General features: G+C 39.6%; 1 protein-coding gene across 1 annotated transcript; it reads right to left on the bottom strand.

Moving 5' to 3' along the window:
* Nucleotides 1-30,381: 30,381 nt before the first annotated feature.
* Nucleotides 30,382-44,329, bottom strand: LOC124264988. The gene is made up of 5 exons (XM_046699767.1): nt 44,181-44,329; nt 33,048-34,193; nt 31,468-32,667; nt 30,964-31,020; nt 30,382-30,550 (listed from the first exon to the last, which is right to left on the bottom strand). Exons 1-5 carry the CDS (start codon nt 44,236-44,238, stop codon nt 30,456-30,458), a joined length of 2,556 nt encoding a protein of 851 aa, XP_046555723.1. The 5' UTR covers nt 44,239-44,329; the 3' UTR covers nt 30,382-30,455.
* Between the last annotated feature and the right edge of the window lie 27,760 nt (nt 44,330-72,089).

Here is a 72,089-nt window from a genome sequence, read left to right as displayed (position 1 = left end):
ATGTGCCTGTGCCAGGATGTAGGTATGTCTTCGAATTATCATTAAACATACACAGATCGTTGTTTGAAATAAAATCGTCTAGTACTGTCCCATTTCTGTTTGTATCATAACTAACCCAAAGAGGAGTATGACCGTTCAAGTCACCCATAATGATACACGGTTTGGGGAGCTGGTCATAAAGAGCCTGAAGATCAGTTTGGTGAAGAGTGGAAGATGGCGGCACATAAAGGGAGCATAATGTAAAGGCAATGTGTAAAGTCAACCTGACGGCAAAAGCCTGAAGTGTTGTATTTAGGGGAACAGGGCTATGTATAACACCCTGTCGCACCAAAATTGAAGAGCCTCCAGTAGCTCGGAGCCCCGGAGGAGAAAAGAAGTTATATGAAGTATACTGCCGGATATCAAATTGATCTGTGTTTTTTAGGTACGTCTCCTGTAAACAAAATGCTGATGGTGTGAAATCTTGTATTAGTAATTGTAAATCATTAAAATTATTTCTCAGTCCTCTACAATTCCACTGAACAATGTTATCTGAGCCACTCATGGAGCATCAATTGGAGAACGTGGATTGGAGTGAGGTCTACTCCCATGGACTGGGAAAGAGGGATTGACCTCCATCTCCAAAGGTTCAAATTGATTTTGAACCTGTACAGGGGACGACTGAGAGGAAGGCACCTCGAAATGTTGAAGGGCCCTGGTCCTTCCTCTCGATTTTTTCTTTTCCTTTTTTCATTTTTGGATGGTTTAATTTGCTGTGATGCATTTGAGGCACATTCAGGTTCAGAAGCAGGATCTGCTGAAGGCAGCGATGTGACAGTCTCCGTCTGAGAGGCCGATGTCGAAACACCAGAGATACCCATTTGAGAGGTCTGGATTTTATCATCTATCGTAAATTGTTTGTTCACCCAGGATATGGATGTCTGGCACGACGTTGATGTCATGGTGGCTCTGGAGGTATTGCCACGAGAAGAAACTACAGTTGAATATGAAATAGCTTAATTGGATGATACAGTTACCTGCTTTTTAGCTTCAGCATAAGAAATGTTGCTGGTGTGTTTTATCTTTTGAATTTTAGTCTCACGTTCGTAGACCGGGCATGATTTTGATGAGGCCAAGTGTTCTCCATCGCAGTTAGCACACTTGATGCTATTCGTGCACTCAGAGAGTTCATGTGCACCACCACAACGGGAACATACCATGGTATTACGGCAGAACCTGGCCCCATGACCAAACTTTTGGCATTTGAAACATCGGAGCGGAGTTGGTACATATACCTCAACTCCGATGTTAAAGTACCCAGCTGTTATACTTTTTGGAAGCGTGGAAAGTGAGAACGTAAACAAGTACGTATTCAACTTGACAATTGTGCCATCATCTTTCTTTTTAGAAAAACGCTTTACTCCTGTTACGCCCTGGTTTTCTAGTTCATGAACAATATCGTCCTCATCCATATCAGAAAGGCAGCGGGCCCTGTCTCTGACTATACCTCTGCAGGAGTTCAGAGTTCTGTGCACCGAGACAACAACAGGTGTATTCACAAACTGTTTTAGTTTCAACAGATTGACCGATTGCTGTCTACTGGCACATTCCACTAAGATCGTGCCATTTCGGAGACGTGTAACGTTCTTCACTTCTCCACAGACACAATAAATGCCCTTGGAGATTGCGAAGGGGTTCAGTTGTAACGGAGTGTCTTCTATAGATGAGATAACAATGAACCTCGGCCACGAGTCGACAGTGTCAGAAGATCCTTCATCCGACGATGTAGATTCTACAAATCTACGTTTATGCTTCGATGAACCAGAAGGAAGAGGAAAAGCCATGGTGTAGGAAAGTTTTCAACATCCCTGCTCCCCACCCACCATGGAGTGTCAACAAGGTCGGTGTTACAGCGGAATCCAATATACTCCACCAGGGTTACAGAGATGTTATACTCCAGCACATAAACACTTGAATAGCTGTCGAATCTAAAAGAACAAATGGCAGGCTGGTTCGCCCTTGACACCTTTCTGAAGAAGAACAGAATTCAGAGGTCTCTATTGCCAGATTGGCCCATGAGCTACCGCCTTCTGGCATAGGACTCTAGGCAATTCAACATGAGAATAATTTGTAAATGGAAGATCAAAATATCAAAAGCCCCAAAATAAGTATGTGTGCAAATAATATATGTACCATGCACAGGGCTTGGCGTGACCAGCCGATTGATAGAACCGGGCCAGTTCTACCACCCGTCTAGGTGAAGTAAGGGGTGAAGTAAGGGGCTCCCAGTGCCCTCAACCACCAGCCTCCCGTCCTCCACCGACACAGGGGCGCAACCGACGGCAAACGGGTTGGTGGACCAAATATCCCCCCGGGTCCACAACGGGGGGTTGAAGGGCGCTTAGCGTGACCCAGCACCCACCACGAGGAGGTGGCCCTTCCTGGGTGCCTTACGAAAACAGAAGATCCACCTATAGCTTTAGTCCCTGGAGGGGACAATGAATGGTAGGTACTGTACTGACGTAAATCCAAGTTGTCAGTTTCTTTAAGGTATGTCTCCTGGAGACAAATTGCTGACGGCTTATAATCTTGTATTAATAAGTGTAAATCATTTAAATTGGTAGAGAGGAGAGACATCCATGTCCTCCAAGGTTTGATAACCGTACAGGGTCACGCTGACCCTTTGGTATACTATCTGAATGAATAGAATGATCAATTTGTTTTTTGGTTGATTTCAGAACAGGGGATGGCTTTGGTACCGATTTTGGTTCCAATGCTGGAACCACTGGCGACGGTGAGACAACTGTAGATAGATCTTCCGTTTGTGACGAAGAACTGGATGATTGTCGACGAGGTTTAGCCAAGATTGGATTAGATGACTCAATCCATGTGTATTCGGTTTGGCAAACTACTGACTGACATGAAACCGGTCGAGAAATTGGAGTTGAGGCAGAAGCAGCAGCCGCATAAGATGGGCCTGGTTTTTCGAGAGCCAGAACAAGTTTCCTAGCTTAAAAAAAAGTGACATTACGGTCATGTTTCATTTTCGAAATTTTTGACTGGAGCTCCCATGTAGGGCATGCTCTGGACGACGAGGGATGACTCCCAGAGCAGTTTACACACGCAGGAGGTTTATCACAGAGTCTGCTATCTTCACAGTTGCCACCACATCGATGACAAGCAGCTGGGACGCGGCATGAATTAGAACCATGGCCATATTTCTGACATCGGTAGCACCTCAGGGGATTTGGGATGTAAGCATCAACCCTTAAGTGACAATATCCAGCTTCCAATGCTACTGGGCGTGACGGAAGACCGAATGTGAATAGATAAGTATTGGTCTTTATGGTTTCATTATCTCTTTTGGAAGTAAACCGTTTAACAGCAGTCACTCCTTGTGGACGTAATTCTGAAATGATGTCAGCCTCATCCATATCTGAAAGGCAACGTCCGACATCACGGACAATGCCTTTATTACTGTTGAGTGTCCTGTGAGGTGAAACCTCCACAGGAACATTAGCTAATGATTTGGTCGAAAGGTGGATTTGTGATTGAATTTTCTTTTTGAACTCAATCAGTAGTGATCCCGAACTTAGTTTCTTGACTTCTTTTACGTCGCCACCCAATCCTTCTATGCCCTTTGCAATAGCAAAAGGATTCAATTTAAGTGGACCAAATTGGTGCTGACATGACCAAAAATCGAGACCAATGATCAGGATTTGCGAGAACAGTAGGAGTTTCATCCTCAGAAGATATTGAATCATCAGATTCATACGAACGTTTTTTTCAGTGGGGGTGCCATGGTTGTATTGTATATGATTCACCCTCCTAGCTCCTCACCCACCATGGAGTGTCAACAAGGACGATGCCTCATGTCTGTGGGCCTCCAGCAGACGGCACCAAGGATACTAGGAGGGTATACTCAAGCAGGATAAGATCTTAAAAAGATAGCTCCTACTAGATTGGCCCAAGAGCCATCGCCTTCTGGGCATTTAGACTCTAGGCAAATTGAAAAGACATAGTTCGAAATCAAGTGATGTTTTATAAACTAATAAAGCCGAGACCTAAAGTCCACCATATAGTTTAAGAATATAATGTGTGCAAATAAAAGTAATGCACAGGGCTCGACATGACCAGCCGATTGGTTGAACCGGGCCCATTCAACCACCTGTCTAGGTGAAGTAGGGGGCGAAGTGGTGTGTTGGGCAAAAGGAACACGGTTCCAGGCTCCCAGTGCCCTCAACCACCAGCCTCCCGTCCTCCACCGACACAGGGGCGCAACCGACGGCAAACGGGTTGGTGGACCAAATATCCCCCCGGGTCCACAACGGGGGGTTGAAGGGCGCTTAGCGTTACCCAGCACCCAACACGAGGAGGTGGCTCTTCACGGGTGCCAGAAAAGTCAAGGGATTGTGATCAGTAAACTCTTCAGTTGGAAGTAGTGGCACTTATGTACACTTTAAAATACTGCAAAGCTAGCAAAAGACCTAATGTCTCTTTCTCAATGGTAGAATAATTTCTTTGATGCTTGTCAAACTTCTTGGAAAAATAACAAACTGGGTGATCAATTCCTGAATCATCCTCTTGAATCAGGACAGAACCTGCACCTACATCACTTACATCAATTTGTAACTTAAATGCTTTCTCAAAATTTTGGTGCCTACAATACTGGAGAATTCATGAGTATGGCTTTTCATTTTCAAATGCAGTCTGACAACTGCTATCCCACTTGAATTTTACCTTTTTCCCCTAAAGGTTGGTAAGTGGTGATACAACATCTGGGAAATGTTGACAAAACTTTCTATAATAACCTGCCATCCCCAAGAATCTCATGAGTTCTCTCTTAGACTGAGGTACTGGAAAATGTACATCGGCTTCAACCTCAGCATGAACTGGCTGTACCTGGCCGTGTCTTACAACATGCCCTAAAAATTCAACCTGCGCCTTTCAAAATTGACACTGTGCAAGATTCACAGTCAATTTGCTTCAGACAGTCTTTCAAAGAAAGCACGAGTTCTCTTCAGATGATCTTCCCACTCCATGTCGTAATTGATGACATCATCCGGCCCATAACAAAAATTCTACAGTAATATTTACGTAGACAATAAATCACATGATGCGCATAAGCGTGATTTGCATGATAATAAGCTACATTCTTAATTAATTCATCAATATTGGATGTCATTAGTGATATAATAGTATGCCCCAATGATAGTTTTAGAATTTTATCTGGTATGTTTTTCTGTCTAATAGAATTAAGAGATTTACATTCTAACATAAAATGCATTTCATCTTCGATTTTACCGTTTTTACAAAATTGACAATATCTTTCCTTCCTGATAATACCTTTAGCCCTCCCGGATTATTTTTCTAATTGTAAAACTCCACACCTTAAGCTTGCTAATAATCTTCTTTACTTCTGTTTCCAAACAACTTTCAAATATCTTTCTTGGTCAAATATTGTCCTAAAACGCCTAAATGTGCATAATTTGGAAGAAGTTTCTAAACCTGCATACCAATCTGTACCACTCTTATCTTTTGTACAAATTCAAACAATAAACATTCTATACTCTCAACTACCCCATTCAACCATACAACCCCATTACAACACAAAAGAATTCTTATTGACAGATACCCATTTACCTTACCAGAGTTGTCATAAACCCACAACACTAATTGTATATGCATGCCACAGCCTCACAGCTGAAATGTTCTCAACGTTGCAGTCAAGCTGATCATGACGATCCTGAAACGTGTCGCCCTTTCATTCAGCAGATGACTGAAATATACTGAGATTTGTACTGCCCATAAGATGTCTTACATAGGGCTTGACCTCATAATTGCATCCCAAACTGCACAATGTTAAATATACATGCATGTTTAATTGGATATTCCTTCACGGGAAGGAATGATTGAGTTGACGTTTATAGTCACAGTGGCAGTATTTCAGCCATATCGTGACTTAAAATAGTTATAAATTCATGGCAAATGCGCAAATTTTAAAGTTTAAAAAACCTGTCAACGAAGGACAGTAAAACCAACTAGTGTAACACAGTAACAAGAAATAAAACTAGCATATATCACTAAAATAGGATTTCAAATTAGGACAATACAATATAAAAAAGGCTGAGGATCGCCAACAACTGAAGGTAGACCACCACTCTTAGGACCATGGGGACGTACAGTACTTTGGCTACCTGCATGGGCCTTAGCTGGTATTTATCCCATCCCTTCAGCCATTGGTGACTACTGATATTTAGCCATAATAAGACAACAAATATTCTACGATTAAAAAGGTGTGTTGAGCTTTGAAAGTTTTGGAACCCTCACAGGAGAACAATCATTTTACAGCACTTTAAACCCCTTCGAGGTTCAGGGGAAGGGACCCCGCCGTGATTATTGCTGGAATATTGCTAAAAGCGGCGTAAAACCATACTCACTCACTCAGGGGAAGGAAAATAGTTAACACTCTATGGCATGTTCTGGTGGAATAAAAGCATCAGCACTCAGAAAGAATGGAGAATCGGATCGATAAGAACACAGATTACAATACAAAAGTCCGTATGACATACGTACACACATTTTCAAATACAACCAATATAAAATCTATGTTTATTCAAAACTACAAACATTTTCAGCTTGCCAGTTTCTCGGGTACCAAGCAACTAATGGACATTAATGTTGATTAACATTATGTAAACATATGCACAATGTATGTAAACTTTGGCTGAAGGTATGGAACCGATTAGATACTTGAAAATAAACTATTCTCTTGAAATTATTTGAAGACTCAGGTGATGCCCCACTAATACAGTAATACGCCCGTTCTAAATTAGATTTTCCAGGTAATAATGAATCAGACGGTGAAGGTTATAATGAATCAGACGGTCTGGGTAGTACTGAAACAGATGGTCCAGGTCATACCGATTCATATCCCCAGGTAATACTGAATACTGAATTTTAACCACTTTTTAACTTCTTTTATAAAATAGTTAATGTGTTATCGGTTAATTCTTTGATCGACGTTATATCCAACTAAACATATTCTCCTCTTGCTGCGCTTCCAAGTGCTATACAAACCATGTAATGCATTCACCTCATCAGAACTGCGTTCAGTATCTACCCCAGACATGAGTAACGCTAGATCGAAACCTTTGTGTATAAACATTTTACGCCTACAAAGGAATTCGTCCAGGGATAACCCAGCCTCTTGTCAAGCTCAGCAAATCGTTTCACTAATGACCTAATGAGTCCAAGGTGGCAATATTAGAGAGCCGGACTGAAGCCAGGGATTGGTGTCCCTTTTAGTGGCTATACAATTACCGAAAATCTATGTGTGAATTCTTCTGGGGAATAATCCTCTGTGACTATTCTGCTAAAACCAATTTGTCATCTAATTATAATATGTATTATCACCATTAACAGCCTGTTTGCCTGACAGAGTTAAAACAGCAAGGCAAACATACGCATGTATGGCCATTGTGTAATAGCCATCACATGTCATCTCAGACAAAGTAATATACTAAGATAAAGTGACAGCTGCAGTTCAAGCTATTTGGTGTACTCTTTGTCAGTTTGTCAGTTTGTCGTCGCCAGCGTGTCAGTATCAACATAACGCCATTTTGCTGGAACTTCTGCTAACGCTTACCTGGGTGTCTGTTCTTGTGTTGGTCCCCATGGTCCCTAGTATGGTGATCTACCTTCAGTTGTTGGCGATCTATAGCCCGAGTTTTATATTGTATTGTCTTCTTGGATTAAAATGTTTTAGTTTTACATGCTACTTTTAAATTAAGAGCTGTGATACTCTAGTATTTTTACTGTCCTTTGATGTTCTATATTTTATTAATTTAAAATTGACATAAATGAAATTGTTATCGTCACGATATGGCTGAAATATTGCCGATGTGAAGCTAAATGTTAACTAACTCACTCACTCACTCACTGTTCTTGTGTTGCATGAGAACCAACATGGTCTGTGCAAAGTTTACCTTTTTGGCATTATTTCCAGAATAATTTACAAGTTTACTTCAAGCCAAGGTGAAGTCGTATTAAGGTTCTTAAGAGTGCAAGGGTGCAGAACATGACGAGAGAGAGTGTGCTTACAGAAGGCAGCCCGGTGTCTTGTCGCGCTTATCAAATCGCCTCACATCGGCCAGGGAGCAAGTGGGTATACCCTTATCTAAAATCGATTTGTGCATTCTACAAATAACGATTAGATTTCTGCAATCGGAGTATAATATTTATTATCACCATTAGCAGTTTGTTTGCTTGATGATGTTTAAATAGCAAGACAAACACATTGTTATATGTCCACAGCGTAATATGTGTGATGAACATCGGCAGTTCATCTAGGACAGGTATATGTAATACAGACGCAGTGGCGGTTGCAATTCCACCTAGTCAGGCCATCATAACCGGCGTCACAATCGCCATGTTGGTGGAACTTCTGCTGTCGCTTACGTGGAAGTCTCTTCTTGTGTTGCATGAGAACAAGCATGGCCTGTGTAAGTGCTGCCTCTTTGGCATTATTTCCAGAATATGTTAAACCTTGCTTCAATCCAAGGCGAAGTCTTGTTAGGGTATTAAGGGGAAATACATACATGACAGTTTAAGGGACGTATGGTCTGTGACAGTATTACCTCTTTGTATTATTACCAGAATATGTTAAAACCAAGGTGAAGTCGTATTAAGGTTTTAAGAGGCAATACGTACATGACAGTGGGTGGGTGGATACAATATAATATTCCTATGTTTGTAGCAATGGTTCTTTCTGTCGTTTATGATCCCGAAAACCAAAAACTTTTACATTCAGACGGATTGTCGTTCCTTTGCTTTGACATTTTAGTAGTTACTTTAAGTTCTTATAGTTTGTCAGTAGTTGTAAGTGGATCTTTGCTAAAGTTCACAATGTATTCCTGGTTTTATATTCAATGTTCTATGAATACTTGATATGCGATATTGCTGCATATGCATTGTAGGTTTTATGACGTTTCAGATGAAAACTTCGATTCTTCATTGGAAGCATCAGGTATGTTTTATATGGACTATGACATCAGCTCCTCTACAGAAGATCACCTGAATAGAATCCTTAGAGATATGGAGAAGGTGCTCCAGCCACACCTCAACGTGCTGCTCCTCTGTGACGTCACAACAACTGTTTCAGTCTTACGTCAAATGGTACGCCAAACAATATATACATACTTAACAACCACAAAGAAAATAATCTATAACACATCTTTCACATGTTTCTGTGAATGAAGACATCCAGTATCACAGGTGTTAGCAACAGAAGGCTAAATCCGCTGTCTCAGATATTATTACTTCAAACACAAGTTCAAGCTTTTAAGTTGTGAGTAAATATTTAAAACTGTGAAAGCCATGAAAGATACAAGTGGCATTTCTCAGATGTAGTGACGATCACTGGACATGATCACTTTCAAATATTGAATATTTAACATCAGCATCAGTCTTAATTACCCAGAGAGACAGGCAAAACAAGGATCACTAAGAATCTGTGTTCGTGAAAAGGGTTTGTGCTGCCATATCTGACTCTCACACAATTTGAATAAAACTATACACGTGCTTGATGAAACATTTCAGCCTTATTTGTGACCTTGTACCTGACTGCCATGTAACGTTTCTGTTAGCCAATATTACGAACAATTGAATTATAGTATTGTCAAATGCTCTCTGAGTCACGAATATGTCAGTTTTCGATGAAGGCATTTTGACATACTCACAAACATCGCACTTGGATATCTATTGAACCATGAGAACACATCAACTTCATACGAACTGTTTTCCTCCACCAGTCTCGATTGTGCGGTACAAGATCCAACTCCTTGGTTGACTTGTGTCACGTGTCCCGGGTGCTGGTTGTCGGGACATCGGATGACTTACCTGTACTACTCGACAGCAACATCCAGGTGGAGAATGTGGCATTGGTGGTCCTGTCTGCGAGACAGGTGAGTTATTGTTTCAGTGACAGAGTATAATTACTTGCCGTATAGGTCTTATGTGCTGGAAAGTAGTAGAGAATGTTGTAACTCAAACATGAATGCAGAGCTCTTGATTTTGTCTGACGCAAGATGTCATAATGACAGAAAAAAGCCGACAAGGCAGTAATACAAAAGTTATAGGTTTTCATTAATATCTAGCAATATTCAAGGATGCATATCCTTTGGTGTCTACATTTAACACCCTTTTGAGGTGCACGCCCGGATGATCTTACGAAACTTTTCTAGTGTTGTTTGTTTGTTGTTATATAATGACGGATCCATACCATGACAATGATAGGGGTGTACTTAAATATCTTCTGGTTAACATGACCTCTATATCCTAAACGGTGGCCATGTTGAATACCATGTCTGTTTGATACCAGGGGTCTTGTACAAAGGCGAGGATGTGGACACTGATGTTCCATCCTAATGGACGCGTTTTCACAGACGTGGCTCTCTGCAATGGGGCAGTAACAAATCCTACGGACGTGTTCCCCAATATCAAGTTTGGTTACAATGGACGCCAACTCACTGTCGTTATGAGGGTAGGCAGTTATAAAAACTTTCATTTACTAGGGAAACATTGAATATTAATGCCAGTGGCCTCACCTGTATATTCGTAGGTTTCGTAGCAGTTTTCACAGGAGGCAAACAATTCAAAAGAGCACATGTTGATATTTTCGATCTGTCCATCATAATAGCCTTCGGATGCGTGTCATGTTCAAAGAGTTGCCTGTAATGTGCTGTGATGTCAGAAGGAACGGCGCTTTCTGTAAAATCTGGGACGGAGTTTGTGACTGAAAAGATTGCTTCCAGATAAATGAGTTATCTTTTGGGGGTGATGTTTCTTAAAAACATGTCATTAGATATGACAGTTATATACTGTTTCAATATGCTGAGAACTAAAATATCCAATATCCAATGAAACTTGTAAAGGTGGAAACCTTCTCATGCTCAGAAGAGCTTTTGGGAGTGATTGACATCCTTCAATCTCTAGATCATGTTAAGTCATTTCTTACAATATGAACGTGATATTTACTTACAGGACAACAAAATAGGATATGGCTTCGTGACAGTGAATAAGCGGAGGGTGTTTGGATATCCTTTTCATTTATTGAACTTTCTGTCACAAGCGATGAACTTCAGGTGAGCTTATCATTTATACACAAAACACGGTGAACATACAATTTTTTTAAAAACTGTACTCTCTTAAACTAAAATAACAATTCTGTTTCGCTCTCAGTAAGATGTAAATGTTTATCAAAGTTATTAGGCATGTTTTTTATTGCCTTCGAGAAAAGATTTACATGTAAAGAACCTACTACAATTAAACAAGTTCGACTAGATCATTGTTTACCTCTCATCATTTACTACACAATGTTTACAAGTGCGACATAAGTCCAAGTATAGATTCAGACCATTCACTTATTTCTGTGACACTATCTCTATCTGAAACACTAACGGGAAAAGGGTTTGGAAATTCAATAACTCTTTATTGCAAGATCCAAAGTATGTACAACTAGTCAAGGAAACTATTAAGAACACTTTGAATAAATATATCTCCAAAATAGAATACCAAAATTCAAAATACCAAATTAATGATCAACTTCTGTGGGAAATGATTCTAATGGAAATTAGAAGCTTAACAATTTACTCTTCATCAACAAAGAAGTAAAAACATAAGAGTAGAATCAATGAAACATTATTGCATGATTTGGAGATAGAACTGGACAAAAATGGCAGTTTACGGATTAAGGAAGAAATTTTAAAAAGAATAAATGATAAAAAGAATGAACTTAATGATTTTGAAACAAATGAAACAAAAGGATTTTCTATAAGATCCAAAGCAAAATGGACAGGGTGAGGTCACTAGGCTGATATATGATCTCATGGAGTATACAAACTCTTATCAAATACCAGGACTATTAGTTCTAATTGATTTTGAAAAGGTTTTGGAATCAGTTGATAGACATTTTATACTAAATGTGTTTTCAGAAGTGAATAAGAACCGTTTTAATTATATGAAATCAAGTGTACTTGTACATGGACTTGCTAGCACTATTTTTCCTATAGCCAGAGGTTGTCGTCAAGGAGATCCTGTATCACCGTATATTTTCATATTATATTTGATGTAGACCTTTACACAATGGTAAAATTGAATTACTATAATAGTCTAACAACATAGAGAATGAAATGAAGCCATGGTCAATAAGAACACTTACCCCAATCGGTAGAGTGAGTGGGTGAGTAAATATTTAACGTCACATCGGCATTATCTCAGCCATATTGTGACGAAAACAATTTATACAATAAGAAATGAAAACATTTTGACGATGGACAGTTAAAATACTAGGGTATCACAGATTTAAATATTAAACTAGCATAAAAAAGTAAAACATTTTAATCAAAGAAGACAATACAATATAAATCACGTGCTATAGATTGCCAACAACTGAAGGTAGATGGCCATACCATGAACCATGGGGACCCAATCGGCAGAAATGTTATTTTGAAATCACTACTACTCTCAAAATTAAACCATCTATTTTCCTCAGTTTTATCACCTCCAGATGAGATAATGAATAAAATTCAACAAGCCTGCTTCAATTTTTTATGGAAGGACAAAACCTGATAAAAGTACTTGCTATGCCACCTGAATAAGGAATAATTAGTGTCCCACTCATTAAGAATATCATTTATGCACATAAAGTATCATGGATAAAGACATTATATTCCAGTAGCTGCAAATAGAAAAGCATTAGTTGAAAATGATATACCTTACTAAACTTTTAAATGCTATATCACAGTAAAATGTTGAGCTATTCCGTACGGAATTATGAGAGACACTTGTGCCACAATATACAGAGTATAAGATATGAATATTAAAAATGCAATAATAAGGGTACAAGTTACATTAAGAAAATATATACAAATTTGCAGTACGCTTTTAAAGAATATTAAGGCAGATAAAAACGATACACCTGGACAAGCTAGAAAAAAACTAACTTTTTCAACATACCGAGATTTAAAAAAAAACATCTAAAAGACTTGTACATTGAGATAAAAGTTGTAATCGCTCATCAGCATTTAAAGGACAATGCAATAAAACATGACACTCATCTTCAATAAAATCTTTACAGTTTCGATTCTAAGCGGCGCTATCACACATCTAAACAAAGCTAGTGCTTTTCTCATAGAGCGAGACATTACAATTAACATAAAAATCACTGCAAAAATCCAACTTTAAGTACAGTACGTGTGTAACTTATTACCTCCCCTACTAGTTGAACTATCAACTTGTAAAAGGTCCTGTTTCCATTTATAAAGGACAACCTCTGTCACTTTTGAAACTACAAAAGGAATATTGATATACAACGTTGATATCGTTATGTCAACACCCAATGCCAAATCTTTAATCATAACAATAAGATGCACTAGTGTGATGACGCGATAAGACATTGGGTCTCTCGGCAGAGGTACAGATAAGCCGGGTATCTGCGTAAATTACGCAAAAGTTTTATGTGAAAACCCAATTCCTATTAAGTCTGTTGCGTCTATTTTTGTAAATACTCAATACATTTGATCTTACATGCGTACACACAAAACGTCAAAATTTACCTTGCGTACCGGTGAATTAGTTTCTGTTACCAAACCTACTAGAATGTGGGGTAAGCAGACCCATGTGCTACAGATGGAGGTTACAGAGGATGGATAAAATAACTTAGGTATATATAGAGGTTCTATTTCAGCACATGAACTTGGCAACTTGCAGTCTTTCTTATCGTTTCTCATATTGCACATCTAATATAAATAGAAAACACACGGAAACCAACATTCAAACTTATAAAATACCCAATTGAGTTTGAGTGAGGTGGGTACAATTTATTTGGTTACTCAAAGGAAAACTAGAATACCCAATTGAGATGAACACAAGCGAGTACATAACTCAATGACCCAAAAGGTCATCTGTAGCTCTGTCTCGTGTTGTCAGCTCCATACTTAGGGGTAGGGGTAATGATCCCCTGGGCCTAGTTGGAGGGTACATGACCAGTCTCATAACATGTCGAAAACAGTTTATGAAGATAATCTATACAGATGTCATTTGTCAAAACATCAACTGGAATATTATCGAAACCCAGTGATTTCCCTCTCTTAACTTGACTTAGTGTCATCAGTAAATAGTCAAACTTTTCAACTCCTAAGACCTAAGGGATGAAATGAGACTAAACAGTAAAGCCGTGAGAAAATTAAGTCAAAATTGTCAAAGTTTTCAACTCCTAAGAACTAAGGGATGAAATGAGAGTCAACAGTTAAGTTTTAAGCTACAAACAATAATTTCACACATTCACAGATATCCTAACAGGGAATGTGTGTAATGGAACACCATGAAAATCAGTACTTTCATGAAATCCCTTGAAACTTTAGGGAATATATGAAACCCCTGGTTTCACACATTCCCTGTAACATATCGAAATTTAGTCTAAGGGTTGAGGCTCCACAGCTTTTAATCTTTCTTTACTTGACCCAAATTAAAATAGATCATATGCACATAAAAAATGGGAAAGAGTCTTTGAAACACAGTACAATAACACAATGCTATGTAACTTGTACATGATGCCAAATCGATGTACAAAATGTACTTATTTGAAGTGATTACAGGTGAAGATATTATCCGATATTATACCTACAGATGTTCTCCTAAATAAAATCAGTCTAAAAGACACTCCTATATTTACATTTTGTTCTAAAGAATTAGAGACAACTGTCCATCTATTATATACTGAACCACAAAAAAACGTCGTATTTCAAAACCAAATGCAAGATTTTGTTCTTACAAAATGATGTTTTTATTATGATTCTATCTTTTTGTTAAAATGTTTTTCAATCCAAATTGACAGTTATTACCAACATCAGTGTGTTTTCTTATTAAAACGCATATCGACCAAACGCACATAAAAATGCAGACGTAGTAAAAGGATCCGTATGACATTCATGAAAATGAAAATGCACGTGCATATCGTGACAACCCTACCAATGAAAGCGAGTCCCAAACTCGCCTGAAATCATTTTTGTTTTGACACAATCGCCATGGTACGTCTTACGAGAGATCAGAGGAACCAAGTCTGGGGACGTTTGCCAGTTGGCCAGACTGCACGGAGGGTAGCCAATCGTTTTAATCTCCATGATAGGACAATCTACCGACTGCAGGAGTGGTATCAGGCTACTAACAGCATCCAAGACCGCCCAGGCAGAGGGCGACCTTCAGTAACATCACAGCGTCAAGACCGACAGATTGTGCGCCACCATCTGCAGGATCGCTTCCCTAGAGCAACGGGAACAGCACGCTAGACCATTGCGACTCACAACAGACCCATCGGTGCCGGTACAGTGCGTCGACGTTTGCGCGGGAGAAACCTCTGCTCTCACAGTCCATATTGTAGTACTGTCCTAAACCACTAATCACAACAACAACCGTCTGCAATGGGCAACTCTGCATCGAAATTGCCAATTTCGACAATGGATAACTGTGCCTTTTTCTCATGAAAGCCGATATTGTGTTTCAACAGTCGATGGCAGAGTGAGAGTATGGTGAAGGCGTGGGGAATTGTTTTCCAAAGAGTGTATTGTTGAAAGAGACTCGCTGGGTGTTCCAAGCATCATGGTGTGGGGTGCAATCGGTCTGAACATTATGAATAATGCTAGCGCTATGTCGATGTTGTTACAATAGTTTGATGTGATATAGGAATATGTTTCACGCTATTAAATATGAAAACAAATGCAGATACTTTGATTGTGTGGATCCTGTTATAGTAATATAATATCCTACTTCGACATACATAAGAGCTCATCTAATACCCACAATGATATCCTGTTCATAAATTCCTCTTCAAAATTCAAATCTTGTACCTCTTCATTATACTATAAACCACTGTCCTTCAGTTCAGAAAACAACGAACACATCTACTCATACATGTTATAGGACTTCAGTTTAAGGTGTTGCATTGCTGAGTATGTCGCGCATTCTCACTTATGATAATAACATGTTTTTATTAAAAAGTTACAAGGTTATACCACCAAGGGAAGATGAGTGGGGCAGGAATATCAATGGTTCATGGACTGGAGTGTTCGGGATGCTTCAGAGTAGGGTAAGGAGCGGCACTTGATTAATAGTAGAGGCACTTGATTCAGGTTCATGCACAGACGTGCGCAGAGGTAGGTAGATGTGGCACATGAATAGAGTGGTGCAGTGCTTGGAATGTTTCAGAGAATTCTTTGGAAACACCCCTTATTCTTTTTTAATTGATGTCAACCCATTGACTTACTGATCAAGAAAGACACCTAATGTTTGACAAGATGTAACAGTAATGTTAGACCATGTCACCCGTGAAGATCCGGGTTGGAACATGACTTCAACAACCTATGGTTGAAATAACAGGCGCCAAACGGGTGGTCAGCCTCGATGCATGTCATCATATGCCAGCTATGTACGTCGATGCTTTTAACGTTTAAATGTTTGTGATAGCTTTAATAGTTTGTAATATATTTCTTTGTTGCAGGAGGCAGACCTGGCAGCGGATAAGCTAGCCATCCACACTGACCGCCTTGCAGTGTCCGATTACATTCTGCCCCCGGTAGGTGAAAGCAGACAAGTTATTCTGTACAGGAAAGAGGTTGATACTGAAGTGGACAATCTGCTGATCTTTCTCCGACCGTTCCAAACCTGTGTCTACAGTGTGTTTGGTGTGTCGCTGATTACATGTATAAGCCTTCTGTCTTTTATACGATTAATTCATAAAAAAGACGTATTTACATCTCAAGTGGCATCTGACGACAAGGGTACTGACAGAAATACGCAATAAGACAACAACTGTTTAACCGCCCCATGTGTAATTCAAACTTGTGCATCAACAGCATTCAACACCTATGGAGCAGTTGTGAAGCAAGGTGAGAAAATATTACATTTAAAAGCTAAGGCTTGGTTTCCTAACTGCCAAACGTTGATCTGTCGAACCTACGGTTGTCAGAGTAAAGACTTGGTCCCTGCAAATTCCTCCTTCAGTCATCATTGCGGTTGGGTCGACGCTCGGATTACTTGAAATATTTACGTAGGTGTACTCAGCTTAACACACCGATGTTTGACTGAATATTTGTGAATTTTCAATAATTGTTCTATCTTGTTTGTAGCATTTTTATATATGTTTATTTCAGATTTTCGAAGAATTGATCTTGTCTTATTTCTACCGATACTTCAGATGTGTCTATGTAGTGTGGACACTTTGGTGCACACTCTTATTGAATGGTGCATAATTAATGTATATCGTTTGATGTATTCACTCCGGTGATTCTCCAATAAGAGGAAAATCTTTGTCCTGATAATGACACTTGTCGAGAAAGGGTTGCAGGACTTACAGGTCGATAGAAGCGACACGGATGGCACAGTCGCATTAGACACAGCAAGTCGCCCAGGTAATACAGAAACGTAATGTGTTTCGATACCGTTTTGCCCCGATTGTGTTGCTACGTTTTTCAGTACCATCCCCATTCTCACTGGTTTAGGGGCGGTGGGGTAGCCTAGTGGTTAAAGCGTTCGCTCGTCACGCCGAAGGCCCGGGTTCGATTCCCCACATGGGTACAATTTGTGAAGCCCATTTCTGGTGTCCCCCGCCGTGATATTGCTGGAATATTGCTAAAAACGGCGTAAAACCATACTCAGTCAGTCAGTCTCACTGGTTTAAAAATAATGATGAACCCGCTTTACTTCGGGATTTCCTTCCACATTTAGAAGACGCGATTTGGTATAACTAGAACATTGTTAAAACAGTTATATTCCCAGCTGACACACTTATTCAATGTGGTATATCTCTTTTATATGCAGTATTTTGTATACAGGATCAACCATAGAGTCATCATTTGACTCAGATCGGATCATTGTTGCGGGATGGTGGATGTTCACAACCATTTTGTCGGCTGTCTACTGTGGGACAATCATGGCCATCTTTGCTGTAAAATCTGAAAGGCCTCCATTTTCCAACATGGCAGAATTGGCAGCTAGAGAAGACTACAAAATAGGCTACGATTCATCAAGTGTCGTTGGAAACCTACTTCAGGTACAGTGAATTACAACTTTAGGGAAAAGAATATGCATATAATTAAAAAACGTCCATGGTTTAAATGAAGTTATATTTGTGCTTCTTGCTCCAGAGTGCACAAATTCATGTAAATCCACCTTTCTGTGGATTTCAGAATTCAAAGAGGTCAGATGTCGTGGCAATCACACAAAGAGTTAAAGAATTGTCTACCAGAGACCCTGATGTAATCACCAGCAACATCACAAAGCACCTGCAAAAAGTATTGGAGGGAAAATACGCTTTAATAGCAGGCATAACCTTTGCTGAATATCTACAAAGCGCAAATTGTAGACTTAAAGCGATTGACGCCAAACTAAGCAGCTCCTTTGCGGTTTTCTATCTTCCAAAGTGGTCCCCCTTCAAACAAGATTTCCAAGAAAGGTAGGATCTTGTCGATGTGTTTCTTTTAGGAAAAGTGTTTATTTTTCTTAGACTGTTAACTAGTCTTTCTCTCTAAAGTGGTATATTCTTTTTGGGAGTGGGAATGAGTTTGATAAGCTGTAAACATTATTTCCTTAACTTTAACAACTTTATGAGAGTGGAGACACAAATGATCTTTGAATATTCTAATAGAATTAGCATAGAGACTACTGATTGATGCTCTATTGAACATGGTAAATATCTAAATAATCATTATTTCGCTTTGTGGGGCAACCACAATCGTACTTTGAATATCCGAAAAGGCATAAATTAGTCTACTGGTGGTCTATAGAAAATGGTAACCCACCAAAATAGTATGGTTCTTCTTGTCTTGGTCAGTATGTACCGTCTCACTGAAAGTGGCATCCTGCAGCGCACCTATCAAGAATGGTCTCAGTCCGCTCAAGATGCCAAATGTCAGGTAGAAGACTACACCAAAGCCGTGTCACTCGTCAGTATCCAGGGCATCTTCTTTCCTGTGGCATTAGGACTGACGTGTGGTACCATATTCCTGGTGGCAGAGATTGTTTGGCACAAGGTCAAACAGAAACATCAAAGAACACCTGCAGCGATCTCCTTATGAAGGAGGGCGGTAAATTAGTCATAATTTAGTGATATATCCTTTGTATTCTGGAGGTGCAAGGATCCGACAATATATTAGAATCTTTGAATGAAATATTTAGACAAATATGTTTAACGATTGTTTTTAATATTTCTGTGGATGGAAAGTATTCCGTATTGCTGAATATAAATGAAGTCTTTATGATATAGCTCAAAATGGATTTATAATGTTTTCTAGTGCTAGCATCAATCCCCTTGGACTTTCGGATGATTAGGTATAGGTACAGAAGTTGATAGATCTGGTGGAAGAAGCGACATGATATGGGGATCCATCGCATGGACAAAGAACAGATCCTGAAGCTTAAATTAAACTTCTCGGTCAAATTTCTTGGAAGAATTCCTGGTCAGATTGTTTCCTAACCATCTTGATGGCACCTGATAATGGAGGAAAACTTTGATGACAATTCGTTTCTTCTTTATTTGTAATACTGGCACAACATCAGTAACCATGACTAGTAATCGTGGTCTAAGCGGGCAGAGTGACAGCGCAGACTCGGCTTTGCGTAAACTGAGGGAGATGATTCAAAGGAAGTATACATAAAATACTTCCTATCATGGCCAAGCCAAATACGTGACAAACACCCAAGTTTACATTCTGACATTAGCAAAGAGCGGTGTATATTTGGTACCTACAGCTACTTCTTGCCTTCTTGTGTGTGTTTTTAATGTGTGTTTGGCTAGATGTGTCTACACTGCTAACGGCTGAAGGGGTAGTGTAAATCTAGCTAGGGTCCATGCAGGTAGCAAATATACTGTAGATCCCTAGTATGGTGATCTATCTTCAGTTGATGGCAATCTATAGCCTGTTTTTACATTGTTTTGTCATTTCTAACTTACATGTTTTAGATTTAATTACTAGTTTTAAATATCTGATATACTAGCCTCCTTCATCAACAGGTTTTAATGTAACATGTTATAATTGGGTTTACACTTTCTTAGTAGAGTACTTCTAGACTTTTGGGGTCCCACTTCGACCCACCCCTCATCAGGCACCTAATCGCCAGCACACAAAGTCAGACGCCTCCTCCAAAGGTTAATCCCTCCTTCTTACAAAAAAGTAGTTCCCTTTTCAAACTTCAACACTTTTGTTATGTGCACAGTGACTAAATCTGACAATGGTAAATAAATCATTGTGTTATAGCTAAAATTGATGGAATTATCATGAAACCGCCATCTAGTTATCAGAAATGAGGGGGCCACTTCAAATGATAATGGCCCGCTGATTCCTTAACGACGGGGCCATTATCAGTTCTGTTGTCAAATGACGTCACGGCGGGTGACGTATGCTCCATAATGACGTCATAAATCTTGTTCCCTGATCTATGATCTCCCAGGAGGGTGAGTGAGTGAGTTAAAATATATCGTCACATCGGCAATATGTCAGCCATATAGTGACGAGAACAATTAATTTTATACATAGTAATGAATGGTAAATGGTAAAAACCTGTCAGCGAAGTACATTGTACAGTAAAATAACTAGATTATCACAGATTCGAATTTAAAACTAGTATTTAAATCTAAAACAGTTTAAATATAGATGACAATACAAGGTAAAAACAGGCTATATATTGCCAACAACTGAAGGTAGATCACCATACTAGGGACCATGGGGACTTACAGTACATTTGCTTCCTGCATGGACCCTAGCTGGATTTACACCATCCCTTCAGCTATTAGCAATTTTAGATAAGCTAGACACAAATTAAACGAACATATACTTTTACGATTAAAATGGTAGTAGGTTTAAATTTACTTTGAATGTTTTAGGACTTACATACCCTCTCAGGAGGACAATAAATTTACAGTACTTTAACCCCCTTTGAGGGTACAGCCACTAACAATCCAAGTTACTAATCTAAACTACCAATAATTAAAATACATTTATCTACAGAACATATTAATCAAAATTCATTAATTAAATCAATTTCTTTAAAAAAAACACGAATTAAATGAAAGGGAACAGTATTAAAAAGATCCTTTCAGTTTTAACAGTGAAATATTTATCCCTTATGATGGAGAATTCAACACAGTCAAGCAGAAGATGCTTGACTTTGACTCTCTCATCACAAGGGATACAAAACGGAGGATCTTCACCTTTTAAAAGATGTTTGTGAGTATAACGCGTATGGCCAATGCGACATCGTCGCATAATTACCTCCTCAAATCTGGACTGACAACCCAAGTAGGTGTAACCAATATAAGGTTTAATTTCATGTAACTTATTAATACCTACTTGGGTGTCCCACTTCTTCTGCATCAGATCACGGATATAAGATCTAATGACGGCTTTGTAATCAGAATATGGGATCAAAAGTGATGTCACAGATTTATTTAGTGCTGCCTTGACAGCAAGATCGGCCATTGTACTCCCAGAAATGCCAACATGGCTGGGTAACCAACAGAGGACAATGTCATATTGGCCAGTAGCAAGATTATTTTATAATTCAATAATTTATATTAACAGTGCTTGCAAGAAAGATTTTAACAGCCAGAAGGCCAGAAAGAGAATCTGAAAATATTATACATGTATATTGTTTATATTTAGGATGTTTTTTTAATATATTTAAGAGCTGTTAATATGGTGTAAGCTTCTGCTGTAAACTTAGGGCTGTTATTTAGTAATCGAGAAGATGATGTTCTGGATCCAATGACAGTGGCACAAGCATCCGCGCCACCATCCTTGGGCCCATCTGTAAATAAGGATTTATATGTATTATATATATATTTTTAACTGATTAAATTCATGTTTATATTATAATTCATTAGTTTCTGATTTTTTTAAAGTGGTTAATGTTAGGTCAACTTCTGGCCTAACCAAATGCCAAGGAGGAGAAGAAAGCAAACTGGAAGCAGAAATATTTTCTAGTTCAATGCCAGCAGCAGAAAGGAAAGGTTTAATTCTTACTCCTAGAGATGGAACAAGAGAAGACATTTTGTTGTACAGATCCTCATAGAGGGGATTAAAAACACAGTTATATGCAGGGTTTGAATGATGAGAATATAGTTTAGTAATATACTGCAAAGATAATTTGATACGGCGTTGGTTTAGAGAAGGCTTGAACGTAAAAACTGTCAATAGGAGAAGTGCGGAAAGATCCAAGACAAAGTCATAGACCTTGGTGGTGGATAAAATCAAGTAGTTTCAAGTTGATTTTACAGGCCCCACCATATACGATGGAGCCATAATCAAGTTTTGATCGGATGATTGATCTGTACAAATGAAGGAGGGTAGTTTGATTTCCTCCCCACTTTGAATTGGACACGACTTTCATTAGATCTAATGCCTTCAGGCATTTAGTCTTCAAATACTTAATATGTGGTAAAAAGGTCAAATGTTTGTCCAAAATCAGTCCCAGAAACTTGGCTTCCTTTACAACGTTAATTGGAGAGCCATCTAAGAACAGTTCGGGATCTCTATGAGGCTTATATTTCCGACAGAAATGTATACATTTGGTCTTTAACTGTGAAAATTTAAAGCCATTCTCAAGTGACCATTTATGAATTGTATTTAAACACATTTGTAATTGTCTCTCGATGGTAAGCATATTTTTACCACGAGATGAAACTGTAAAATCATCCACAAACAATGACCCATCTATTGAGTCATTTAATACTTTCGAGAGACTGTTGATTATTATGCTAAACAAAGTAACAGACAAAATACTGCCTTGTGGAACCCCCTGATCCTGATTATGATGGTCAGACAGGGTTGATCCAACACGAACTTGAGATTGTCTGTCTGCTAAAAACTGTTATATAGAATGAGGCAAACTGGCTCTCAAACCAAAGTCATATAAATCTCTTAAGATACAATGTTTCCATGTGGTATCGTAAGATTTTTCTAGGTCGAAAAGATTTGATACAGCATGCTGGTTATTTACAATGGAATTTTTAACGAATGATTCTAGTCGAACCAAATGGTCAATAGTGCTTCTATTTTTGCGAAAACCACATTGAATGTTAGTAATAAGATTGCTGGATTCTAGAAACCATACTAATCTATTATTGACCATGCGTTCCATGGTTTTACAAACACAGCTTGTTAAAGAAATTAGTCTATAGTTAGATGGATCTGCATTGTCTCGGCAAGGCTTAGGTATTGGTACAACAATGGCATGACGCCACGAAGGAGGAAAGTGTCCTGTTGTCCAAATATGATACAAAATGTTCAAAAGTGTTTCAAGACATGCATTGGGTAAATGTTTCAGGAGCTGATAGTGGATGTTATCAGCTCCAGTTGCCGTATCATGAGCTTGCGCTAAAGCAGTATTCAGCTCATGCAGTGAAAATACTTCAGTATAATCTTCACCATTTAGTTAATTGTCAACTTTTCTTGATGATTTTTATATTTCTGAAACTTTGGATTATAATTAGATGACGAAGAATGGGTAGCTAAAGTTTCACCAAACTTGTTTGCAATGTCAATTTTATCTGTTAACATATTGTGTCCATCTTTAAGATGATGAACACTTGAATTTCTACCTTTGCCCTTGATTCTCTGTATCATGTTCCACACCTTCATCATTGGTGTACGTGAATTAAGTTTTGATACAAAGTTCTTCCAAGACTGACGTTTACTTTGTTAAAAAAGGACGTCGAGCCTTGGCATTATTTATTTTTACATTATTTAAATTGTAAACTGTAGGATGTCGTCGAAAGTACTTCTCTGCCTTATTCCTACACTTCCTTGCTTGTTTACAATCATCAGAAAACCATGGTTTACGACAATGAGGTTTAGCAGAGGACTTAGGAACAGTTTCATCGGCAATATCATTCAGTGTATCCGAGAACAACTGAATAGGATCCGGGACATTCACAAAAAGGTCGGATTTTATTTGTCAGAACAAAGTGTTTAAAATAAAGGCCAATTAGCCTTATTTAAATTCCACCTTGTTGCAGGTGGGTCATCAGTCGGATTTATAGATGAGAAAATTGCTGGAAAATGGTCACTTTCACAAAGATCATCATGGACCGACCATTCAAACTCGTTATAAATATTTGGATCTGAGAGTGACAAATCAAGTTCAGAATACATTCCTGTACCAGGATGTAAATAAGTGGCTAATCCATAATTAAATATGCATAGATTATTAGTAGAAATGAAGTCTTCGAGGATTTTCCCTTTATTGTTAATATCGGTACTTCCCGACAAAGAGTTATGACCGTTAAGATCACCCATGATAATACAAGGCTTGGGGAGCTGATCAAAAAGATCCTGAACATCGGACTGCTGAGAGCTGAAGAAGGAGAAATATACAAAGAGCAAAGCGTAAAGGTTATCTGTAGAGTAAGACGGACGGCAACAGCCTGAAGATTACTTTTAAGATGAACAGGGCTATTGATTACACCCTGCCTCACGAGAATACAAGCACCACCGGTAGTTTTATCGCCTGGAGGTGAGAATGAATGGAATGAATTGTACTGGCGCAACTCAAATTTTCAGTACTTTTCAGATATGTCTTGTAGACTAAAAGCCGATGGTGTAAAATCTTGTGATAATAATTGTAAATCGTTAAAATTGTTCCTGAGGCCTCTGCAATTCCATTGTAATAATTTCATAATCATGTTGAGGGAGCTTCAACTGGAGATCGCGAGCGCAAGGAACTCCTACACCCTGTGTGTGAGTGAGTGATCTCCATAGCAAGTGGCTCAAATAAATTTTGAACCGTCACAGGAGGTGTCGATGAAGGAGACTCTTGTTGAAGAGTTCTTTCTTTTTGACTATTTCTTTTCTGTCTTTTAAAGATGGGCAGCACTCTGTGTTTCCTGAGTCGAATTGATATCGCCTGGTTGCGTTTCCTCAGTCTGAGAGGCTGATCTTTTGATATTTTATCATTGTCATCCAAGGTTATTGGATCAGCATTCAACCAAGATATAACAGTTTGCATTCAGTTGAAACCGATTGAGATTTAGGAACAGGTGTCGGAGCAGAAGATACTGCAGCTGAGTATGTTGGGCCGGTAGAAGATTTGGATTGAGCATTAACTACTTTCTTCGCTTCCAAGTATGAGATGTTGTTTGTACATTTGATTTTAAGAATTTTGGCTTCATATTCAAACTTTGGGCAAGATTTTGATGATGCCAGGTGGTCACAACTGCAGTTAGAGCATTTTATGGTATTATTGCAGTCAGTACTCTCATGACTTTTACTGCAGCGGGAGCGTACAGATTTACCGGTGCAAGACCTTGCACCATGACCAAACATTTGGCACTTGTAACACCGGAGTGGATTTGGTACATATACTTCCACCCCGATGCTACAGGAACCAGCTTTAATGGATTTGGGAAGCGTAGTCCTACAAAACGTGAAAGGATATGTGTTTGTTTTCACTATGTTTGATTCTTGTTTTCTGGTAAAACGCTTCACCATAGTAACGCCTTGGTCCTTCAACTCTGCCGCAATCTCTTCTTCGGTCATATCTGATAGACAACGGGACCTGTCTCTTACAATACCTCTGCAAGTGTTTAGAGTCTTATGCACTGTTAGACAACAACCTGTTTGTTTACAAACTGCTGTAAGCGCAACAGATTGGCAGCTTGCTGCCGCCTTACACATTCAACCAAGAGTGAACCATTTCGGAGGCGAGTGACATTCTTTACCTCCCCACAGACACCTTGGATGCCCTTGGATTGATATTCAACGGACTTCAATCATCAGTTGCAATGACCAAGAACCTTGGCCAGGAATCATTCAATAAAGGGGATACCTCTTCATCAGATGACGGAAAAAGATGTCTCCGCTTATTTGTTTTGGACGAACCAGAGTGTGTGTTTTGAGCCATGGTATAATAATAATGTTCGACAACCCTGCTCCCCACCCGCCATCGAGTGTCAACAAGGACGATGTTACAGTGTTAACCCGACTACAACACCAGGGCTACAGGGATGTTATACTCCAGAAATACAGACATAAATAGCTGAGAATTCTAAAAGATCACATGTCAGGCTGGTTCGGCCCATCACATTAGTCTCAAGATACTCAGTAATCAGAGATCCATATCACCAGATTGGCCCATGAGCCACCGCCTTCTGGCATAGGACTCTAGGCAATTTAACATAGTTACAATTTGTAATCAAGAAATCGAAAAGACCAATGCCCTCAAAAAAAATTAATATTAACCATGCACAGGGCTTGGCGTGACCAGCCGATTGATAAAACCGGTCCAGTTCTACCACCCGTCTAGGTGAAGTAAGGGGCGAAGTGGTGTGTTGGGCAAAAGGAACACGGTTCCAGGCTCTCAGTGCCCTCAACCACCAGACTCCCGTCCTCCACCGACACAGGGGCGCAACCCACGGCAAACGGGTTGGTGGACCAAATATATCCCCGGGTCCACAACGGGGGGTTGAAGAGCGCTTAGCTTTACCCAGCACCCACCACGAGGAGGTGGCTCTCCATGGGTGCCCCCAGGAGGGTGACGACTGAAACAAATAGTACCGGCTGCCACGGTAACCGCCAAACTCTCCGCCGAGAAACTGATAATATGACGCATGCACTGCCCGGAGTTCGAAAACCGTTCAATTAGCTGCTTTTTCAATTAACTATGTAGACACCGACTTTCACTGCTTTATTTAAACTATTTTATACATTGAATATGTTTCACTGATTTCAAAAATCCATTCGAGAGGCAGAGGCCATTGTGTTTACATGTCATATAGTCGGTCGCGATCTTCCAAATAAAATAAAATGAACATTTAACATGGCGGTAAGAAAAATACGTTGTATGCTTCTCTTGAGGGTAATACGGTCTGATGTACGCCTATTTGTAGCAGTGTTACCGAAGCTGGTAGGCGAGGGATAACACTGCCACAAAGAGGCGTTCATCATCTCGGGTATTGCCCTCGTGAGAAGCATACAACTTATAAAGTAACAAGGTTTAATAAACGGAAGAGATTCCAATATAGGAAGTAAGTAACGCGTGAACATATACGAGAAGGCGAAAGAAAAAAATATGATAAAGTTTGTGATGGAATGCAATAGAAGTATTAAACATAATAGGTGACGAATACAAACAGAAAGTGCTACATAGTTTAAATGTTGAAGTTCTTCTACGTTTAGTCACAGCAATGCTCGCACATTTTTGTACGTGACAAAACTGAACCACTATCAAACTATTAAACTCGTGTAAACAGATAGAGAAATCTTAAAAGTGTTAATATTAATGTGGATGTACACGTAGTTGAAATAATGCTGATAAGTTCTCCATTGACCATTTTGTACAATCCCTTAACACTCAAATGGTGGTAAAGATACCAGCTTATTCTGGTAACAGTTAAAGTCATTCAGAATAACACATGTAAATGTTCAATCGATGTGTTACAAAGAAACAATACTTCGCACATTTAACAGATATTTGACACTTGAAATAAAATTTCTTATTAAAAGGAATACATTTTAAATCTTCAACAATTATTTTGATACGTTTTATAAAACATTAAAACAATCCATCTATCAAATGCAGCCATGTTATTAGTTCCACTCCCAAAAAAAATAAAACAAACATATTTCATTACAATTCTTAAACATTCTCCCTCCAGTTGGAAGAATATAGCAGCTATGTACACATATATCAATTTACCGAATACAGGAAAACAATAATAGATGAATTATAAGAAGGACAATATGTATGATATATTACATAGTTGCTAGAACAACAAATGATGTTTGCTTGAGTTTGCCCCGTTCGCTCACTTACAGCATACAACATACAGCATATATAATTTGGCAAAATATTGGTGAAAGTTATATGAATGGATCAATGAACATTAGCTAGGACACCAGGTGTCTCAATCCGTGATGCATAAATTTCAATTATGACGATATGCAAAAGAGCATACGATTGTAATATTATGGGTGATATTGTTGTAGTAGATAATACATGTATATACAATCTTTTGTTCCATCCCAAATGAACTCGGCTGTACCCAGGGCTTGTTCTGGACCCATCATTAGGTAAAAGAACAAGTCCTGAAACGTTGTATTCAAGAATAAAAAGAAGATGAAACCCAGAAAACTCTCTATGATCAGCAAATAGCATATTATAAAATGCCAATCAAGCATCCAAGACGTGATATTGTGTCAGAATTTCTGTCCTTAACATTGCTGGTTCATCCATGCATTTGTGTTAACTTTCGAAATATTGACATAGGTGGGAGTACTGTCGTCGGTGTTGATGTCGCTGGATGTGGAGTTAAACATCAGCTCCGTGTATGTGTCTTCGCCTGCTGCACCTCCGGCGACTCTCTCAGGCAACACGTAGATGTTCATGGGGGTTGAGGGAGCCTCGGCAGTCTGTTCTGTTGTTTTCTTAACTGGTATCGTCGTCCTGCGGCTATAAATATAGAGAGATAAACAGATAAACACTTTTAACATTACTATAGCTGGTCCTACCGTTGGCACAGACTCATCCTGACATCCATCTGAAAATCTATCCAAGTGGCCAAAATTCAAATTTGCAACTTCTGAGATCTGCATTGTTCGACATGTTTAACTCTTTCAGCTGAAATATTGCTGAGCTCAGTTTAAACAACAACCAGTCTTGCGATATTACAGTCGCTGATGCCTGTATCAGAGCTTGATACGAAGCTGGTCGTATTGCTGGGGATAGCGAAGGGCGTTTGATAGGTCGTCTGGCTATATACCAGGCCGGTTTTAGGCGAATTATGATATTTGCTTAATGATGGGTCCACGTATTACACACGATGCTCGTCTTTGATGGCAGCATGTGCATCAATAAAAATCAATGTAAGGTCAAAGTAATCTTACAAACATAATTATGATATGAATATATAGTCATATAGAAGTTAAAAATCAAAGTCGGTGCGCTACTTTTGGGCATGTGTATAGTTGGACTGTTGTTATGGACCTCATCCACTTCATTCTGTTTGCAGTCTTATACTTCTATTCACAGTTTGTTATCAACGACCCAAATTCAAATTGAATATATATATACGCTAAAGATCATCAACATATTCAAGAAATAAGAATCATAAAAACGAAGAATTATCCGAGAAGTAAACTTCAGTTGTTATACGTACTCAAATACTTACATGTAGAATACATATGCAATAAAGGCGACCAGGAGAGCCACGATAATAATCCCACAGACTACACCCACGATCAATGTAGCGTTGTTAGAACTACCAGCTGAAATGAATATTTTTGTCTTTTGAATTAAAGAATATGTTTTTCCCACGAATTACTACAAGAATTTCTGACGAATTCACACGTCAAGGTATCCAGACACATGGCAGTGAAGTGTACTTACAAATGCACTTCGAACGTTTTGCAGTCATCACATCACCGAATGATGTCATCCACGTCATACGCATAACAAACAACATTAACGTTGCACTTCTATAAGATTCAGAATGTCCTTTCTATCACGCCAGCATTTCAAATACAAATAAAATGTTCATGTCGTTCAAATGATCAAAAACAACGGCATTAATGCCGCTGAGCATTGGAGAAAATGTTGAGAAAAGGGCCCACGTTTTCGCTTTGTAACATGAACTTATAATACGATCCTCTGATGTATGCATATCTATGATATACCTTTTGGAATTACGTTGCTATGCTTAGATAGTGGATATCATCTCTTGGAAACCAAGGAGCCTTACATATATTTGGGTGATATCGTGGCAAAGAGGAATATTGATAAATATGACGGGCGATTGGACGACGAGAAGAAAAGAAACATTCACCTTGGAGGGAGTCATCTTCATTTAACTTGATTCGAATTCCATCTGGTGTAGAGGTCTCTGGAACGATTTAGTGAAGTCATTGGAAGTAAAGTTACCATTATAAAAACGAGAAAGGGTTGTTTGTTTAGGTAAACGCCACATTGAACAATATATTAATGATTTCAGGACCTGTGATGCATAAGAACAGTGGGCACAATGCTTTTTACACTATGTAGTTGTGTTTGTTGGAATCTACTAGTTAGCTAAAACGTTTGGAAATCAGCGTTGCTCAGGTGAGGTGAGGTCAAATGGTGTTTAACGTCGCACTTAAGAATATTTTGCTCATATGACGACATGCATGCGTGTGTATGTGTGGCTGCTAGTACTAGCCCAGACTTAAGCTGTCTTTATTGTGCTAGCTCACTGATTTACCATGTATGAATACCCCACTCAGACACATTATACTGACTCCGAGCCGACCAATCCTTGTTGTACCCTTGTATTAATGCCAAGCGCCAGTCAGGGACCAACAAGTGCCATATTTTAACGTTTTGTGGTATAACCATTACACCACGGAGGCGGTCGCGCTGCTCGGGAGATACTATACTGTAGTACAGTGGTAGTAAGGCTATGACGAGGTCCGTCGTATAAATGCATCGCGGTAAAGAGGGAAACACCCGCCTGTATTTATCTTGATTCCGCTTCCATCTGATGTCGAGGTCCCTGAAATGATTTAGTGAAGCCGTTCAGTATATTGTCTAGGTATTAGTATATTCTAACGTACACGAGACTTTGTTTCGTTTAGCAAACATAATATCTAGTATTCACAATTACACGGCGTGAGATACATATAAACAATAACATGATTGGAACATTATTGGCACAGTTCTACTTGTACACTGATCCGAAATACTTTTCTTCATCTAAAGCGCCATCAACGTCTTTGGGCATTAAGAGTGATAGTCTTACACAGAAATACTCCCTGTATAAACGACCTAGGATGGGTGAAAAGGTAGACAGTGACTGAATATCACTCATCACTATTGCTATTGTCCTTGAAGTACATGGCTGGGATTTATGTAATCTAATATAGCGCTTTGATCACTAAAACAATCAAACTACATTACATTCTTTACCTTTGAAGCGATCACTGGTATCTAACCTGTTGCCAAGTCCATCTGGTACAGAGGTTTCTGGAATGATTCGGAAAAGCTTGTGGGTACAATGAGAGGAAGTTGATGTTGCAACGAACGATACACCAAGACAATCTATCAATGATCAGGCCAACCGGTGACTGAATGAATGAACAACGATCTATGTCGTCGGCATGAAATAACAATCAGGAAGGTCACATGCCGCTATCAGCACAGATGTATTCCCGCCATAGTGCTTGAAATTATTCTCACACGAAATCTCAACATGGTATTGGTCATATTGCTGGAGATTATAGCAACAATTAGACTGGCTAATTCTGATAATTTTTGTTTTTGAAAAGTATCTAAGGGGTCAAGCACGTGCGTATTGGGTAGACGGTAGACGCCAAGTTGAGAATGGAAGGCTCTACCTGCAATACAGATAAATGCATCATTTGTTTGTAAGATTCTATGTTTTTACACATAAATGTACACCGATAAACCAACCTGTATCATGATTTTTCCTAAAACTGTATCCTCCCTTGTATATTAAATTGTCATAGTATCCAAGGACAGCAAAGGAAGCATCAGAACGGATGGTTGTTATGTATCTCCCACTTCTTAATGTTCCCACTTTGTATCTTGTACCTGACACATTCTTCCATTTGACTGGAGGGCTTAAAACTGTAGATATACTGTCATGAATTTGTTCAACGGCCACATCACCGTTATCTTGATCTGTCATAATCTGCACGGTACCCTGGGCATATGTTGTTAACCTGGAGTATAGGCTTACTGGGGGCACTACAACTAACGCATCACGATGGTAATACCTTCCAAAGACACACAATGTGGCCATTACTGGCCTTGTGGTGTTGAAGTAGAACGTTTCAGAATTTCCACATGGTTTACGGTACACTCCATCTTCACCCACTGATATGGAAGAACCGTTGTTAAACATGATGTTCGTGTCACTGTGGTCGGTAACAACTTGAAGTTGGTGTTGAAGGGCAGTCCTGTATATTATGTCAAAGTAATACGGGTTCTGGATTGCGACAACATAGTCATGTCCATGATGTTTCACGGGAAGCAATTGCTCGAAAGTAGTGAAGATCGTATCGCGCACATGATATGTGCCACTATAGACAGCTATTGTGTCCGTAGCTTTAACGATGGTTCTGGTCATATCAGATGAACTGTTTAAGGAGAATGTCTGATAATTATCTGATCTGAAACTGAGAATGTCCCCGTCGATGTACGTCCTGCCGTCGTAGGTAACGTTGCCGTCCAGTCTGAAGATGACGTCAATATCCGCTTTCTTGCTGTGTGTGGCTATCACCAAGACGGACATGTACGACGTTGTGTCCACGTGAATGTTGTCAGTAGGAAGACAGGAAGTCACAATGTACTTCGTGCCTAGTTCCGACACTGGAAGGGGGCAGAATGATGTGTAATCGTTCATTCCCCCTTTGATCTGAATAGCATCATCTCTGACAAGCACCAGTACCAGAATTACAGTGTACGCTTTATGGCGTTGGGGGTAATAATAGTCTGTGTTGTAAGGATTGAAGCGTCGAGACCAGACTTGCCCAGAGTGTGGATCCTGTACTTGCCACTGGCCTCCCGTCTCTCCAGCAGTAGCGAGTATCCGGGGTATTTTGTGGTAGTTACGATTGTACACTGCCAATGGCATCAAGTAAGTTTGACCTGTAAGGTACATAGTTGTGTTTATGCATTTGATAATCCGATGGTTAGTTAGTTAAGCACGGGATAAATAGCACATATAATCTTCATTAGAATGCATGAGTCTTTCAATTGACATATCAGTCATGACATATCCTTGAAATGACAACCATATGTTCCCAACATGCATAAGTTTTATTTAATCTATGAACAGGGATATGCCAAAGAGTGGTTATAATCAAGGTGAATCAACTTCACTGTGATTCTACTGTGGTCCAGACAACCGGATCGACCATGAAAACATGACACACATGTACTAACTACAGAGTCAATAGGGTATGAATCATATTAAGAACATTGTGAGTTAATCACCACAATGTAGTTAAGGAAACTATGATACATACCTTTGTAATGTACTAGTGCCTCTACAGACAGATTGTAGCCTGAGTTATAGACTGATCCGTTATAGAAGGACAGAACTGTGAAGGGGAGGTCACTGGATATGAATGTCGGAGATGTATATCTTGACTGTACCAGTGTGCCAACTTTGTATCTGCTGCCCGCTATAGCCCTCCACGTCAGGAGATCGTTGAGCCGTTCTTCTTTAGTTAACACAGTCGCTCTCCTGTCAGTTAGTATCTTTAGTTTTACACGAAGATTGTTATAATATAACCAGACTCCTTTGTGTGTGACGTACGATTGTACAGGTGGTACGGTTGTGAAGGAACTGTTGTAACCATCTGCTCGACTGAGTGTCACCAGTACCGGGCGTGTGGCGGTGAAGTGAAGACTCTCTCCCCGTTCAAGAGAGCGGTTATAGAGACGACGCTCGCCAGTAGAGACTGTGACTCCAGAACTGAAGGTGATCTGCACGTGGCTGTGTTCACTGATGATCTGCAGCTCCAGTTTGGTGTCATCTACAGCAACAACGTACTCCTGGCCGTAATGCTTGACCGGCAGCAGTTGGTCATACACAGTGTATCTATAGAAATATTCCATACCACTATAGACGGCTATGCTGTGCTCACTGTCAATGATCGTTCCATATAGATCATATGGAGTGGACACCTTTAACGTTTGATACGGATTAAGTTTAAGGGATAATACATCGCCGTCACTGTACTCGTAGTAGAGAAAGTAAACACTTCCTCTGTCCAGTCGAAAGTATATATCAACAGTAGTGCTGATGTTGTGTGTAGCTATTAGTAACAAGGATCGGTAATAACGGTTAGAGGCGAGACTGGAAGGTAAAATGTACTTGGTACCAAGGGCAGATATAGGAAGTGGAGAGAATACACCGTCAGCATCTACCACAATGTTTATATCGTCGTCACTTCCGCTTACAATGACAGCCGCATTTCCTACTTCACTTATGATTTTCACCTGGTCGCTTACACGTTGGGATCTACTATAGAAGGGACCCAATCGATCAACTCTTTTGTCGGCGAGGTGAGGATACTGCATCTCCACCAGGCCCCCAGTTTCTCCTGCTAAGTACCTGATGTACGTCCTTTCACCCTGATATGCTACAGCCACCAAGTAGTCTTCACCTGTTAAGTCAATTCAACGCAACATTACATTAACAGGATGATGCGAAATACCTCACATCTATAGCAATAAGAAGTTATATTACATCATATTCTGTACCATATCTAACATTCCATAGCATAAACTTAAATAGATTTCATTGGACGTAAAAGGCAAAATATTGATGACATCTTGAAAATGGATCACTGATGACACATCTATTACCATAGTCCGTCAACTGAACTTTTGGCACCCTGTTTTTCACTGTGACCAAGTGGGGTTGGTCTACCAACATATCACACAAGAGAGTATGCAGTTCATTTTGTATTCCATAACTTTCTGTGTGATGAAGCACATGGAGCAGCCTCTCAGTTTAGCCTCTCTCTCTCTCTCTCTCTCTCTGCTCTCACACCCACACTGTCTTTGTCTTAAACTCTCACGCTGGCTCCCTCTCTCTTATCAGTAGATCTTTCACTCTGGACCAATGCTGGGGCGACCCTTGTCCCGAGGTGCCTTAAGCTAACCCCAGACGACAAGTATTTATAGCTTTATCCCCAAACACTAGCCCATGTGTCTTAAAGGAATCTCCCCATTACCTTTAGTATTTAGGGAAAGATAAACCTTAAACACCCTGTCACATTCTCCCCTGCTGTAAGTTTACGTCCACGAAAACTTCAAAAATAGCCAAATGTTTTCTTAAATTAGAACTTATTTATTTAAATCTTTTTTTTTGCCTGATACTGGAATAGTTTAATTTGATACAAATATCTACACTACACTATATTCTACTATGCAGTATGCATCTTATCATTCCATATACACAATAACCATTCACTCTATAATCCTTGACAGAATGAACTAAGTCCCCTAGGCCTAGCTACAAACTAATATCATTGAAACTACATGGAAACTTGTGTTTTGAAACTAGTGACTGAAATGGTAACCACTAGTTATACACCATATATTTACATATACACCACTACTAGTTCTTGCCTGTCTGCTTTAGTGCATTACTTACCTCTTGTATAGCAACTTTCATGAGTCTCGCACTCAGGTTGACTAGTGTACTCTCTGTACTACAAAGACTGCCAGAAACAGGATTAGTAGGAATTACCCCCTGATTGTTAGTGTTAACAGATTTGGGCAGATTGTGAAGGTTAGAGTGCTTTCCCTTATTAGCCCTTGCAGACCTCCTCATTGGTTCCTTCGCCTGAGTTAGAGGTGAGACAGATGCTCGAGTGTCTACTTTGTCTGGGCATTCTACCAGAAAAATCTCTTCATCAGAGGACTCTGAGGCACTGATAGCTGACCCACTCCCATCCTGCTCTTCGTCATCCTCTGATTTACTTACCACTGCCCGGGCCACTTTTGTGATACCCCTGAATGAACATTCCTTCATTTCTGTCCTGTTAACAATCTTGTCTGGTCCATCGATATATACAGGTGTTACCCTGTACAGTCTCCCATCACGGTCTAGTTCTTCCATCACTTCATAAAGGGTACTATTCCAGTGATCCTGAATTTTGTTTCTACCCTGGACCTGCCGGTTCCTTAGGTACACAAGTGAACCAAGGTGAGCCTGTTCGTCATGACGAATTTTTCTTGCTCTGGCATCAGATTGCAGATGCTCCCCTGCTTTTTTGTAAGCATAGATAAGTTTTTCCTGTTGTTGATCTACCCATTCTGGCATGTCAACTTCCTCATCACCTGGTTCTTATGTCGCCCCACCCAGCAAACAGTCAACTGGGAGTTGTGGATGCCTTCCAAACATCAGAAAGAATGGGGAAAAACCTGTGGATGAATGGGGAATGGCATTGTAATAATACAGCAATTCCGGAAGATAATCAGGCCATTTCTTCTTTTTATCCTTTGGAAGAGTTCTAAGCAGTTCATGTAGGGTTCTGTTGAACCGCTCGCACTGTCCATTTCCTTGAGGGTGGTATGGAGTGGTCCGGTTCTTACATACACCATACAGAGAACATAAACTGCTTACTACCGCTGACTCAAAATTCATACCTTGGTCGGAATGAATTCTCTCGGGAGGCCCATATCGATGGAACCATACCAAAACTAATACCTTGGCAGTGGTCACTGCTTTTTGGTCTTTGGTAGGAACTGCCACTGTAAACTTTGTGGAGGCATCAGTGATTACCAGAACATTCTCTTTGCCACTTGTAGAGGGCTCAAGAACAGTAAAGTCCATGGCTACAAGTTCTAAGGGTCTTGTTGCGAGAAGATGGCCCAGTGGTGGTCTAATCTTTGGTTGTGGCATCTTCACAACAGCACACCTTGTGCAATCTTTGCACCAGTTCTCGACATCCTTATACATGCCTGGCCAGAAACAACGGTCTCTTAAAAGACTGAGTGTACGCTCAATACCTTGATGTCCTGCCTGGTCATGTATACTGTGCAAAACATTATGGTGGGAAGGATAAGTTGTCTAATCAGTCCAATATAGGGATCTTGAATTTCTCTGAAAAGAAGTTGATCATGAACAGACAACTTCCTCCACTGTTTGAGTAGGTCTAATGTTTTCCTCTGTTCTTGCTTTCTCTCTTCTCTTGTAGGTTTTCTTCCCATACCAATATACTGTAGTGTTCTTTGGATAGCAGCATCCTTGCTTTGCATGAGCGCTATTTCTTTTTGAGAATAACTCGGAAAAGAAACTTTAGACTCAATGCCTTGTTTACCCTGTTGTGCAGAAATCATAACACTTTCTGGGACCATTGTGGATTTCTGTGTGTTCAAAGTTGCCTGAACTGATGCACATGTCAAAGTGCTAGTCGATTTCTTTCTCGACAGGGCATCAGCATTCTTATTATGCTGTGCTGCTCGGTACTTGACCTCGAAATCAAAAGCTGCAAGCTGGGACACCCATCTCTGTTCTACTGCACCCAGTTTGGCTGTTTGAAGGTGACTCACTGGGTTATTGTCAGTAAATACTGTGAATTTATGTCCAAGCAAGTAATCCCTGAACTTGTCAGTAATGGCCCACTTGAGTGCCAACAATTCAATTTTCATGGTACTGTAATTGTTGCATTTTTTCTCAGTGGGTCTCAAACTCCTGTTGGCATAAGCGATCACTCTTCTTTGCCCATCTTGCTTTTGGGATAGAATGGCGCCAAGACCATTTAGACTGGCATCAGTCTCAACGATTAAAGGTTTGGTAAAATCAGCATACCCTAGCACAGGTGCTGAGATTAGTTTACCTTTCAAACTATCGAAAGCGGCTTGACAATTATCATCCCAGGCAGACTGTAACGATGTTTGTGGTTTGCTTGTACTCAACCTGTTGACTGCATTATGCAAGGTCCCTGCTATGTTGGAGAAACCCTTTACATATCGCCTGTAGTAGCTTGCAAACCCCAGAAATGATCTCAAGTCCTTCAAGGTCTTGGGTACTTCCCACTCTGCTACAGCTTTCACTTTCTCTGGATCAGTTGCAACACCTTCGGCAGATATGACATGCCCAAGATATTTAACCTCTCGCCGCAGAAAGTGACATTTGCTCAGTTTGAGCTTTAAACCATGTTTTCTCAAGATTTAGAATACATCCTCCAACCGAGCGAAGTGTTCTCGAAAGACTTGGCAAATATAACGATGTCATCCAAGTAAACCAGCAGAATTTGGAATATCTGCTCCCTGAAATAATGTTGCATAAGCCTCTGGAATGTAGCAGGAGGCCCCGACAACCCAAAAGGCATGCGGTTGTACTCATACAACCCATAGGGAGTGGTAAAAGCCGTCTTTTCCTTGTCTTTCTACTCTACTGCCACTTGGTTGTACCCAACGGCCATGTCCAGTGTTGAGAACCATTGACTGCCATGGAGTGCATCCAAGCTCTCTTCGATTCTGGGCAGAGGAAATGCATCTTTTCGGGTCTTAGAATTCAACTTTCGATAATCAGTACATAGGCGAATCGAGGATTCTTTCTTGCGCACCACGACAATTGGTGATGCATAAGGGCTATGACTTGGTCTGATGACATCCTGCTGTAATAGCTTTTTGATGTGTTCCCTAACCTCAGAAAATTGACTTGGTGGAATTCTGCGATAAGGTTGGGCGACAGGGGCATCATCTTCGGTTGGAATCTGATGCTTCACAGTGTCTGTGTATCCCAGGTCAAGGTCATCCTTTGCGAACACATTACTGTAAGCTTTTAATAAGCTTCCTAATCTCACCTTCTCTTCAATGGAGCAGTCACATTTTGAGATGTCAACAGGCATTGCATCTTCCTTTTCACTGCTGTGATCAGCTTACAGTTTTCCACTTACCTGTTCCAGGTATACTTCTGCCCCATGAGTTACACGAAATTTCATCTTCTTTTCTGATGGAAGTCACTCAATTTCTTCCACCTGTGACAGTACACCCACTCTGGTTTTGGGCTTGAGCCAAACATCAGACAGTCCCATGTTTGCGACCCTGATTTGGAAGGCTCGGTTCTGTACTGGAACCGGAGTGTTTACAACATGCACATTTGCAGGCAGATGTCCAGGTGAGACCCGAATCTGCTCAAACATTGCATAGTTAACAGCACTGTTGTTGTCGTTATGACAGATTGCATCCACAATCGCAACAGATTTACCTGGTATGCATACGGGCTCTCTTCCTGCTACCTTGACTGTACCTAGGGTGGATCTTGTTTAAGTATTTGCTTGAAACTTTTGATCCACGACTCATGAACAGACATCTCGGACATCTTGCTTTGGAAGTTCTGTCCAAGGTCTTCAAGTAGCATGTCTCTACAGAGCCTAATCACATTCATTCCTAGTATACATGGCACCTGCTCCCTCCGCTGCCTGGTTGTCATATCGGAACTGTTGTCAACAACCAAGATTCCTCTTTTAGGAATTGTTTTTCCAGTGCTTCAATGTCCAGTTCTATATAACCAATATAGGGTATCTCCAAACCATTGGCTGCCTTAAGCATGAGCCATCCCTGACTTGAAGAAGTGGTTGAAAAAATATTCTGTAATCGTGGTAACCATCGACCCTGTATCCAACAAACAGTTGGTTTCCACTCCACCCATGGAGACTCTAACTACTGGACAATCAGACACAATATGGGAAAAATCTTGGAGTTGCAAACTGCCAGACATGGATGAGCCTGTACAACACCCTTCTACTACCCGACTCATGGTAGTAGAGGGTTTCAGTTTTCCGGCAAGTGAGGGGAAGCCAGTCCTTGGTTACCATGCAATTGTGCTGGGTGCTGGTTCCTATTAGCCCCTCTACTTTGCTGGTAATAGCGACCTCTGGCACGCCCCCTGCCTCTTGCTCTCTGTTGCCTTGGATTATCCGGGCAATCACGAGTAAAATGCCGTGGGTCGTTACAGACATAGCAGCCTTGCATTTGAGTTGAAGGTTGCTGAGAACTCTATAGCTGTTCCAAGGTCTTGTGGAACATAGAAGAGAGTTGATCTATCTGCCTCTTATGTTCTGCGATGGAATTCTGAACTTCTTCTCTTAGATCTTGGAGCTCCTTTGTATTGTTCACCTCTGCTGCTACGGTCCTGCTAAATGACTCAGAATTAGCAGAATCGTCCTAACTCAGCTTCAAAGCCTCTTCCCGAAGCTGTAGGAAGGTCAGCTTTGGTGACTGACGAGCAAGCTGTTTGAGTTCTCTCCGAAGCCAACCCTCCCTTACATTCTCCGAAAATTGATGTTTCAGGGCTAGGTCTCGGTCGGGTACAATGGCGGCATTTTTCTTGTAGACCCTGTCAATGAGTTCACTGAGGGAATATGAAAAATGCCGCAGGGACTCTTCTGCTGTCGCCTGTCAAAAAAACATTTTTGAAGCTCATGTACTGAACATGAGTCTTCAAAAACATCCTGAAGTATTTCCCAGATCGTATTGGGGTCTTCTTGTGCTTCTCTAGGTCTAATTCGAAGCTCCTCTTTGTCATTTCCCTCTAAGTGCGCCAAAAGGGATTAGCTTCTTCCACAGGTGAAAAGTTTGACTGTTTTACTGCTCGATTAACCTGTTCTTTAAAATCACGAAACCGGATGCCCTCTTCTGTGCCAGTAAATTTACTTACCTTGATATCCTTACCAAAGTAGATTATCCTATTTCTTTCCTTACCTTCCTTTCCATCTTTTCTCTCAGTTCCCTTCCTCACTGCCTGCAGATCTTCAAAATAACTCTGTCACCTACCTCGTTCTTCTTCTAATGCTTCCCTTAATTTTTTTATCTCATCTTTCAACTTTGCCTCAGCCATTTTCAGTTAGGATAAATTCTGGGAAGTCTAACTAAACAAGGGGATAACAGGACTATATTGATAAATTAACCTTATCTCAACTCAACTCAACATAAACAACGTTTGGTTTGGTTCTTTTCAAGGTGATATGGTAAAGGAAATTCATTTAGGACAGTCTTTTCCACTATTCCCAAAACAGCTCAGTTTACACAATTAAATGACTAAATAAATTTCATTTTTGAGATAAATCACTTGCCCCAACTTGATTCATTTAAACCAGATGCGCAATATACAAGACTCCACTTCCCGTCAACATTCACCCTCCATGTGCCTCAATACAAACACAATGTAAACAATATAATGATACACACAATGTTGACATTTTATGAATTATAACTTTTTATAAAGTCACTTTCTGAGCATATTGTCCTTGTTTGGCACTGCTAGGGTCAATAATATTCACATCCCAAGTCATGAATGTCTCAGAAACTCAGAAGAAAGAGCTTTGGGTCCTTTCTCCTTCACTGTCCATCCACAGGAAGTTAGCCATCTTGTCATGGCACTGGTGTATCCAGTGTCACTTCCTCTTGCTCCTTGTCCAGTTACCAGTCTCCAGGGGGGATACAACCATCTGGGGGGAAGGGTGTGCTGGGGGAGTAGTGTTTCTCAGGGGCAAGCTAACTCTTGCTGCCCATAGTGGTCCTAGCAGCTGTGTCTCGTTAAAGTTGACAGGCCAGTTAGTGGGAGGCCATGCTCACACACAGTATCAAACTGGTTAAAAGTCCATTCTTCAACAATGGCACCAAATCTCCATGCTCCGTCTTTGCTAACTGCATCACCACTCCCTGCATATTTCCATTCTTGTGATGAGAACAGTCAGTCTTAGTCTCCTTGCTTTTCCATATCACACAGTGGTATTGTTCCTCCTCAGAGCAAAGTAGAATCCATTGGACTTAACTCTCTATCCTGCCGACGACGCCAAATGTGAACCAAGTGGGGTTGGTCTACCAACATATCACACAAGAGAGTATCCAGTTCATTTTGTATTCCATAACTTTCTGTGTGATGAAGCACATGGAGCAGCCTCTCAGTTTAGCTTCTCTCTCTCTCTCTCTGCTCTCACACCCACACTGTCTTTGTCTTAAACTCTCACGCTGGCTCCCTCTCTCTTATCAGTAGTTCTTTCACTCTGGACCAATGCTGGGGCGACCCTTGTCCCGAGGTGCCTTAAGCTAACCCCAGACGACAAGTATTTATAGCTTTATCTCCAAACACTAGCCCATGTGTCTTAAAGGAATCTCCCAATTACCTTAAGTATTTAAGGGAAAGATAAACCTTAAACACCCTGTCACATCACAATTTACCTTTTTAACCAAAAATGCCTTCAAAATGTTTTTAGGCATACGCTCTTTATATCTTATGACATATCTAAGATTTAAATTTTTATAATCTTATGTCAATTATTAAAGCTTCTTCTTAAGAAGCCATCTTATAAAAATATGAAAAATATAAGTAGTTATACAAGGGAGTAAAATGATACGATGGAACAGCAAACAACATGGTGGGACACACGTGCATCTTGTTTACATTGTTACGCCTGCAAGCAAATCTAAAGGGACTGTATAATCATGACAAATCCATTTTAAACAAGTAGATTTATTGAAGCCTGTAAATACTGGTTGCTCAATCTCTTGTATCAAGATCCAAATTTGAGCAACAGCTTGCATATGGTATGCTTTGATACATTGATGTCATGGTCTTCTTTTGAACAATATTTTCTTCAGTTTGCTTGACGATATGGACTCACTGGGTCGATTTAATCGACGCATGACGTCCCTCACAACCCTTCTATCGAATTCATCAAGCTATCTTTTCTTTGCATGTTTTGAGACGGACCCCGATTTAACTGTCATGTCATCGTCAGTCTCTGAAATAGTGTCATGGGAGATAACTCTTTGCTATGTTCTTTTGCAGATCTTGGTGGCATTAAGTGTCTTTTGGAGAAACACTCCATTCAAAAAGAGGGGTTTTTTCGCTTTGCCTTGCGCTTGAAAAAGTTGTAAACTCTTTTGATGATTTACCGGTCATCTTTGTACAACATCGTTTTTACCACAACCTGTGTGTTGACGATCTTTGACATCACTTGAGCGTGCTAATGTAAATACCCGTGCATGTACATATCACGCTGACACACATTTTACAATGTTGTTGGCTTTTCCATCACGTGCGTTAACCCCTGGTAAAAGTCTCCACAGTTTTACAATAATTATATGACAGGTTTAAAGGCAAAATCTTTAATAATCGTTTTAGAATTACCAAAAATCGATATCTTGTTAGGTCACAGTATACAATTACCATAGAGTAGCGTTTTAAAATATTCAGGAGTTTTATGTAAATTGTGAAAAACAGGGTGCCAAAAGTTGACGGACTATAGTACATTAAGCTAATGTGTAGACGTCTTGGCTCGGCATTTAGAATACATGAATTTTGTGTTTAGGAGATTCATTATGTTTTACGAATGGCTCGACCAACAGCAATTCTTATCTCAATAAATGTAAACATAATTAACTGGAGTGTCTTTTTGTTCGCTTTGACACTCAATCATTGATTTCAATGTTGCTGTTCAGGGCAGATCTGTTTCCAAATATTTTCAAATGTTTGTACAGTGCATGACTGATTTAAAAGCAAACTTCATAACTTTAAACATTTAAAACACCATGAATTTGTGCTGAGCCTTGTTCAGTGCATTGTAGAGTCAACAGAACACACAAAGTGGACACCAACAATATAAACACACAAAAGTGATCTGGCTTACTATCCAAACATTTATCTTGCAATTCTGTTTTGTCGGAGTCATGTTTCACGGAAGGAGGGTCGGGGGTGGGGGTGGGGGTGGGGAAATGAGTTTTCTTAAGAGATGTTTTATATTCTTGATGCAAACCATAACATGCTCTTTGTCCTCTAAAATACATGTTTAACATGTTCTCGAAGGTTTGAAAAATATATAGGTATGATTTATTTCTGGTGGATTATGCAGAAGTGACATGAAATTTTCAAGCACTGTTTGTGTGCACAGGTCTTAAACGTGTTTAGATAAAACACGCAGAAACGTATCTTTAACATGTCCAGTCTGTGATAAATATCTACATACCTTTCTTACATCATACAGTTTTTAGAATTATTTATGGGCTGTTTGAAAGATGATTTTCATGAATAGAAAATAAATTGGCAGGTGTGCAGCTTTTTAAAAAAAAGCGTAGTCTTGGTCCTATACGAGGTCATCCGATTTTAATCTTAACAAGATTTAGATTCAATAAGATTTTTATTTAAAATTAATCCCAAATAATCAGTTCATTGTTATCCGAAAGAGTTGTGCGGTTTCTTGTTTCAATCAGATATGCTTATTATTACAAATACTACATCGACGTCATCATGTCTGTTCGTTCCCCAGGGGGGCGGTGGGGTAGCCTGAAGGTTGAAGCGTCTGCTCGTCACGCTGAAGACCCGGGTTCGATTCCCCCACATGGGTACAATGTGCGAAACCCATTTCTGTAGTCCCCCTCCGTGATATTGCTGGAATATTGCTAAAAGGGGCGGAAACACATACTCACTCACTCACTCATTCTGCGTCCCCCAAATTGTGATATTCGGGAACTTCCATGTTGAATGAAGCATTGATCAACATTACGTCTCTATTCTTCGTAACAATACAGTGAATAGATATGTTTTTTAAAAATGACTACAGTAAAAGATCAGTGTCAGATTGATGATACAGTGTACAATCATAGATCATGGCGCAATAACAGTCACTTACATTTGCCGCTATGTAGGATCGTCAAAAGAACCACCAAAGTGATGCCCTTGTAAATCATCCTGATTGTTCCCGTTTCCTGAAAGAACAAAGGATGAATATCTCAGATGTCTGCTGAGATGTCTGGTGGTGGTGATCAAATCGACATCGGAATAAGCGACACAAGCTCACTTCGCTAAGGCCTCTATACACGAAAAGGTATAGCAGATTTTTTACAGGGACTATTTTTGTGCGTGATAATATTCAAGTCTGTGTTTGTGCAGTATAGCCTCGAGGAAGTTCAATGTCATACTTGTCAGTGTTTAGACAACCAAGTTAGCAACGTGTGCAGGGTGGTGTACAAACAACACTAACCAAACGTAGGGTTTGTGTACATGTAGGTTTACGTGCAAGGCGTGTTACAGAGGTGTTCCTCTTGTAGTTTTCTTACACTCCTCGTTTTGTACGTCATGTTGTAAGTGAGTGAGTGAGTTAAGATTTTAAGTCAAATCGGCAATATTTCAGCCATATCGTGACTACAAACAAGTTATAATTCTACAATAGATAAAGGACAGTAAAACAACTAGTATATCACAGATTTCAATTTAAAACTAGTAATTAAACACTAAAATACTTTAACTATAGAGGACAATACAAAATAAAAACAGGCCATAGATTGCCAACAACTGAAGTTAGATCACCATACTAGGGACCATGGGGACTTACAGTACATTTGCTTCCTGCACTGACCCTAGCTGGATTTACATCATCCCTTCAGCCGTTAGCAATTTAGACACATCTAGCCATACAGTTAAAAAGACACTTATTCTTCGATTAAAAATAGTGGAAAGTTTGAATTTACTTTGAATGTTTTTGGACTTACGTACCCTCTGAGGAGGACAATAATTTTACAATACTTTAACCCCCTTTGAGGATACAGCCACTAATAACTGAGTTACTAATTTAAACTTCCAATCATAAAACATTCATCTAATTACAAATCATTTAACAAATCTAATTCTTTTTAAAATGCAATAATTAAATAAGAACTGATATTATTAAAAATATCCTTCATTGTTGGTGATTTGAAATAGTTATCCCTTGAGATGGAATATTCAACACAGTCAAGCAGGACATGCTTGACCGTGATTCATTCATCACGCGGGATGCAAAACCGAGGATCTTCACCTTTTAATAAGTATTCGTGTGTATACCGTGTCTGGCCAATGCGACATCGTCGCATGATGACCTCTTCAAATCTGGACTGACAACCCAAGTGGGTTTAACCAATATAAGGTTTTATTTCATGTAATTTATTGATACCTACTTGGGTGTCCCACTTCTTCTGCATCAGATAACTGATGTAGGTTCTAAAGCTAGCTTTGTAATCAGAGTATGGGATAAGAAGTCGTGTCACAGATTTGCTAAGTGCTGCCTTGGCAGCAAGATCGGCCATTGTGTTCACAGAAATGCCAACATGGCTGGGTAACCAACAAAAGACGATGTCACATTGGCCAGTAGCAAGATCATTATACACTTCAATCATTTCTATTAAAAGTGGATGTTTACAAGAAAGGTTTTAAATGGCCCGAAGGCACGACAGAGAATCGGAAAAGATTCTATGATACGATATCTCTAGACTCCGATATGATATAGTGATAACATGACACGAAATAACAATGGTACAACACAACATCGTGATACAAATGACGAGATATGACGATAGTGAGACACGACATAGTGATATAATGACATGATATGGCAATAGTGCGACAAGACATAGTGATAAAATGACAAGATTTGGCAATAGTGCGACACGTAATAGCGATAAAATGACACGATATGGCGATAGTGAGACACAACATAGTGATAAAATGACACGACATGGCCATAGTGAGACACAACATAGTGATAAAATGACACGATGTGGCAATAGTGCGACACGACATATTGATAACATGACACGATATGGCGATAGTGAGACACGATATATCCTAATAACATCAAATGGCTATGACGCATAAAAAGCATAGGGCGAAGTGGTCAGGTGGTACAATATGACGAGAAGCAGAAAGACATAACGCAATATGGTCGTACAATGACATGTACGATATAATATTTGCGTCTATTCACCACATATATGCACATGTGTGTGCACGTACATACATATGTATATATACATATACACATACTTACACACGCGCACACACCTATACACGCATACACATACATACAGTATACAAGATATAATCTATGTTATTTGCTGCTTACTGTATAAGTGTTTATGTCTGATTCGGAGTAGTGAGTGAGTTTAGTTTTACGCCGCACTCAGCAATATTCCAGCTTTATGGTTTGTAAATAATCGAGTCTGGGCCAGACAATCCAGTGATCAACGGCATAAGCATCGATTTGGGGTACGATGTTAACCAAGTCAGCGAGCCTGACCATCCGATCCCGTTAGTCGCATTCTACGACAAGCGTGGTTTACTGACGATGAATTCTAACCTGGATCTTCACGGGTTCTGATTCAGAGTAAGAACAAGAAAAAATATTCTGATCAAATATCCACGTTGGCATGTTGTATTCAACAATGTGCTGCTTTGGTGTATTAGGATACCAATCCTCGGATATGAAGCGCTGGACGTATTTTTATAAACAAACATTTGTATTCCGCTTAGTTATACAGACAAGATTCATATTGTCTCTGTTGATGTAAGTCTATAATTGGAATACTGTTCCACACACCTTATTCAATATTTAACTTCAGTAACCTTGAAGCGTTAAACATCATTTCATACCACCGTCATCAAAGCAGTTTCCATACATCACGGCCATGTAACACTTAACTGAAATACGGCCACGCCCATCTCCTCCCCATCCACAAACAGCAGGTCAGTGGTTAGTCACGATGACTTGCCTGATCACGAGTCATCGTGACCCAGTAGCGAGGATCATTCGTCACAGATTTGTTTGTCCAACACTCAGTCCCACAGCTGCAGTGTTCTCAAGGCTGCGTTCAGGCTGATGGTCCTAAAAACGCGTCTCGCTTGAAATGTATATTCCGTTTGATATACATGTATTTATCTTGTCATGACACTCCTGCTTATTGATAAGGTTAACTATAATATTTCTCATGACCCCACAGTGATATTGCTGGACTATTGCTAAAAGGAAGGTAATACTAAACTTACTCACACACTATTTGCACTATCCATAAGACGTCTTATCCAAGGTTTGATGTCCCAAACTCATCCCAACCTGCACAATGTTCAGTATACATACATGTTTTATTTGAATATTCTTTCAGAGGAAGGAACATATTTAGCACTTTGTGACATGTTCTGGTGGATGTAAAGCATTAGCAGTCAAACAGAATGGGGGAATGAAGACAAAAACTAAAATATAACAGTATATTTAAGACCTGTACAAACACTTTCAAACATAATCAATATATAATTATGGTTTTCAAAATGACAGACATTTCCTACTTGCCAGTACGGCTAATTCACAACGCCGACTTTGTGTTTGTGTACCAAGCAACTAATGGGCATTTATGTTGACTAACATACCAAGGGGGCGAAATATAGTGCAGTATATTATCCATGTAAACTTTGTATCCATGTAAACAGATCAGATATTTAAAATGGAGTGGACATTGTAAGACGCACCATGACTAAATCGAATAGAAACTAGTTAGTGACCGATTCGCTGGGTAAAATCACTGTTGACATGTGGCAATACAGTGTAACTAAGGTTGTCAATGAAATTGAAGCCGGTTACTGGTTTCGTGATGGTCTCCGACAGGCAACTGTCGCACCGCTTGTTATTTCCATCAGCTCTGAATGTGATGCCACTGATGACGACGTCACAGACCATTCAGAAAAGATATTGAGACGCTCACATCCGCATCTGTCTATTCCCGTTGCTGCCTTGCGCCCCTCCGCGCCAACTGTCAACAATCATGTTTATAATGATGATAGTTTGTTAAACAACTTTTTCTGTGATGCATGACAATTTCTAATAGCTGAAAAGGTGTTTGGGTATAGGTTATTCATGAACATCTTAATATTTATTAACTTCCTTTCTAAACTGATATATTTAGCAATTAATAGGGACACTTTCAACAGACCACATGGCAGAGTGTTGTGACCAGATTAAGTCATCGATGTTCACCAACAAGCTGAAGCTAAATGAGGACAAGACAGAGTGTCTTCTGGTAGGGACAACACCTCGCCGAGAACAGACCAACATCAAGTCGTTTCACTTTGGCGAAACCACTGTTCCACTATCTAACAGTGTTAAGGACCTTGGCGTGACTGTGGTTCCTGAGCTGTCTTTGGACCAGCACATTACCATCTTGTGCAGGACATGCTTCCTTCTCCTCCGAAACATTGGAAACATTCGAAAGCTTCTCACAAAGGAGTCAGCTAAAATCCTTGTCCTCTCATTGGTGATGACAAGACTAGATTACTGCAACAGCCTCTTTGCTGGTGCAACAAAATCCCAGATTGGTAGACTGCAACGGGTTCAGAACACAGCAGCAAGAATAGTCACTCTCTCACCCAAGTCAGCTCACATCACCCCTGTGTTGAAGGACCTCCACTGGTTGCCCATTCCACAGCGCATCACTTTTAAACTCTGCATTCTCGCCTTCAGATGTCTCTCTGGAAGTGCACCTCAATATCTGTCCGACCTCCTTTCTCCATACAAACCAACAAGATCCCTCCGCTCCGAGAAACATAATCTTCTGTGTATTCCTAAAGTCAGAACAGTTAAATTTGGTCAAAGAACTTTCTCTTATGCTGCAGCATAACTCAACTCCCACAACATTTGAGAGAAATGACAGAACTTTCAACCTTTCGAACATCGCTAAAGACCCACCTTTTCCAAAAAAGCCTTTTCGTCCTGACATCAGCGCTTTGAGCATGCATTGTGCATGGAAATATGCGCTTTATAAATGAACTATTATTATTATTATTATTACTATATCAGAGGTGATCACGAAAGAAGAGAAGGCGAAAGGTTATTTTATGTGCAATGAGTAATGTTATAAATGTACCAAAACTAGTCTAAGCGATGAAAAAAGCACGGGGATGAGTTTAGTTTAATAGTTCATGTTTTGTACTACAAACTGTTTCTCCTAACTATGGCTTATGAATCATATCGTGGTTCTACATTCCAGTCGAAATGTAAAATGACTCGAATTTTTACTTAGGCAATTGATAATACCTCTCAATACAAGATGCAACATCTGTCCATCAATTAATCAATTTGTTATCGGTTAATCCTTTGATCGATGTTTCAGTTAACTGAACTGATTCGTCTCTTGCTGCGCCGCTGCAATATGATACAGTCACCACATCAGAACAGCATTTTAAAGGTTAAGTAACTACCCCAGACACCAGAAATGCTAAATGGAAACTTTTTTCCTGTAATGTGTATGCATGTATATCTTATGTGTACAGAGGGTGTCATGCTCATCAAATCGCCTCCCATCAGCTAAACTATGTTAGACAGCCGGATTGCAGCCAGGGATCAAGTGGTTATACACTTATCTAAAATCGATGTGTGCCTTCTGCAAATAGCAATTTGATTCTTAGCACTTATTATCACTATTAGCATTCTGTTTGCCTGTCAGAGTTAAAACAGCGAGACAAACACGGATATATGTCCACAGGGTAATTTGTGTGATGGGCATTAAAAGCCCATCTTATAATTCCAGCTCACTGATACACTCTTCATCGGTTCGTCGTCGCCAGCGTCAGTATCAACACAACGCCATGTTGCTGGAACTTCTGCTGTCGCTTTCCTGGAAGTCTGTTCTTGTGTTGCATGAGAACCAGCATGGCCTGTGTAAGAGCTCTAATGATAAATCCAACACGTTTACATTCAGACAATTGCCGTTCTTTTACTTTCACAGTTTAGCGTGCCTTACTATTACATAGTTACTTTAAGTTCTTGAAAATGTGAATATGTGGATCTTTTGCCAAAGTTTATAATATGCGATATGATATGAAAACTTGATATGCGATGCATTGTACTTTTAAAATGTTTCAGATGCCAACTTCAGTTCTTCATTAAAAGCAGCAGGTATGTTCTATGTGGACTATGACATCAGCTCCTCCTCAGATAGGATCCTGAATGATGTGGAGAAGGTGCTCCAGCCCCACCTCAACGTGCTGCTCCTATGTGACGTCAGAACATCTGTTTCAGTCTTAGGTCAAATGGTACGTCAAACAATGTGTACATACATATTAAACCACAAAGAGAATATTCTGTAACACATGTTTCACATGTTCTGTTTCAAAAGTGGCGTTTCTCAGAAATGAGATGTGACTATCACTGGACATAGTCACTTTCAAATACTGAATTACAAACGTCCACGTCAATCTTAATAATCGAGGGAGTCAGAATCATTCCATGCGGTGTAGAAGGCAATACAACGGAGGAAATCATATGAAAGGATCATCGAAGTTCTGTGTTCGTGAAAAGGCTTTGTCCTGCCATACGTGCCACTCACACAATTTGAAATAAATATACTTATGTTTGATAAAACGTTTCAGCCATATTTGTGACCAGTGACCTGGCTACCATGCCTACCTTTGGTTCTGTGAGCCAATATAACGAACAGAGAGATTATAGTTATTGTTATGAAAGTAATAAATAATATAAATAATAATCATTCTTAGCTCTTCTATTCACGAACACGTCAGTCTTCGATGAATACTTTTTTTTACATACCCACAAATATAGCACTGGGATATCTATTGAGACATGAAAACATATCAACTTCATGCAAACTACTTTCCTACACCAGTCTGGGCTCTGCGGTACAAGATCCAGCTCCTCGGTCGACTTGTGTCACGTGTCCCGGGTGTTGATTGTCGGGACATCGGATGACTTACCTGTACTACTGGAGAGTAACATCCAGGTGGAGAATGTGGCGGTGCTGGAACTGTCTACAAGACAGGTAATCTATTGTTTCAATGATAGAGTTATGATTGTTTGACCTATACCTTAAGGTCTTTCCTGGAAAGTAGTAGAGCATGTAGAAACTCAAACATGATTGCTGAACTGCTGATCTCTTCTGGCTTCACTAGGACTATCTACAAGGCAAGTTAGCTATTGTTTCAGTAACAGAGTATTATTGCTTGACCTATACCTTAAGCTCTTGCCTGCTGGTAGTAGTAGAGCATGTAGGAACTAACCACTGATTGCCAAACTGTTGATAATGTCTGACTTTGTACCTATGTCCACCAATATTCCTGGAGCTGTAGCCTTACGTCTACAATTAACACCCTTTTGAGATGCAATGATCGTGCACGCCCGGATGACCTCAAGGAACTTTGCTAATGCTGTTTACTTGTCGTAGACTCGGTGTTTTGATAAGAAGGATGCCTAAGGACACATATAAATGTGTTGACGTGTTAACTGCTTATGAAATGAAGGCTCCATACCATGACAGATGGTAGGGGTGTTCTTCAATCTCTTCTGGGTTAACATGACCTCAATATCCTAAACAAAGCTTATGTTGAATACCATGTCTGTTTGAAAACAGGGACATGATACAAAGGCGAGGATGTGGACACTGATGTTTCACCCAACTGGACGTGCTTTCACAGACGTGGCTCTCTGCAATGGAGCAATAACAAATCCTACGGACGTCTTTCCCAATACCAAGTTTGGTTACAATGGATGCCAACTGACTGTCGTTATGAAGGTAGGCAGTAATAAATACTTTTACTTACTAAGGAAACAAATGTTAATGCCAGTGGCCTCACTTAGATATTTCGTAATTTTCGTATCCGTTTTCACAGAAGGCAAACAATTCTTAAGAGCAGATGCTGACATTATCCATTATTATTTGTTGAAAAGATATTCATGAAAACATATCAGTAAATATGGCAGGCATAGTGTTGCAATATGTTCAGAACTAAAATATCCAATATCCATTCAAACAGGTTAAGGTGGAAACTTTGTCAGGCTCTCAAAGCTTTTGGGATTGGTGCACCTCATTCACATCTCTTCATCCAGTTAAGATATTTGTTGCAATATGAACGTCACCTTTACTTACAGGACAACTACATAGGATATAGCTTTGTAACAGTGAATAAGCGGAGGGTGTTTGCATATCCTTTCCATTTACTAAACCTTCTGTCACAAGCAATGAACTTCAGGTGAGCTATCATTTATACACAAAACATGGGATGCGAACAAGTTTTTAAAACATTGTATCTCGTAAACAAAATAATCAATTCCTACTCGTTCTCACCGCAATGTCATTATTTATCAAAGTACGTGGACATGGAGCAGAATACGCTCACCTTTTCACCACCACCTGGTATCGTCACTATTTCATAGTGATTCTTAAACACATGCTCTGGTATTCTATTGCATGGTGACAATCACTGGATTGTCTGGTCCAGATTCGTTTTGTTTTCAAACAACAGCGTGCAGCTACTTACAATTAAGGACCCGTGTTACAAATCTGTTTTTTTATCCTTTGACAAGTTGAATGAAATGTATGACATTAAAGGCACATATCTGGACTATTTGCATGTTTTGAATATGCTACCTGATTCTTAGGGATATACTATTAGACACTCCAGAAATATCCCAGTTTTTGATTTACTCATAACTGAATATCATTAGAATATATTGAAATCATGCAAAGTCTCTAGAATGTTTTATGACGCCTTGATTTCTAATGGAGAATAACCTAAAGTGTGTCTTAAATGTCAAGCATCTTTTGCTAATGTTACTTTCGATTGGAATCAGATATTTATGACTTACAGAAATGATTTGAAAGATGTCAAACTACTTGATTTCCAATACAAGTTTTTACATGGCGTTATCTATACTAAAAATAATTTCTTAAGAATTAAACTTGTTTACAATTCTGTTTGCTTTTTTTGTAATGAGCTGAATAAGAGTATTTTTCATGTTTATTTGGGATGTAGAGAAACACAAACTTTCTGGAATGAACTTGAAGTTTGGATGAATAATCATATTGAGAACACAATTAAAATACCAAAATACCCTTTTTGGTTTGGAACATTATACAGTGATAGACTATTAAATCATATTATCCTAACTGCCACAAAATATATATTCATTTATGTGGGATAAACCAAAATACTCCCAAGCTTCAAAGGTTCCTGTTTCTTTTGAGAGAATTGTTCAATGTGGAAAGGTACAATCGATTGAAAATAATAGCCTTCAAAATCATGACACAAAACGAAGATCTATATTTCCAACTTAACAATAAACCTATGCTCTATATTCGGTACGTAATTTTGAACTCTGTGTGTCAAAACCCTTACAAACTCTCAAAAATATTAACTGGTGTGTGTAACGATGTACCTTTGGGAACAATAAAAACATGGGAAAAACACACAGTGCAGCTATAACACTGCTGAAACAAATACATACTGATGACACAGTCACAATTGTACAGTCGACTCAACTTTTAGCAGCAGATATTTCTTACGGGTGGATGTGGAAAGGTCTTGTCGCTCCTATTTTTATAATTTACACATCGATTACTTGAGGCAATGGAGTTGTATGGTTGGAGAATTAATTGTCTCAGTCCTGATATATAATTAGCAACATAGGTGTAAAGATTGTTTTCAACAACAATGGAGTGGAAATGCGCATAACAGCACCCTCCTATTCCATTACGTGTCTATCAGTTCCTAAATTGAACTCCAAATTCAAACCTTACCACTCACCTTTGTACCCCTTCATTATACTATGGACACATCTTCAGTTCAGAAAACCACCACCACATCTAATCATACATGTTTTAAGAAATTCAATTTAATGTGTTACCTTACTAAAAGTATGCGGCGCGTACGATAATAACATGTTTTCATTTAAAAGTTACAGGGTTATACCACCAAGGGAAGATGAGTGGGGCAGGGATATCAATGGTTCATGGACTGGAGTGTTCGGGATGCTGCAGAAACGGGTAAGGAGTTTGACTTATATTAATTGTTTATGGCAGGAGTGCTTGGGATGCTTCAGAGAAGAGTTAGGGGTAAGACTTGAAAAATTGTCCATGGACAGGTGTGGTAGGGATGTTTTAGAGAAGGACAGTACTTACTAGCACTTGACAAATTGTCCACGGACATGTGTGTTCGGTATGCAATGGAGAAGGGCATGGAGTAGCACTTGATAAATTGTCCATAGACAGGAGTGATTGGAATGCTTTAGAGGATAGTAATAGCACTTAATTATGATACATGGACTGACGTGTTCGGATGCTTCAGAGAATGACTAGATGTGATATATGATCCGAGGTTCATTCACAGACGTCTGTTTGAAGTTGCAGAGGAAGATAGATGTGGCACATGATTCCTTTTTAACCCATTAAATTACTGATCAAGAGTTAAAACACGCCCAGAAAAAGTGTGTTTGATTGTCCTTAAAACGTTGGCTAGAATACTGCTCGACATGAAAGAGAAGTCCACAATTTAAGACTCGCTGTCTTTGTTGATGCACGTCTCGTATCCCAGTTCTGTTATTCGATGCTTTTAATGTCAATCACTGGATTGTATGGTCCAGATTCGATTATTTCTGAACAGCCGTCATATAGTGGGCGATAAGCAACAACAAACAAACCAGTTTACCATGTCATGTCAAAGTCATCCAATAAGATAACCGTTACCCTTATACATTCCATTGGCTTTATGCCCTACGTTTATAGAAATGGTGCTTAAATGTTCGTGTATAGCATCAGTGAATAGCTTGTAATATACTAGGCACATGTAAAGAAACGTTTCTCACGAATAATAGAACTAAGAGTATCATCATAATGTTTAATGTGTTGACAAACGTGACTCATAGTGGCATACGGACAAAAAGTTCAGACAGCACTAGCAAACATCAGTTGTATAGACCAACCCCTCAAAATAAAAATGTCATGAAGCACTCGGTCATTCAATATCTTGTGTACCCTCCTCGCGTGTCCAAGACATAGGTGCAGCTTGTTCTCACGCTCCTTATCAAGTTCAGAAAGAAAGCTTGCGGAATCGCATTCCATTCCTCTACTAGAGCTCTGCGGAGTCCTGGGACATCCGCTGGTGCTGGGTGACGTGTGAACACACGTCAACCGACTTCATCCCAAGCATGCTCAAGTGGGTTGAGTTCTGGCGAGCATGTTGGCCACTCCATCCGCTCTACACCCCTGCTGTCTAAGGAATTCCGTGTCCATCCTGGCCCTATGAGGCCTACCGTTGTCATCTTGCAGTAAACAGGGCCGACCATAAAAACAATGCATAGCTTGGAGGAATGGTACTGCTATAGGAGCCAGAACCACGTCCCGATAACGCTGTCCGGTAAGATTACCGTCGACCACGTGCAGAGGAGTACGTCCAGAAGGAGTTATCCCTGCCCAAACCATGACCGACCCCCCTCCAAATCGGTCAAGCGCAGCCACAGTTGCTCTCCATTGGGACAATAAATCCTCTGCCGACCATCATGGAAGGACAAGTTGAATCTCTTTTCATCTGTGGAGAGCACGCGAGTCCATTGATGTTGATTTCAGCGGCCATGATGTCTACTCCATCTCAAACGCATCTGTGACGTGGTGTTAGTGGTGGACAAACTGCAGGGGAACCCGGCTGCCCTTAAACGTCGACGAAAGGTGCACCTGGATATCCTTACAGTGTTAACATTGAAGTGTTCTCTCCAAAGATATGCTGCGTTAAGAAATATGTTACGTAACGCATTCTTAATCGTGTGCCTGTGTGGCATCTCGGACTGTTGTAACTCTGGGGCGAAACGGTCGACGTGTGTATTCCACGGACCCACGGAAATCTCTGCCACATTCTACCAATAACACTCTGCCTCACATTAAAGCAGAAAGCAACCTGCCGCTGAGTTTGACCAGCAAGTGTCGAAAATTCTCATCTTAAGCTGCGATTTCAAAAGGTACCCGACACTGAAAAAGCATGAATTCCACATTCCACGAGCGACTTGCACGTGCAATTCATTGACAATAAGTGGCAGATGGATTTCCATATTGACAATTAGAATAAAAAACTGTGCCATTTGTAACAGAATGTATCGGACGTCAAAGAACGTAATAATGACATTTCAACGACCCGATGTGTTTTTCCATACTGTGAAGAAGGTTTTTATAACATTCAGTTGTATATATTTCAAACAAAAACGAAAACGAACGAAACTTTTAAGAAATAGCTTGATCTTTCATTAATGGCGCCGAGTATACATATATTTGTTCGTTGCAGGAGGCAGACCTGGCAGCGGATAGGCTAACGATCCACACTGACCGCCTTGCAGTGTCCGATTACATTCTGCCCCCGGTAGGTGAAGCCAGACAAACTATTCTGTACAAGAAAGAGGATGTTATTGAAGAGGACAATCTCTTGATCTTTCTCCGACCGTTCCAAACTTATGTCTACAGTATGTTTGGTGTGTCGCTGATTACATGTATAAGCCTTCTGTCTTTTATACGATTAATTCATAATAAAGACGTATTCCTATCTCATGTGGCGTCTGAAGTCAGGGATACTGACAGAAATATGCAATTAGACAACTGTTCAACCGCCACCCGTGTAATCCAGACTACTACATCAACAGCATTCGCCATCTATGGAGCAGCTGTGAAGCAAGGTGAGAAAATATTACATCTCAAAACTAAAACTGGCCCAAAACGTTTTCTTTTTTTTATGTTTACAAACAACAATCTGTCAAACTTAGGTTGTTGAAGTAAACGTTTCGTCCCTGCGATTTTCTTCTTCAGTCATAAGTTTTCCGGTTGTATTTTTGAAATATCGGTGTTTGGCTGTATTCATGTTGCAAATTTCAAGAATTGTTCTATATTGCTTGTAGCATTTTTGTATTTTCTCAGTTTTTTTATGCATTTTTAAAATTGTTAAAAACATAGGTAAACCCAATTCACTCGCTTTTTCAATGTCGTATAAATCATTTATATGTAATATTTTCAAACAGGATGAACCGTTACATCATCACATGACTCGGAGCGGATCCTGGTCGCGGGATGGTGGATGTTCACAATGATTTTCTCGGCCGTCTACTGTGGGACAATTATGGCCATATTTGCTGTAAAATCAGAAAGGCCTCCATTTTCCAACATGGCAGAGTTGGCAGCTAGAGATGACTACAAAATAGGCTACGATGCAACAAGCATCATTGGAAATCTCTTTCAGGTACAGTGAATTAGAACTTTTGGAAAGAAAAATGCATATAAATAAAAACGACCATGGCTTAAATGTACTTATATTTTTACTTCTTGCATCCAAAAATACACAAAATCAAGTAAATCCATTTATCTGTGAATTTCAGAATTCAGAAAGGGCAGATGCCATAGTAATCAAACAAAGAGTTCAAGAATTGTCCTTCAGCGATCCCGATGTAATCACCAGCAACATCACCAAGCACCTGCAAAAAGTCTGGGAGGGAAAATATGCTTTTATAGCAAGCATACAGCTTGCTAAAATAGGAAGTGGAAATTGTAGACTTACAGTGATAGATGCTAACTTAAACAGTGGTTTAGCAGCTTTCCATCTTCCAAAGTGGTCCCCCTTCAAACAAGATTTCCAAGAAAGGTAGGATCCTTCAGAAGTGTCGATTTTAGCTAGACTGTTGACTGTTATCTACATTGAAATATGTTTGATAGACTGTAAACAATATAGTGCTAACATTATCAACTAAACCTCTGTATGATCTATAATCTCTTATGGTGTGTGAGGGGGGGGAGGGGGGGAGGGCAACAGTCATATTTAGAAGAACTTAATGCACTGCTTGCGCCCCAGTGTCGGTAGAGGACGGGTTTTTAGTCGTTGAGTGGACTCAAGTGGATTGTCATCACAATATGGCTGATATATTTTTAACTCGCTCACTCGTTTTATGATCTATGGATAGGGTGTTCTTTATCAGCTTTATGAGAGGGCAACCACAATCGTGGTTTGATATCCTAAAAGACTTCAAAATTTTGTTAAATTGTTGTCTCTAGAAAATGCTAAACCCTCGAAATAATATGGTTCTTCTTGTCTTCGTCAGTATGTACCTTCTCACTGAAAGTGGCATCCTGCAGCACACCTATCAAGAATGGGCTCAGTCCGCTCCAGATGCCAAATGTAAGGTAGAAGACTACCCCAAAGCCGTGTCACTCGTCAGTATCCAGAGCATCTTCTTTCCTGTGGCATTAGGACTATGTTGTGGTTCCATATTGCTGGTGGCAGAGATTGTTTGGGATCTCCTTGTTTTCAGGCTGTGTGAAGGTGAAAGAGAGAATGGTAAATTAGTCACACATTTTTGCTGGCATAACCATTGTGCTTTTTAGGTGTAAGGATTCGACCAATATATTTGCATCAGCGCCTACGTCAAATACTTTCTTAGAATGAAGATGTCATGCTTGCTGAAAATGTTTAGTTTTGTAAATATAGGTTCTTTGTGTCCGTTAAAGGCCTGGAAAACCAAAGACAGTATGTGCCGATCTCAGAACAATACCCCTCAGAATTGCCTTTATACACATTTCCAGATCTGAAATATGTGAGTTAAACGTTATTTTATCAACAATATTACAGCAATTAGAACCAAGAAGTCATTAATAAATATACATATCGACAGGACAGTGAATCATTAAAGTTTGTCACAACTGTACAATAAGACAAGTGTGTTATATAAAATTCAAACACATAAACATACAGTAAATTCAATCTGATGAATAAAGTAAGTCTACAGACCAGTAGTAACCAGATCCTGACCAGCTTTTCGAGTCCTAGGCTACCCATCCTGCATAATTCTTCAGCAGGAGGAATGCTACCACATTGGTCACTGGTGACTGTACCTAATGTTTGCCAATATTAAAAAACAAATCAATCACATTCCTGGACGAACAGTCATTCTTATGCATACTGATCAAGATTGTACATATGTGACAGTTGCAGGAGGTCAATACAGAGGTTTCGAGTGTCAAATATGTTGCACAAAAAATCGGAAGGTGGGGCTGTTTTTATTGTCGCAATGACGGGTAATTATATAATGCTGGGTATGGGGTATAGTCGACGCCTCTACAAAACATCTACCAAACAGAACCTAAGGTGGTGCCTTTTGCTATTTACAGATTTTTGTCATTTTTTATTTTTCTCGGTTTCCATGGAAAAGTACTGGGCTTACCGGAGGGTGGGCTTCGTTTCCCTAGCATCACTCAAAAACCGTTCAATATTTTTCAACAAAACTAGATATATCAAAAAGATCCTTAAGTGGTGCCTTTTGCTATTTGCTGATTTTTGGCATTTTTACTTTTCCCGGTTTCCATGGAAATTTTTTTTACTTAGTCCTAAAAGGGAGGGGTGTGTTTCGTTTCCGGAGCACAACTCGAAAACTTCTTAATATCTTTCAGCAAAACTTGGCAGATATATGAGACAAATCTTGAAGTGGTGCCCTTTGCTATTTGCAGATTTTTGTCCTAAAAGGGAGGGGTGGGTTTCGTTTCCTGAGCACAACTGGAAGACTTCTTGATATCTTTCAGCAAAACTTGGCAGATATGTGAGGCAGATACCAAAGTGGTGCCTTTTGCTATTTGGCAGAATTTTGGCATGTACATTTTCCCCGGTTTTCATGGAAACAATTCGGACTTAGTCCCAAAAGGGAGGCATGGGCTTCGTTTCCGGAGCATAACTCAAGATCCGTTAACTATTTTTCAACAAAACTTGGTAGATATATCAAACAGAACCTTGAGTGGTGCCTTTTGCTAATTGCAGATTTTTGGCATTTTTATTTTTCCCGGTTTCCATGGAAAAGATTCGGACTTAGTCCCAAAAGGGAGGGAGGGGTTTCGTTTCCGGAGCACAACTGGAAAACTTCTAAATATCTTTCAGCAAAATTTGTCATAATACGTGTGGCAGATCCCAAAGGTGTGCCTTTTGCTATTTGGCAGATTTGTGTGATTTATTATTTTCTCGGTTTCCATGGAAACGATTCGGACTTAGTCCCAAAAGGGAGGGGTTGGTTTCGTTTCCGGAACACAACTCGAAAACTTCTTAACATCTTTCAGCAAAACTTGGCAGATATGTGAGGCAGATGCCAAAGTGGTGCCTTTTGCTATTTGGCAGATTTGTAGCATATTTATTTTTCCCGGTTTCCATGGAAACGATTCGGACTTAGTCCCAAAAGGGAGGGGTGGGTTTCATTTCCCGTGCACAACTCGAAAAGCGTTCAGTATCTTTCAACAGAACTTGGCAGATATATAAGGCAACTATTGAAATGGTGCCTTTACTATTTACAGATTTTTGGCATATATATTTTTGATGTTTTCCATGGAAACGATTTGGACTTAGTTTAAAAAAAGTCAAGCTGGACTTTAAGTAACTGTCAGATGATTTCTTCTTTCAAATATGTGAGGGCCGGGGGGATATGTCATCTTCTGATGACTCTTGCTTCTAATGGCAAGGGGCATGACTGTGTGAGTTGGGGAATAAGGCTGTTGAACTTGGTTTACCAGTGTTAACGACTCTCGGTGATACGGCATTCCTTTTTGAAGAGCTGTTTGGTAGTTGTTGACAACGAAACAGTGACGTTCCCGTGGTTGTGTTGCCCAAACTGAAATCGTGGACTGATAACCTGTCTTCGCTTCCAATTTTCTGTCAAGCTGACATCCTAGTTTACTTGCTAGGGCATGCAAGATGGAGTAAAGGGAGACTGAAGGGGTTCAGGAAGGAGAAGGGATATCGACTGCATGTCGATGGCCATGTCCATGCAGTTGAGCTTCATAGTTTGACACATGACCTTGTGTATGTACGAGTCAAGTGTACCCGTGAGACATCACAGAAGGCCTACTTAACCTGTTGTCCACTGGAGAGGGGAAATGCTTGTACAGTATCAGGAGGATGTGAATATACAGGGTAAGTATTATTTGTATGTGTGTTTTCCTACTAATTATTGAATTTTCTGTATGTAGTCTACCCAGAATCCTTTGAATTATGTCAAGTGAAGTGTTACAAACATTTTTCAAAGCTACTATGTTTATTCGAAAATTAATAATATTTACTGAATAAATCCTGTTACATATTATTTTACAGTGATGATGGTGCTTGTAAGCATGTTGTTGCCCTGCTCTTCAGCTTAATGGACTGGTCTGACAGACATGTGGACAGGAGTACAGAAATCTGTGGATCATCACCAGGGTTGGGGCACCCGTGAAGAGCCACCTCCTCGTGGTGGGTGCTGGGTAACGCTAAGCGCTCTTCAACCCCCCCGTTGTGGACCCGGGGATATATTTCGTCCACCAACCCGTTTGCCGTGGGTTGCGCCCCTGTGTCGGTGGAGGACGGGAGTCTGGTGGTTGAGGGCACTGGTTCCAGGAACAGTGTTCCTTGGCCCAATACACCACTTCGCCCCTTGCTTCACCTACACGGGTGGTTGAATGGGCCCGGTTCAACCAATCGGCTGGTCATGCTAATCCCTGTACATGTAAAGTTTGCTTTACAAATATATAAAATTATTTTGAAACTTTTTGTCAGTTGTCTCGGCTTCATGATGAGGTATTTATATTTGGATTGTACAACTCTAATTTAGTATTTTCCTTTATCCAGAAGGCAGTGGCTCATTGGCCAATCTGGTGGAATAATTACTCGTTAATTATTCTGCTTGAGTATATCATCCGGGGTATCCTTGGTGCTGCAAGTCGGAAATCCACTTGCTATCAGCATTGTCTTTATTATACTGCGTGGTGGGTGGGGAGCTCGGATGATGAAACAATATATACTCACCATGGAATACGAAACCCCCTCTAAGAAAACTATACGTCCTCTTGACCAACGACCTTTCACAACTGTTGATTACTGGCCACGTTTCTTAATTATTGAGACCTTGGATAAGACTCATTAAAACTGAATCCTTTTGCGATTTCAAAAGGTGTTTATGGCATGAGAGATTTATGAGAGTTTATGGTCAAGACCGTTAAGCGCTTGCATTCAGGGTCACTTTTAATTGAATGCAACAGGAAACAGCAAACAACCTACCTGCTATCGACAGATATGTTTGTTGGTGTTCCCATTATGGTCTCTGCTCATAGAACCTTGAACACTAGCAAAGGGATTGTACGAGACAGAGATCGTCTCTTTGCAAATATGACGGAGATTGATATCGTATCTGAGATGAAAGACCAAGGAGTGTTATATGTCAGAAGATTAACAACCCGTAAAAATAATGATACTGTACCAACAAACACTTATTTTGTTTCGTTTTTCGCGCCAAATCATCCAAAATCAATCAAGACAGGTTATTGCAATGTGAACGTTGATATGTACATCCCCAGTCCTCTGCGGTGGTTTATATGCCAAAAGTATGGACATGGTGTGAATAATTGCACATTGTCTGTTTCATGTGCTCACTGTGCTGAGAATACACATGTAACTGAAGATTGCGACAACAGTTATAAAAAATGCGCCAACTGCTACGGAAGTCATTCATCATTTTCTTAAGATTGTCCTATGTGGAAAAAGCAGATGGAAGTAAACAGGATTAAATATACCAGAAATATCAGCTTTGCTTAAGCAAAAAAGTTTGTTCAATCTTCTGAACATACTGAAACCTATGCTTCCATCGCCAGTGCATCAACCGACACAATCCATAAAGAAAGTCCTTCAACAAACACTATTCTTACTTCCTCACACTCCTGCCAAACAGACTTGACATGGGTAAACTCTGACACCCCCAAAACGCTTTTCTCCTGATCAGTCTACTCAGACGGCGACATCACTTCCTGCACAGCAGATCCTCTCGCAGGAACAATCATCTATTAATCCACAAACTAGTTCTCAACCTGAAAGAGTGAGTGAGAAACAACCCGGAAAGACCAAAATCAAATCAAGAACAGAAACTTCAAAACCAAATCGGGGCACCCAAAGGGTCAGATAAGATAAAAATGTTTAATACGTTTGGGTCACTAGAGGATATGGATGTGTCTGATAGCATCCACCCAAGGGCACATAGCTTGTCGCCCTCCAAGAAAGTGCGGGGTAGATCCCCAATCAACCCACCAAAAAGATAAATAAAATACAGTGTGGAATTGTAGAGGACTAAGGGTTAAGCTTAATGAATTACAGCTATTATTTTAAGATTTTACACCTTCAGCATTCTGTCTTCAGGAACCCTATCTCAAACAGACTGATACGTTTAACTTACGTCAGTTCGATACATGTCACTATTTTTCACCTCCAGGTGACAGGGTCACCGGCGGCTCTTCAATACTTGTTAAGCAGGGTGTTATCCATAGTCCTGTAGCCCTTAAAACAAATCTCCAGGCTGTCGCAGTTCGACTCACGCTTCACGTTACCTTCACATTATGCTCTCCGTATATTCCACCTTCTTCAATACTCCAGCAGTCTGATCTTCAAGCTCTCTATGACCAGCTTCCGAAACCCTGCATTATAATGGGTGATCTCAATGGACATAACCCACTCTGGGGTGGTACGGACACTAGCTCTAAAGGTAAAATACTAGAAGATTTTATATCCAATAATGACTTATGTATATACAAAGGCGATTCAAGCACTTATCTACATCCTGCAACCGGGACCTACTCTTCTCTGGAAGTGTCTCTTGCAGACTCTAATCTGCTTAATGAATTTGATTGGTCAGTCCATAACGACCTCTGTGGAAGTGACCACTTTCCAACTATCCTATCAGACATTTGTCCCACGGATTCTCCATCTTATACAAGAAGGAATTTTCCTAAGGCAGACTGGTCCTTATTTCAAACTTAATGCACATCTAAACTACGACCCGAATGTTTCAGTGATATTGTTGATCCTATTCGGGCATTTTCCGATGTTTTAAAAGAAATAGCTGATGAGTGTATACCTAAGTCTTCTACGACGCCACACGTACGGAAACCATGGTTTAATACAGATTGTAGCTGGGAAAGCCAGAAAAGAGAGGAAAAAGGCAGAGAATTATTTCCGCCATCACCCAACTGTCCACAACTCAATGCGAAGGCACGTCGTACGGTCAAACAAAGCAAACGGCAATCTTAGAGGAATTATGTCTCCAAAATTATTTCACGTACGCCAATGTCCAAGGTATGGAACATGGTTCAAAGAATTAAAGGCAAAGGTTCCAAATCTGCTGTTCACCATCTTAAAGATGGTGATATTTTAATTACTGACAAAACCAAAATTGCAAATAAAAGTGGCGAAACTCTTGCTAAAAATTCTTCATCGGCAAATTATGTCCCTGAGTTTCAGAGATATCAGAAACAACAGGAAAAGACCGTAATTAATTTTGAATGAAATAACGGTGAAGACTATAATGAAGTGTTTTCATTACGTGAGCTAAATACAGCTCTTGAGCAAGCTCATGACACTGCAGCGGGTGATGGCAATATCCATCACCGGCTACTGAAACACTTGCCTGAACAATGTCTGATGACACTTATAGATATCTTTGACCAAATATGGACGTCTGAGAAAATTTCATTTTCACAGTAGAAGCTAAAGCCATATTAACAGCTCTTAAATATATTAATACACACCCCAAAATTACACAATACATCATATTTTCATATTCTCTTTCTTGCCTTCAGGCTATAAAAAAATCTCTCTTGCAAACATCCACTGTTAATTGAAATAATGGAATTGTATAATCATCTTGCAACTGGCCAATACGACATCGTCTTTTGTTGGTTACCCAGCCATGTTGGCATTTCTGGGAACACAATGGCTGATCTTGTGGCCAAGGCAGCACTCAACAAATCTGTGACACCACTCTTTATCCCGTACTCTCATTACAGAGCTAGCATTAGAACTTACATCCGTGATCTGATGCAAAAGAAGTGGGACACCCAAGTAGGTATTAACAAATTACATGAAATATTGTCAGTCCAGATTTAAAAAGGTCATCATGCGACGATGTCGCATTGGCCACACAAGATATACACATAAATATTTCTCAGAAAGGCCAAGGTGGCTGGGTAACCAACAAAAGACGATGCCGTATTGGCCAGTAGCAAGCTCATTATACAATTCAATACTTTCTAATAAAAGTGGATGTTTACAAGAAAGATTTTTAATAGCCTGAAGACACGAAAGAGAATCGGAAAAGATTTTGTATTGATTATATTTACGGTGTTTATATATATACTCATGCCAATAATTTTTTAATTGGAGAGGGGGGTGAGGTGGGTGGGGAGGGTGACAACCATTATTGGCATGAGTATATATTTAAGAGCTGTTAATATGGCGTTAGCTTCTGCTGTGAAAATAGAGCTGTTATTTGGTAGTCGAGAAGATATAGTTCGGGATCCAATGACAGTGGCACATGCCAGCGCGTCACCATCCTTGGACCCATCTGTAAATAAGGATTTGTATGTATTATATGCATTCTTTAATTGATTATATTCTTGTTTATATTGTAATTCATTAGTTTCAGATTTCTTAAACTTTGTCAGAGTTAGGTCAACTTCAGGCCTCACCACTTGCCAAGGAGGAGAAGAAAGAAGACGGGAAGGAGATATATTCTCCAGCTGAATGCCGGAAACAGAAATGAATGGTTTAATTCTTAGCCCAAGGGGCGGAACAAGAGAAGACTTTTTGTTGTATAAATCCCAATCAGGAGGATTGAAAAGACAATTAAATGCAGGATTAGATTCGTTAGAATAGAGTTTTGTTATATGCTGTAATGATTATTTGATACGACGTTGGTTAAGGGATGGCTCATCAGCCTCAACACTGAGACTATCAATAGGAAATGTTCTAAAGGACCCAAGGCAAAGTCTTAAGCCTTGGTGATGGACAGAATCAAGTAGTTGTAAGTTGCTTTTGCAGGCTCCACAATATACGATGGAGCCATAATAAAGTTTCGAGCGGACCAGTGATCGATATAGGTATAAGAGGGTAGCTTGATCCCCTCCCCACTTTGAGTTGGAAACAACTTTCAAAAAATTGAGTGCCTTCATGCATTTAGCTTTAAGGGATTTAATGTGCGGCAAAAAAGTTAAATGGGAGTCGAAAATTATACCCAAGGACTTGGCCTCCTTAACAACTTTGATGGGAGTGCCATTTAAAAATAGTTCTGGGTCCTTATTCGGCTTATATTTTCTACAAAAGTGTAGACAATTAGTTTATAATTTAGAAAATTTAAAGCCGTTTTCAAGAAACCATTTATTTATTTTATTTAAACACAACTGCAGTTGCCGTTCAATAGTATGTATATTTTTATCGTGACAAGAAATAATAAAAATTATCCACAAAAAGTGATCCATCAATTGAATCATTTATAACCTTGGATAAACTGTTTATCTTGATACTAAATAAAGTGACAGACAAAATACTGCCTTGTGGGACACCTGCTACATCTACACAAACTGTAAACTCACTTCCCGGTACATCTCGAATCCAATCAGAGACATCCCCTGATCATGAACCATCTTCTCAGTTGTCCACAAAGTCTCAGCAAGGTCTCGTTAAAATCAAAACTAAAAAGCCAGATGTTTCCAAAATACTCAGTGGCAGAGCCCCAAAGGGGTCAGAAAATCAAATTAAATTATTCAACAAATATGGATCTCTTGAGGATATGGACGTGTCTGAAAACGTCCGTAGTAGGGCACATAGCTTGTCGCCCACGAAACCAGTGCGGGGAAGATCCCCAATAAATCCCCCTAAAAGATAGGTTATCAGAATAATATCCTACAGTGGAATTGCAGAGGACTAAGGGCTAATTTCAACGAATTGCAGCTTTTAGTCCTGGATTTAACACCATCAGCGTTCTGTCTGCAGGAGACCTATTTAAAACAGACAGATGATTTTGTCCTGCGTTCTTTCAATGCATACCATTGTTTTTCACCTCCGGGTGACAGGGCCACGGGCGGATCTTCAATCTTAGTCAAGCAGAATGTTATCCATAGCCCAGTTTCACTAACTACTCATCTGCAGGCTGTTGCAGTGCGAATTACTTTACATGTTGCGTTTACATTGTGTTCTGTATATATATATCTCCGTCTTCAACGTTTCACAAAACTGATCTTCAAGCTCTATATGACCAACTCCCGAAGCCCTGTATTATTATGGAGATTTAAATGGGCACAACCCACTCTGGGGTAGTGTAAATACAAACGCTAAAGGTAAACTACTGGAGGAGTTTTGTTCAGACAATGATTTATGTATTTATAATGATGGTTCCAACACGTATTTACACCCTGGTACAGGAACCTATTCTGCTCTCGACTTATCAATCACGAATTCAGAATTACTAAATGAATTTGAATGGTCAGTCCATGATGACCTATGTGGAAGTGACCATTTTCCTACTATACTTAAACCTGTAAACCCAACTGATATTACTCCATATTCGAGATGGAACTTTAAAAAAGCTAACTGGCCTTTGTATCAAGCTCTGTGTTGTAGCAGACTTAAACCTGAACTCTTTATAGAATGTACTGATCCCATAAAGGATTTCTCTGATGAACTAATTAATATTGCTGATGAGTGTATCCCCAAATCCTCTGCAATTCCACACATACGAAAACCATGGTTCAACCATGAGTGCAAACAGGCTAGGAAGGCGAGGAAGAAAGCTGAGAAGTATTTCCGTCGCCTCCTATGGTCCATAATTTGAATACATTTAAAATTTTAAATGCTAAGGCACGGCGTACCTTCAAGCAAAATAAACGTCAATCCTGGCGAAATTACGTATCAAAAATAAATTCACGAACGCCGATATCAAAAGTATGGAATATGATCCAGAAAATAAAAGGTAAGGGTTCTAAATCTAGCATTAAGCATCTTAAAGATGGAGACGAATTATTAACTAGTTAATCTGATATTGCAAATAAACTTGGAGAAACTTTGGCCAAACACTCTTCCTCATCGAATTATTCACCTCAATTCCAAAATTATAAAAAGCAACAGGAAAAGAAAACTATTAATTTCATTTCAGGTCATGGGGAAGATTACAATGAACTATTTTCTATTCATGAGCTTCATACTGCTCTTGACACTTACCGGAGTCATGCTTAGAAACCCTTTTAAACATTTTTGATGATATTTGGACTTCTGGACAATTTCCTTCTTCATGGCGCGATGCTATTATTGTACCCATCCCTAAACCTGGACGTGATCATACTGATCCTTCGAATTATTGACCAATCTCATTAACTAGCTGCGTTTGCAAGACCATGGAGCGCATGATAAATAATCGACTTGTGTGGTACTTGGAAACTAATAACCTTATAACAGACATTCAATGTGGTTTCCGTAAAAACAGAAGTACTATCGATCATTTAGTGCGTTTAGAATCCTTTGTTAAAAATGCCATTATTAAAAAACAACATGCAGTGTCGATCTTTTTCGATTTAAGAGATTTACACGATTTTGGATTGAGAGGCCGTTTGCCTCTTTTTATATCACAGTTTTTAACGGACAGGCAATTTCAAGTTCGCGTGGGTTCTACCCTGTCTGATCATTACAATCAGGATCAGGGGTCCCACAAGGCAGTATTTTATCTGTCACACTCTTTAGTATTAAAATAAATAGTGTGTCAAAGGTTTTAAGTGATTCAATCGATGGATCTCTTTTCGTGGATGATTTCAATATTTCTTGCCGTGGTAAAAACATGCGAACTATTGAGAGACAATTACAAATTTGTCTCAACAAAATTCATAAATGGTGTCTCGAAAACGGGTTTAAATTTTCGAAATCCAAAACCAATTGTCTCTCTTTCTTGCCTTCAGGCTATTAAAAATCTCTCTTGCAAACATCCACTTTTAATTGAAATAATCGAATTATATAATGATCTTGCTACTGGCCAATGCGACATCGTCTTCTGTTGGTTACCAAGCCACGTTGGCATTTCTGGGAACACAATGGCCGATCTTGCTGCCAAGGCAGCACTCAACAAATCTGTGACACCACTTCTTATTTCATATTCTGATTATAAAGCCAGCATTAGAACTTACATCCGTGATCTGATGCAGAAGAAGTGGGACAACCAAGTAGGTATTAATAAACTACATGCAATAAAACCTTATATTGGTTACACCTACTTGGGTTGTCAGTCCTGATTTGAGGAGGTCATTATGCGACGATGTCGCATTGGCCATACGCGTTATACTCACAAATACCTATTGAAAAGTGAGGATCCTCCGTTTTGTATCCCTTGTGATGAGAGAACCACGGTCAAGCATGTCCTGCTTGACTGTGTTGAATTCTCCATCATAAGGGATAAATATTTCAATGTAAAAACAATGAAGGATCTTTTTACAAATGTTAATTATCATTTAATTATTGGTTTTGTAAAAGAAATTGATTTGTTTGATGAATTCTGATTCATGTGGTTTATAAATAGATATATTTTAAAGATTGGTAATTTCGATTAGTACCTTAGATTGTTAGTGGCTGTACCCTCAAAGGAGGTTACAGTACTGGAAAATTATTATCCTCCTGAGAGGGTACGTAAGTCCCAAAACTTTCAAAGTAGACTTTTCACATACCAAGTTTTTAAACGTAGTATTTTTGTTCATTTAGATTTCGGCTAAATTGTCCTACAATCACCAGCGGCTGAAGGGATGGTGTAAATCCAACTAGGGTCCATGCAGATAGCAAAGGTACTGTAAGTCCCCATGGACCCTAGTATGGTGACCTACTTTCAGTTGTTGGTGATCTATAGCCCATTTTTATATTGTGTTGTCCCCTGTGGTTAAAATGTTTTAGACTCTATTACTAGTTTTACATGTATCTCTGTGATATTCTAGTTGTTTTACTGCCCTTCGTCGGCAGGTTTTTCATAATATACATATATTTCATGTCAATATCAAATGTTCTCGTCACGATATGGCTGAAATATTGCCGATGTGACGTTAAATATAAACTCACTCACTCACTCACTGTAAATGCACTATAAGTATCAGCAGATCGCCTGCTTTTTATTTAGTTTCAAATTGCATACAAGTATGATAATAAACTAATTAGGATTATAAGACCAAATATAAACATGTACATTGACTAGTATCTACATACTGGTGAGTGCACGTTAACCACGTGAATGTAGCAAGAAATTTATCGCGCAGTATTGTCACTTCGACCCCCCACCTCGCTTCCGTGGAAGAAATCGTTCTGTTATAAGTTGTGTCATGCAAATTGCTTTTGGTTATGATTCAAATACATATTTAACTACGAGTAGAAAGTTGTTTTGATTTTCTAACTTGATGAAAACAAACCATAATCTCATTAATTCTAACAGACTTTAGCCCGTGACTTCACGATGTTCAAAAAATGGCGGCGCCCTGTCGCGAACATCCGCCAGTCTGAGTATAAATGCTATTTAGGTTTGTTTTCACCGAGTTACAAAATCAACACTACTTTCTACTGGTAGTAAAATATGTATTTGATTGATGGCCAATAGGATTTTGCATGACATAGCGTATATCATAACAATTTCTCTCGTGGAAGCGAGGTGGGTGTCAATATAATACTACTTACAAAATTATTGTTACTTCGACCACAACCTCGCTTCCAAGGAAGAAATCGTTATGTTACAAGTTGTGTCATGGAAAATCTTTATGGTCATCAATCATATACATATTTTACTACGACTAGTAAGTAGTTTTGATTCTTTAACTTCCATGAAGCAATCTGAACACAAGTAAGATATCGTTTCAGGTTTCCACAACGCTCGCTTTGCACTCACAAACATAACTCATTTTGCACGAACTGCTGGGTCCTGTGGAATTCTGTGCATGGCGACACCATCGCCCGACCTCTAGGAGCAATTGACGACAACGCGACAATTTTGGCATGTCTTCGTTGATGTCGAGAAATCATCAAAATGACGAGCTTGCTACACACTTTCTATAAAACTACTGGTTACTGAAAATCCTTCCTCATATGACGTCACTGCAGTGCTCTGGCGACAGAGTTACGTAACCTGTCTGTGGTTTCGTTGGCGGGCGAGAGTGAAGCAGGCGACTTTTTGGCAACTTTTAATCGCTCGGTACTAATTAACCACAAGTTTTTTAAAGAATGAATTTGGTGTTCCGAATAAGACTGACCACAATCTTTCATATGTAATAGTTAAAAGAGTAAAAAAAAAAAAAGTTTATTTGTTCTTTAAGTCAAGCCTACTTATGTATGTTAGCATCCACTTTTTTAAACAGTGATAATACCACTCAACACGTGTAGGACAAGGTAACATTTTAACTGTTACACTTACAAATTCCATTCACATATGTATGCCTGTATGGACCAATGGATTATAAGTGACACTGGGCGGTGGGACGGCCTTGTGGACACGAAATTGTGAAGAACTATAGATTGAGAAATAATTAAATTTTACATTGTCGTATTAGACTGGGATGCAGCAACTTGGACACTGCATTATCTAATCTTTGAAGGACTGTTGTAATGTGTATTAGTTTGGGGAGCGACATTAATATAGGGGAAACACAGTTTGTCAATCTCACTGTACACTACTAGTGGTACAAGAATGAATATTGTTTAAACTATACACACACTTGCATACATCTTCAATCGTGTCGCATTGTAGATATACACTATAGCCCTAGAACAAAGGCTCACGCTTCAGTGGCTAATGCAAATTACCTGGCTGGCATCTCTCACCGGGATGGCCTAAAAGTCGGGCCGGGCCGGGCCAAGGCGGGCCAAATCTATTATTGGCTAATAAACCAATTAACGAAAACCATGCCTACAATTAATCAATGCAACATACACTCGGGATAATAATGATCAATCGGAAGCCACAAACGCATACGATAATAACTTTATTACGAGTAAATCGGGTAAAACCCAGGAAGACGAGAAGCCTGTGAACTGGCTGACCGAGGTTACGTCTAAAAGTGGAATCGTTAAACGAAACGGGATTTAAAACGTATAAATACTTCAGCCAATTCTCACCTAGCCATAGTGCAATGTTGTCTTAACAAGACCT

This window comes from Haliotis rubra, unplaced genomic scaffold (assembly GCF_003918875.1).
Source record: "Haliotis rubra isolate DU_JTF1 unplaced genomic scaffold, ASM391887v1 Scf954, whole genome shotgun sequence".
In the NCBI taxonomy this organism is placed as follows: domain Eukaryota; kingdom Metazoa; phylum Mollusca; class Gastropoda; order Lepetellida; family Haliotidae; genus Haliotis; species Haliotis rubra.
This window is presented reverse-complemented; position numbering and strand designations above follow the sequence as displayed.

Bases quoted from the DNA above. Each gene is read 5' to 3' on its own strand.
- LOC124264988 (XM_046699767.1), bottom strand. From the start codon at position 44,238: ATGATTTACAAGGGCATCACTTTGGTGGTTCTTTTGACGATCCTACAT. The intron at 32,668-33,047 runs GTATGTATCATA...TGTACCTTACAG, and splicing joins GGCACTAGTACATTACAAAG to GTCAAACTTACTTGATGCCA. The intron at 30,551-30,963 runs GTAAAGAATGTA...AAATCATTTCAG, and splicing joins TACCAGTGATCGCTTCAAAG to GGACCTCGACATCAGATGGA.